Source organism: Citrus sinensis, chromosome 9 (assembly GCF_022201045.2).
Source record: "Citrus sinensis cultivar Valencia sweet orange chromosome 9, DVS_A1.0, whole genome shotgun sequence".
In the NCBI taxonomy this organism is placed as follows: Eukaryota; Viridiplantae; Streptophyta; class Magnoliopsida; order Sapindales; family Rutaceae; genus Citrus; species Citrus sinensis.
The window spans coordinates 25,787,277-25,854,772 of NC_068564.1; the positions used below are offsets into that span (position 1 = coordinate 25,787,277).

A 67,496-nucleotide genomic window follows, 5' to 3' on the forward strand; every position below is an offset into this window, starting at 1 on the left:
GAGGACTTGTGTGAGTTGTAAAATGGAATTATAGTGGCAGAAAACTGAGTTGTAAAATGGAATTAAAGTGGGACTCTTTTACAATTTTCATAATACTCTTTTACTCTTACGACGTTAAGACTTTCACAAAAAACTCATTGCAATAATTAAATAACATTCTTTTTTTTCTTTTTTAAGTTTAATGTCGAAAGAGTAATGAGGTGCCTTCAGGGACAATGAAATCATAAGTAGATTTAACTTCAACAGAGTTCCTAAACGAACTTTTTTTTTTTTTTGTGGCGAGCAATTAGGTAGTTAGTTTATTTGAATTAAAAATAAAATAAATTCCGAAGAATGAATTTTTCTTTGATAATATTAAATTTCACTGTAGAAAAAAATTGCGTGGATAATTATTTTACCGATACGGCAGATTTTATTTTATTTTGATTGAAAATTGCAATGCCATGAACAGTTTCTTCAACTGGAGCTGGAGTAGACAACTTCCTTAATTAATTGAATCTGTAGTGAATCAAGAGGGAGGATGATTTTAAAAGATTAGAAAAGGAATTCTGTTTTGTCTTTGCTTGGCAATTCCTCCGTGGGGACATTGAAAAAATGTTAGTACATAACACGTTGCAGAAACATCAAGACACTTCTACCAAGTTAAGCGGCCTATTCATTCTTAGTCAGAGCCTCCTTTGAAAATTAAAGAAAAGTTGTCGGGGGCATATTTTTCACGTTAACTAAGAGATATTTGTGAGAACTTGTACTTATTTTAAAAATTTGTGAGATATTTGTGGGACATCTGCATTCTAGAATAATGTTGTGTTTATTTGTTGGAGTGGGAGTGAGGAGTGTGGATTTCTCCCATTCCAGCGTTTACTTTCTCTAAATAGGAAGGGAGTGGGAATCCCACTCCGTGGGTCCCACCTATTTTTGGAGTAGAGAGTGGGAGTGGGACTCCCATTGGGGGAGATGGGAGTGGGAATCCACTCCCACTTCTCCCTTTTTTACCCTTTTATTTTTTTAATTTAATTTAATTTAATATTTTATAATTAATAAAATAAAATAAATATTATTATATTTATTTGAATAATAATATTATATTTAACTAAATAATAATTTGCATTGATTCTAAGTTAAAATTATTTTAAAATAATATTATTATATTAATAGAGAATTAATAAATATAATATTATTATATTTATTTTAAAAATAATAGTACTATATTTATTTAATATTAATAATAATAAATAGTTTATTCTAAGAAAATATTAATTTTAGAATAAACTATTAATTTTGTACTAAATAATATTATATTATTATTTTATATAATAATAAATTTAATATAATTATATTAAATAAAATAAAATAAGGTTTCATTTTGTATTAAAATTAATAATTTATTGTTCATAATTAAGAATATTAATAATTATAATAAATTTACAAATATAATAAAATAAATATTATTCATTAAATATATTTTTTATTAGTTTTGTAATTAAAAACTATAATTCTTTAAATAAGGATAAAATTATAATTTGAAACTATTTACTCCCAATCCAAGACAAAGTAAACAAATAAATTGGATTCTAATCTCTATTCCATGCTTCCATTCCAGTGTAAGTAAACAACTTACTCCCACTCCCACTCCACACTCTCAATCCTAGGATTCCCACTGCTCAGGATTCCCAATCCAATCCAAAAAGTAAACGCTACCTAATTGTACACACACAGAGACAAGCACGTACATCATTCTAAGTCAGCCGCCTTTGAAAATTAATAAAAGTTGTCTCCCGGCATATTTTTCACATTATCTATGAGATATTTGTGAAAATTTGTACTCAACTTATGCAGACATCTGCACCTGTCAATAATTATATATAGGAAAAGAAACTTTTACGATCTTAAAATTTTGAGAAATAGTTAAATTTTTAATAATTAAAAGATACTAAAATTTTCTTTTTCAGCTAGAGATGTCTAATTATATTAAAATTAATATAATGTGTTTTATTTTATAATATATTAAAATTTATGTTTATTTATTTTATAATAAGAAAATCTCTTTTTTTAATAAAGTAAGGGAAAATTTAAAAAATAATAAAGCACACAATCCATACAATATATAGAATCATTTAATATATTAAAATATATATATTTCATTCTCTGGTGCGACTATCTTTTTTTTTATACGAACATGCTCTTAAATTATGATGTTCAAAAAAATTAATTTTTAACTTTTTAAAATTATATAGTTTTATATTTTATTTAAAAATAATTTTTTTAAACCGTATGATTTAAAAATAAATTTACATTTAAAAAAAAATGGTGTGTGTATGTTCGTGTGGGCACTTGGGCGCGGGGCATAAAACTAGTGTTGCAATTTCATTCCACTTAAATTAAGGTGAGCCAGCTGCTATAGGGCTCGGGGATCTGACTGAATTGGGTCCGGTTTCAGTGCCAAATCTGCTTAAAATTTGATTGGACTCAGTAGGGCCTAAAATCAAGGCCCATATCTAGATTGGGTTGGTTTTGGGGATTGTCATGGCCCCGGAACCCAACCCAAAGTGCTTCTGGTTTTTACTAATGGTGTTGAAAATTCGTTGCGAATTCTTGCCATTTCATTTTACTCAAAGCAAATATCCACAAAAATATACTGTTTTTGAGCCATTTCAACATTTCTTTGCAGTAGTTTCTTAAAAATTTAATAAAATTACATCAATATATACATATATGAATGCTTAGCCCCAAGAATGAGTAATAGAAAATGGGCTATGTCAAGAATGCTTAACCCCAATGAGTAATAGAAAGGCACAAAGAAAAGAAATATTGATGAAGCATGCCTTCATGAATTGCAATACTTAAAGCTAGTCATCAAAGAAACTCCGAGGTTACATCTTCCTGCTACATTGCTACTCCCAAGCGAATGTAGAGAGGCTTGTAAAATTTAGGAATATAATTCCAGTGTTGGTTGTGCCTTAAAAAGATGGGTCATGCTTGTAAAATTCAGGAATTTGATTCCAGAGTCATGGTTACAATAGAAATCATTTTGAATTAATCCCATTTGGAGCTCGAAGAGGATGTGCCCAGGTCTGTCTTTCGGTTATCTTCCTCTTGCTAAATGCTCTACCACTTTCGATTGGAAACTCCATGATGGAAAAAATAACGAAGATCTTGTTCTGACTGAGGCTTTCGGTGTCACTCTAAGAACGAAAGGCGATCTGTTTTTAAGCCCTTACTCTAGATTATGAAATGCTCCATCAAAGGCATCTCATAAAATTTTTTTATAAAAAAAGGTCACCGTCACCTATTTCGTGTTGATCAAAGCGCAGATCGAATTCTCGTGGACCGTCCAAGATCTATTTTCTCTACACACCCATTTTTTTAGAATTGGTTTCCCATTCCTTATAATTCTATTGATGAAAAATAACGATGTATGACAATTTATCAGCACTTTTAATTATTTTAATTTTCCCAGTTTAGCAGTTGTTATAATTGATAAGTCCTGCTGTTGTTCTGTCTGATTGCTGTGTTCTATTTCCTCATTGGGTATACCAATTAGGCAATTACCCTTCTAGGGGAATGTAATAAGTCTTATCTTGTCATAATAATCATAGTATATCAGACTAAAAACACCTCATGTGACGAGGCAAAACGATAGCACGGAAAGTCATTTGTATTATGAGTTAGGAACCGTTTAATTGGATCGGCATGCAAATCAATCCCACCAAGTGAACAAAAACACATGCCAATCCGAGATTAGCTATACAATCTGCATCACCATTAACCTCTCTGCAAGCATGAGAAATATAAAAGTGCATTTGCTTCACCAATTAAAGACTACTAATCCTTTAAAAAGAGAGTTATGAAAAGATAAATATTGTTTTAATTAACAGACATGATGAAAGCATTTATTCTTTCAAATAATCTACAATATTATTCCATTTGATTGTAACTTTCTTTCTAATAATTAATCATAGGATTTCCAAAGATTATTTTCGAAAGGGATTGAATATTGTTATTATTATTATTATTATTTTGAGAAGATAATAGAAGAAAACTACAATCAAGTTCAGAAAGATTCAAGATCACTGAATATTGTTATCTAAACTGAACTTGTTTGTATGAAGTGTAAACTACATTTCCACCCATCTTTTGTAATAATACGTTATAAATAACCACTATCCTGCAACAAAATTTCCACATGATGCGTTATGATACAATCCAAGCAATTCCATGAGGTGTAATATGAAATAATGGAGAAGATCTTGGCTCTTAATTGACTTAATTGAGAAGCTTCTTCATTTTGGCTGGTAATTTACATGATCCCTGATCATATCCTCATGAGATCCTCATGATTTCTAATAGTCTCTTTACGAATTAATCATATATGTATGAAGAACTCACCGACGCACAAACAAGGACTGAATTAGGATTTTGGTTTGGGGTTGCCGTAATGCATATAAAAATTATTGCAGTAAAATAAAATAAATGCTTTTCAAGTCTTAAACTAACGAAAATACATTATAATATGTATTACACCATCTAATTCAATTATATATAAAAAATGAACTTATACCTAAAATTAATAAATTAACTATTAATGCACAAATCTTAATACTAAAGTAAAAGAGATATTTCGTAAATTAACACATAATAAATTATACTTAAAAATATAAATTGAAAGTTCATAATAGAAGATTTCATATTAAATAATATGAATTTAAAGAGGTCAATACAAATAATTTAAACTTGAAAAGAAAAGAAGGTGACGAAAGCAAACAGCCAAAGCAAACTTGAATCTTGACCAAGTAAACCTCGGATCCTAGGCAGGAAAGAATTTGAGAAATTAAGAAGAAAGTTGAATTGTACATGCGGACTAAAATGATGAATTCAAAACTTGAAGCATTTATACGGGATCGTTTTGCTTATTAATTATGTTTTCGATTTGTCACGCGCTGGTCATGCGGCTTACTTAAACATTAAAACGGCAACACGGGATGACGTTTTAAGCAACGCTTAGGTGACGCACTTGAGAATGCATGTTTAAAAGAGAATCAAGTTAGGGGTAAAGCCGTTATCCATACGACTGAATCCTGGGCAATCCGGGTTTGTTATCAGCTGTTATATAAGCTGATTGTTGAGGCAGTTTCAGCAAGAATTAGAGAGCTTTCTAGAGAGAATTAGTTTGATTGTTATTTTTGATCAAATTCTTGTGTTTTGGTCTTAGTATTGTTGTTGCTAAGTTCTTAAACAATCAATGTATAATCATTTGTTCATAATCATGGGCGGTGTTTGATAGCATGGAGAATTTAAGGCTGTACAGAATTCCTTCCTCATCTTCATCCGTCCACATGATTGACACTTGCCTGACCCTTGCTCGTTTGGCTGCTAGGGTGTTGAAGAGTACCTCTTTGCTGGTCATGGCGTATCTAGCATAATTCTTCCTCGACCTGTTGGAATCTCCGGCCAATGTTGGGCCCCCAGCTATCACCCTTACTGCAGTCTGCTCGCGCCTCAAGTTCCTGTCACTCTGCTTCATTTCACTTGTTGAGGCTACCATTGCGAAGGTCCCATCTATAAAATCATCTAGATACCGATTTCTCACCAAATTTTCAACCTGGGTCTTGAGATCTCTGCAATCTCCTGTGGTATGGCCATGAGTGCCATGGAACTTACAATAGCATCCCTTATCCCTCCTGCTGGGTAGCTTTGTTATTGGGGCAGGGAGGTATAGCAACCCTCGATCCTTTATGGCCTCGTACACCTCGTCCAGAGACATCTTCAAGGAAGTATACCGCCTATAGTCATGGTTCTGGTCGATCAGGTGCACTGCTCTTTCTCTATTTGCTCCGTTCTGAGTTGGAGACGGTGGCAGTACTTCTGGTCTGCTCCCTCTGCTACCGTGGGAGTGTTGATGAAGACCACCATATGCTGAGTCATGCCTTCTCCAAGGCTCCCTAACTGGGGAACGAGGAGGTTGCGCCCTACTGCGCTGATACTGTGGTGGCCTCTGATGAGGCTGGTAAGTAGTTATCCGACCTCCTGCTCCACTACCTGAGGCCTGGTGGTCCCTCCTCCTGATCGGCCCATTCCCTGGTAATACTTTCTTCTCTTTCTTCCCCAACCCTTCTAACTGGTCTGTCTTAATCCGTGCTGCCTTTTCCTCTTCAATCTCAATGTCTCTCTTAGCCTGCTTATATGCGGCCGCATACGTCTGAATAACTGGGCTTCTCAAGTTGTACCACAGCCTTTCTATCTTCACCCCTTCTTTCAATCCCCTTAATGCCTGAGGGTGGTTGAAGGCTCCCAAGTCGAGGACAGCACGATGAAACCTCTTGATGAATTCCCGAAGGGTTTCTTGCTCCCCCTGTTTCATGCTTTTCAGCTCCGTCATGTCATCTTCTGGTGCCATTGCCCCACTAAACTGCTCTGCAAATTCCTGGCACATCTGCTCGAAGGTTTTAATGCTCCCCCGAGGAAGTTTCCTGTACCACTCGCGTGCACGTCCCTCAAAGGAGAGTGGGAACACTCTTCACCTTTAGGATTGAGATAATCCTTGCACCCCGGTAATGTCGTTGAAGCGCTCTATGTGCACCAACGGATCAGTTTGTCCCGAATATCTAAGGTCTGGGAGGCGAAAATCTCTTGGAATGATTGCCCTCATGATCTCTGCTGCGAGCGGTGATTCTCCGTCCAACATTATCTTCCAACCAGGAGTTCTGCTCCTTCCTTGCATGTTATCGATTACCTGCGCTAGTCTGCGCACTTCCTCCTCCAGCTGCACTACACGACCAGGGTCACGTGCTGCAACTTGATCCCGCTTTTGCTCTACATCATGTAAGTGTTGTCTGAGCTCTGTTTCCTCTGCATTCGCTACCCCGTCGTCCTCATCAAAAGTCTGTCTCGCTGGGGATTGCTCTTCCTCCCTCTGAATTTCTCCCCGCAGAGGTATGTTACCTCTCTCACCCCCAAATCTCCCGGTGGTTTGACTTCTCCTCATACTATCAGGACCTGGTGCCACTCCACCACCTCTCACCCTTTCCTCCTGGGTTACTCTTCGTTCACTCCGCAGCTCATGGAGGATGGTTGTCAGGGTCTCCATTTGCTTTTCCATCCGTTCCATCCGGTCGAACATGGCTGTTTCCCGTGCTTCACTGGCTATCTCCCTCAGCGTCACGGAATCATTAAGCCTCATATCACCCCCTTGTGCACTACTTCCTCCTGTCTCCATCGCTTTTCACTTGCTTCACTCCTCTTCTTGCTATCAACAGAAGCTTTTTGCTCAGCTCCCCACAGACGGCGCCAAAATGTTGATGCGAGATTCTAGTTGTCCTCTCTCTACGACCAGGGTCTCTGCTCGATCAACTTCATCACGATCAGGATCTCTCCTCGTAAAACTTCTCCTCCAGAGGTTTTTGCGTACACAAACAGGTCAGAGTACGCCGGTTGTTTCCCCGGCGCAAACCCTCCGACGCTCAAGTCAGATATGAAGGTTCGGGGAATGTTCGCCATGAATCTTTTGGCTTCTCTTTAGTCTCAGTTCTTAAAGCTCTCTTTTGTTTGTTCTAATAGCAAAAATTCTAACCCTTTTACCTTCGTTGGCTACCTTTTTATAGGCTTCCTCTGAATCCCGATCTTCCGTAGTCCACGTTCGTTATTCTCCGCACCCTCGGATGTGGATGCCCCACTATCGCCATTGTGGGCGAATGGAGATGGACTTCGTGCCTTGATTCTCGGATAGGAATGCACGTCTTGACAACTGTCGTTGACCGGGTCTCCTCCCCTCTCGACCTCTAGCCGGAATGGCCTTATGCCTCTAACAGGAGTTCGACCTTGTGAATGGCATATTCGCGGATGAGCAGAATATTTCTGCTCCTGTTCCCCTGCTACCTGGCTCTTACAGGACACACCTGTTCGCAGAACCCTGCCATCAAATATCTGCTCATCATGTCTGGTCTTGTCGAAGTATTTCCCTCAAACAGTGACGAATAGTTTCTTCGAATGGAATTAGAATAGACAACTTCCTTACAGAGAAATCAAGTAGAACTTAGTTAATTAATCTGAACTGAATCAATGGGGAGGATTATTTTAGAAAGATAAAAGTTCATAAATAACAGGTGGCATAAACTTTACGATACTTCTACCGAAGTACCAAGTCGAGCAGCCTCTTCATTCTAATCAACTGCCTTTGAAAATTAAGAAAAATTATCTTGGGCATATTTTTCACGTTATCTTAGAGATATTTGTGAAAATTTGTACTTATTTTAAAATTTTGTGTGTACTTGTGCATCTAAAAATAATGATTACATATTTATATGTGTGTATGTGAAATAATTTTTTAATTAGAAAACGTGACTATATTATAGTAAGAAATAAGTTAAAAAAAATACAAATTTTAAGCGAAGATCAACAACAGGTTACATATTCAGATTAGGTGGAGGTCGATTCTTCAGCCTTGCATAGCAAGTCTGCCACACTCCTCGACCGTAGGTTGCACTTCTCGTGCTGTCTCCTCTACCTTTCTGAGCCACACCCTGACTCATGTATTGCGACACTTTCCTTCACTTTCAGCTAATCTGATATCTTCTTCAATTTCATTTTTCCTTTCTGTGAGTTCTTCTAGTTACTTAAATTCATTAAGAATTGCTTATTGATGCAAGCAGAGCATAAACCAGAGGCACTTCCATTAATATTAATAACTCGAATGAATAAAAGTTTACAAGCATTGGCTTATTTATACACAAGCTATGAAAAACGACAGCTAGCTAAAGGACAACACTTGGAAATAAGCAAAAAAATTGATCCGTCAATATAGCTATCATTAACCAATGATGTAGAGCTTCTAGAATCTCCATCCTTCCATGCTCATGTGCTGATATTCCTCAGCCACCTCATTAAATCCATCTCATTTCTCTCATTAGCTGGCTGCAGATAGGTGTAGCTTAGGTGGCATGCCAACGTGTCTCTGAGCTCAACTGTTGACTGTCCACTGCTGCTGCTTTCAACATAGTTCTTTCTGAAGAGCTTTCATGTTACCATGGAGTTTTCTAATGACGGCAATTTTCGAGCAGAAGAAGATGGTAACGAACTCACCAACTTCAATAAAAATTGCATCCAGGGTTTCCATGGCCGGCAAGTTCAAGAGATCCACAGGTAGTGTTTTCATAGCTAACATGCTGACAAAACAAAAGCAGATAAATGAGAAATCTGACAAGCAACAAGAACAAGATCTGTCAAACATGTTTTGTCATTAATAAGACAATAGTCTAATCGAGGAAGTTGCCATCGATATTCTTATATCATTATCTCTCTGATTGGTTTTTGTCTACCGTGCAATGCATAGAAACTTTAACAAACCCATCGAACTTGGAGCAACCAAAATCTTCTGGGAACTCCAAGAATTGGTGGTGCTATGACAATTTAAATCAATAATACATGAGTCAAAGCCATAGTTCTTCCAGATTGACTGAGAATGTAAATTAGGTTAAATAGGGTTGCGCGACCCTCAATTCTTGAGGTGGCTCTAATCCGATTAATGGAAAAAAGAAATTTAATTCTTTTTTTTTAGTTGTCAGACATTTCTATTAAACTTTTAATTAGCTGATATTCGCAATTTTTTTTATTGGATTATTTGCTTACATATTACAAGGTCAGAGGGCATGGTTCATCTTGATCTAATTTTTTTGAAGCATCTAAAGTTATTGTGACGCATGGCATTTAAATCATTCTAAAAGCAAGAATTATTATCTGTAAATTTCTTTTAATCATGCACCAACAAATTAATATATAATAATAAGGTCAAAAAACGGCCTCCTCTAAATGTGAAAATAAAATACTTTGTAGGTGGCAAACTCGCACCAATAAATTAATGTATAAACAGACAATGAATATTATTTAGATTGGGGGAAAAGTTTCATCCTTGAAAGATCCATTTTTAATTATTTACATTCCAACTAGATTTGTAATTACTTGTTTCCTCCCTATAGATAAAGGGTAATAAAAAACCTAATATTTTTTCATTTACTATTATACGCTTCTTGATACATTTTTATGAAATTATTGTTAATTTAACGATAAAATAAAAAAAATAAAGAATAACTAAAACAAATAATTAAGTAATTAATTTTAATTAATAAATAAAATATAAGAAATGTCATAAATTGATAATTTTTTAAATTTAATCTTTTAAATTGAGATTGCTAATTCTATGGTTATATGACTAAAATTCAATTGGGAGATTGCCAATTTTTCCATATTGAAATTAATATATACCACTCACCCGTTATTATCTTCATAATAGTCAATAACCCGCCGGCACTATAATTTTACAATATTACCTTTACTTTGAAATACACTTTTATTCATATTTATTAAAAATTAAATAAATGAAATAAATAGAAATTTAAATAACAAATTTAAATATTAAAAATACTATATATATACACACACACATATATATGTTTTGATGTGAATAAAAAATTAATAATAAGATATTTTCTTGTGCTTTTTTTTATTTTAAATTCTATATTTATTATAAGAAAATGTTTATAAAATAATAAAGAAATTAGAAGAAAAATATTTTATTATTAATTTTTTAACTAAAAGGACCACAATTTGGAACCACATTATTTGGCGATCCATTTTCTAGCTAGGCATGAGTAGCTAGCAAAATAGCCAGCACGACGTTCATTTATTACAACTGCTCAAATATACCCGATGGAAAATCAATAGCATGACGTTAATCTTCAGATCGCAAGGGGTTCCGTCAGCAACAAGGCAACTTGGCGTTTCATCATCAATGAATGGGTGTAGCGATCATGACCATCGTCGTAGATAAAATGGCCTGAACGTGCGAAATAAAGAATCCGCTGAAGCATAGGTAACGGGACAGTCGTTGGGTTGAGAAGCTCCTCATTTATATCTTTCCAACTATCAGCAACTTCTAACAACAACTCTTTAACTGCCTCTTCCTCGGAGACGCCATGTTGATTCTTGTAGCACTCAACTGCTGTGGGATTATGTCCTCTCTTCTGCTCAAACTACATCACGGATGCATATGAATTGGTTATAAGCGAACCAAAAAAAAAAAAATCATCAGTTAGCTAATTTTTTTTTTTTGTTTTTTTCCTTGGGCATATATGTTATGTTATGTTATGTGTTAAAGAGAGTTGAAAAGAAATGCAGCCGCAAGGCCGAATGGTTTTCAACAACCTTTATTTTATTGACAATTTCTAAGTTTGAATCTTGAGAAGCTAGGTGTTGGAAAAATTGATGTGGGCTTCACCCACATCTCTACCTTTAAAATAGATGAAGAAATTGTATACTATGGTGCACGCCTTAAGATACGTTACAAAATTTCTCTTCGAGATTAGTGGTGAATATAGTCTTATTGAAATGAATTATAATGTAGAATGAAGAATATTATTTACCTTATAACCTGCTATGTCATCCATGAGCCTGACAATGGTTTCTGTCGCTTTAACACTCTTAGCGTTTTTAAGAATGCCTTCAAAATTGTCCTTCGTTGCAATAAAATCACCCAAATCAACGAAGGAAGCGACCCCTAGCGTACGTAAACCGATACTTCTTAATGCAACTGATTTGTATTCATCGAAGCTTGGAACATAACCTTTATATAACCACTTGGCTTGAGTAAAGTATAATATAATTAATTCTTGCATCTGAGCAACATAACCCAAGTCAATAATAATCACCTTGCAAAATGATATAACATGAAATTGATTATTAATAAAGTAATTGCTTACCATCTGTATTGCATACGGTATGCCGTACGATCTTCCTTCCTTTGCCAATTCTTCCTCAGCTTCTCTATAAATATCTAAGAGTGCCTTGAAAATAAATTTCATGTATTCTGGCAGTGTATCTATGAGGCCAATGTCCCATCTGAAAAAATCAAATATAATCGATATATTTGCACGTTCTTAAGAAAATATATAAGCGATACAATTAATTTGTTTCTAATAAAAGTATATTATGAATTAAATATCCAATCAAAGAATTACATTATAGGGTTATTATTGTTTCACCAATTCAAGAGTTGTAAAATATCAAATGACTATAAGAAGTATTATCTCCTATCATTTTACTACTTTTTCATTAAAACCATTAGTTAATTAGTAAAATATCAATATTTCCTTTTATGATAAAATACACAAATAGAGGTATCAAATAATAGACAAAAATTATTGGCATGCCCTTTAATTTTAAAATAATGGTTTTAACCATGACTTTATGAATAACCCTAAATTTATCGTAACTATAAAAATGGTGCATTAACAAAATACTCATGGATATTTTTCATAAAAAAACACACAATTTATTCTTTAAAAAAAACACTTAAAGCTTATTTACAGAATCAACACTTCCATATTTAATTTTTTTTCTTCTAGAATAGATTGTGATTTTTTTGGGCAAAAACTTCTAGGGGTATTTTTGTCAATTCACTACTTTTATGGTCGCAATAAATCAAGCGTTATTCAAAAAATTATGGTTAAAACTATTATTTAACAATTCATGTTTAAAACTATTATTCATAATATTATGTATACTATTGGATACCTCTTTTGTGCATTTTATCTTAAAGGGTAAAATTAATATTTTATTAGTCAGCTAACGATTCTAACAAAAAAGTAGTAAAATAAAAGGTTTTACAAAGTTATAGTAGTAAAATTATGGAAAATAATACTTCTTGTACTTATCTAATATTTTATAATTCTTGAGGTAATGAAACGATAATAATCTTTTATTATATAGGCATGGGGTCTTGCTAAGTTACATCATGTATAACCTGCAGCAACCCTAATAGTCACTCATAATGTCCCCATTATTTAGGTTATTGTGACCTATAGAATACAGATAATGCAACTTAACAACTGCTGTATAGGGATGCATATGGTTTTATAACCTTGTGACTGCTTCAGTAAAAAGTGTGAGCTCTTCAAAAGTACCGTAAGCATCAAATGTGTCGTCTATTATGGATATTATGCACACCACTTTGGATGTAAAAATTCTACCAAATGCCAAATTGGGCTCATAGGACACTCCCAGCAAAAACCAAATATATGTCTCTACTACTCTATCTCTTGCATAAGGCACCTTTTTAGGGAAGCCTAAATCGTTCCACCACCTGAAATTCAATTTTAAATCTAATTAGATAGATATTTTGCTACATTATAAAGTTGCCACTATAATAATCGTTACTTCTGTAGTATATAATAATCGTTACTTCTGTATTATATAAAAAATACAAACAAGAACACAATTTGGTTTCATCTTTTAAGGAGGTAGCAAGGAAATATGAAAACTCGAGGGATAAGTGAAAAAAGTTAGAAATTTTAAAGAGAAGTTGTAAATCTTCCATATTATATTTGGAAAATTTGTTTCATTAAAAAAGAGAGAGAGAGAGAGAAATTTACGTGATTTATTTTTATTGTTTTGTATTTTTATCTAATTTATAAATTTATATCACATCCATTCTTAAAAAAATTTTATAATTGTATCATTACTCTTTCATTATACACATTATCCTCCCAAACACTATAACTTATTATTATTATTATTATTAGCAACAAGCACATAATATACAAAAACTACAACCACTACCACTGTTGACAAATCAAGAATACATAAAAATTTTACTGCAAACTAAAAATCTTGGTTTGGTGTTAATAAATAATAATACTAATAATAATAATAATAATAACTATTATAAGATATTTTGCCTTGAGCCTTTGATTATACAAGGGGGCAACTGGTAAAATATGATTTCTCTTTCTAGGGAAAGTGACAATCTCCCATTTCAAAACAACACCAATAATAGGCTTTTCCACGTTGAAAGAATATCTATGAAGTTACCTGGTCATGATACTTGCTTCCTTCTTGTGTGCTGCTTGTAATATATTAAAGTCTAACTTTGCAAACTTGAGCAAAGTTTCATCATGCAAATCATCCCTTGAATAGATATCCAAAAAATACCTTGCCTCTAACCTTGCTGCGGCTTTACGGAGCGGAATTTGCAGAGAATGACGTATTTGTTCAGCAAGATTAGAGTTTACATGAGAATGATCAGATACAGATATTACTGACTTAAGGTGAGTGGTAGTGAAAACAATGGCTTCATCTAAAATGTCTTCCCCCCGAATTGCTAGGTATGCTGCCTCGTACAAACTCAACATGCCTCGTATATCGTTGATCAATGATTCCTTGAATTTACCTTCGTCATCTTTGAACTTCTCAAACACATCTGATGACCATATTCAAAAGAGGCGAGCTAGTCTCGATTAGTGTACATGCTTAACTTTAATTTGATAATCAACAATAATCTTGTAATCAACATAAATAGTTTAATTAACAAAATGAGAAACTATTACATACCACATGAAATCTTAACTCCTTGCTGTCTAAAAAGTCGAAAACGAAGAGAAACAACGTATAGATCATCACTGTCAAGATCATGAGATACCTTTCCCAATTCATCTTCAATCTCTTTTTCAAAATGATAAGCGACACCTAATCGTTGTGCTGCATCAATCATGTGTAGTTTTTGGGCAAGCTTATTGGCAGTAGTGGTTATCATCCTCCTGACCTCTTGCTTCAGTGCTGCGTGCTGTTCTTGAGTTGCAGCGTCAATTGTCTGCAAACGCAAGAAATTACTTAATATTTAATGCATTACGTATGTCTAACAAACGATTACTTATGACATATAATTGTACATCGATTGGGCTTGCCTCTCTGATAATTAATGAGATATTTTGATATTGCAATTTTTTAATTACCTCGACATCGGCAGTGGATTTCAGGAAATGGTTTCCCCATAAAGTAGGATGAAAATCTGCAATGGGACGAACAGTTTCTTCAGTTGAACTGGAAACTGCTGCTAGAAGTGGAATAGACATATCTTTCATTCCGTTTCAGACAAACCAAATACAACTATATATATTTTTTTTTAAGAGTTGGAGTTGCAAAAACCTCAAGACACAAATGCTCTATATATAGAGAGAAACGATGAGGCAGTGGAACACTTTCGTTGGTACTTTGTCATGTGCTCAGTAGTGATCCTACGTTGGGATCATTAAATTTAATATTAAAAAAGTCAATGGATCTGATTGGGGGATGCAGTATTAAACCATATGATAAAATACTCTTGGACCGTTATCTCAACAAATTATGGGTGCGTTTGAGATTAAGGTTAGACAGTTGCAGTTTAAAAATTACAATAGTAAAGTATTTGGTAAACACTAGCTGTTGTAACTTGAAAGTTATGTTGATATGATTTTTCACTTGTATAATAGAGAATCTATTATATCTTTAATAATTTTATCAAAATTATTATTTAAAATTTATATTTACTACATATTATTAACTTTTGTTTTATATTTACAGCTTTTTTTTTACTGCAGCTGTAGTTTAAAAAGTACAGCACCTCAATTCCAAACGCAACCTAAGAGACTGCGATCATTTTACATAAATTTTTAAATTTAGAATTTTTTTTAGGTAATGATAGAGAGTTAACTCTAACTGTATCTCTAACTCTATACAAAAATAAATATATAAAAGTTGAAATAGTAATAAAGTTATATTAAATTTTATCTTAATCACAAGCTGGCCACAAAAATTTATCTTGATCAGATTGAGGTGGGGTTCATTGATGATAGCGATTCATATCATTTTTCAGCTTTCGTATGCAACTTGCATATTGTGATATTGTGCGTACATTAACTAACTACTCAACGTAACGACCGTAAATTATTTTGAAAACCTATCTCTCTTTTAATTTCACAATAATAATATTCCAAGAAGGCCATAATTATTTAACTTACATTTATTTTAAGAGTAATGATATAGGCACAAACTCTTGTACAAACTTATTTTGTACAAATTGATATGACATGATAAGATTTGTTGAATTAAATATCACTTGGCCCACATAATTTGTGTTTATTATTTTATATTTTCATTCAACCAATGAATTAATCTCACGTCAATTTGTACAAAATAAGTTTGTACAAGAGTTTGTGGTTGTATCATTACTCTTATTTTAATTACTCGTACCAAGCAAAATATTTCAGTTATTTTAACTAAATAAATATATTTTAGTTATTCTTAAAGCCAAAGTCTATTTCTGGTTAGTAAATTATCCAAACATTTTATTGGGGGGTGTTTCTAATAACTCCAATGATATCATAAATATAAAAATTTACTTTCTGCAGGACTTATCTCAAATAAATTCTCTAATTCATTTTGAAGATGAAACTAAAAAAAAAAAATGAATCATTGAGGCTTAATTAAAATATTTTACTTAGAGTTCCAATGATATTTAAGGGAATATGATTTTTATCAGTGCATTTAACAAATTTCACGATTCTAATCCTTAAAATACTTGGACCACCAGGGATCTTAGAAAAATAGTATGTGAACCACATTTTTAGCTATTATCAACAACAGTAATATAATATATTTTCTAATCCCTAGTGTTCCCTTCGTGGGTCTGCCGATGCTATCAACAATAACAAGCAATTTTTAATAAAAATAATCATTTTACTGTTCTTTTTAAATGTACTTCTATAATTTTGAGAGATTGGAAGATTTGAATCCTCTACCTAATGAATAAGGGAGAGAAGAGTTGTCGACTAACTCAATTAAGGAGCTCCGTTGGTTAGTTTACTATTAAATTTTGGTGTATTTTATTTACGAGTGAGATTATTTGCACTCTAAAATGTACTTTGAACACCATATTAACTAAAAAATTATGGTACTAAAATAACATTCATATAATTTAATATTAAGGATAATTTAGAAAAATAGTTAAACATTATGAATTTGGACACCTATCTAACACATCCATTAATCATACCATTATTTATGCTAACCTTAATTTCATCTATTTTACTGGGTGCCGAATTGAATTTATTTTGTACTTAGAGATCATAAAAGATTTGTGGCGAAGTTCCAAAAATATATGAAGATGTTTCTATTAATCCTTTTTGTTATTTTTAATTTTGTTAATATGTTAATTTAGGTGGTCTTTTGCTTTAAAGTTTAAAGCGTACAAGGCGACGAAGAAGAAAAATGTTGAAGATGCTGGCTCGATCAATAAGATGGAATATGGAAGAATTATTTTGAACATATATCCAATTAATTGTGCTTTGTGCAGAAAATTAATGAAAAAGGAATAAGAAAGAAAAAGTTTTGAGTATACATGATCTTGTAGGATGCCCCAGCAACCAACGAAAAGTTTGTTGTTGTTGAAATCCCATAACACTTCTGTACAAGAAGGACTTGGTGAGGTGGCAGGTTAGTCCACCGATGGTTTGTCATTTGTAGAATAGTAGGTCCGAAAATGAAACAAAAGTCGTACTCACTGAATTAAGTTTACCATCAAAAAAGAAAACAATCAGTGACTAAACTGACATATGACCTAATTGAATTTAATGGATCTTAAAATACAATGAATCACGCAATAAAACACTACTGAAGTGACTGAAATGACGTATGACTAGAGATCATAAAAGATTTGTGGGCAAGTTCCAAAAATATATGAAGATGTTTCTATTAATCCTTTTTTGTTATTTTTAATTTTGTTAATATGTTAATTTATGTGGTCTTTTGCTTTAAAGTTTAAAGCGTATAAGGCGACGAAGCAGAAAAATGTTGAAGATGCTGACTCGATGAATAAGATGGAATATGGAAGAATTATGTTGAACATATATCCAATTAATTGTGCTTTGTGCACAGAATTAATGAAAAAGGAATAAGAAAGAAAAAGTTGAGTATACATGATCTTGTGGGATGCTCCAGCAACCCAAGAAAAAGTTTGTTATTGTTGAAATCTCGTAACACTAATGTATAAGGAGGACTTGTGTGAGACCGGCGGCCGGTTGGTCCACCGATGGTTTGTCATTTGTAGAATAGTAGGTCCGAAAATGAAACAAAAGTCGTACTCGCTGAATTAAGTTTACCGTCAAAAAAGAAAACAATCAATGACTAAACTGATATATGACCTAATTGAATTTAATGGATCTTAAAATACAATGAATCACGTAATAAAACACTACTGAAGTGACTGAAATGACGTATGACCTTATTAAGCATGCTGACACTGTGACACATGCAAATTCTGTTCTACAAATCATGTTTATAGATAGTGAAAAACTCAAAACCAAAATACTGTATAAGGTAGCACATTGAACGTAAGCTGCATTGAAAATCTCCTCTCACGCTTACGTATGACACTAAAATTGAAACACCTGTCTTATCACTTCAACCTCTATCCTTGTATCAACGTTTTATCTTATTACTTTTATTTTCGATCATTCAATTTGGTATTCAATTATTTGGGTCGGCTCTACTATTCTGTCGGTATTTACCATTCAATTTGATTTAATTTTCTCCCAGCAGCTTTTAACATTTATAATTTATTATTTTACAGTTTTCATAGTACTGTATTATTCTTACGATGTTCACACTTTCTTAAAAATAAAAAATTCATTACAATATTTAAATAACATATATCTTTTTTTATAAGTTTAATGTCAAAAGAGTAATGAGGTGCCTTCAAGTTCAGGGACTACGAAATCAGAAGCAGATTTTAGCAAATGGTTTTCCACCAGTAGGATTGAAAACTGCAATGTGACGAATAGTTTCTTCGAATGAAATTAGAATAGACAACTTCCTTACAAAAAAATCAAGTAGAACTTAATAAATTAATCTGAACTGAATCAATGGGAGCATAAACTTTACGACACTTCTACCGAAGTACCAAGTTGAGCGGCCTCTTCATTCTAATCAGCCGCCTTTTTATTTATTACATAAGATTAATACTCAAATTACAACTCATATTTAATAAAATTAGTATACTGAGACTAATTTATGAGAGATTAGTATACTGATATTTACTATCAGACAATTACTGGGACTAATTTATGAGAGATTAGCATATTGATATTTACAACCAGACAATTACTGTGACTAATTTACAAATCTTATATAAGACAACCTAGATTTTAACCCTCTCTAATATTCGAGGGACGTTCACTCCACTTAGATTTCGAAAGGGAGATGATTATCTTCACTCAAATTGAGGGAGGAAATTAACCCCCACAATGCGTTGTGAGGACTTGAACCCATGACCTCATAATTGTGAGGTTTGGGTTCTAACCACTAGGCTTTAACCTAGTGGCTTTAATCAACCGCCTTTGAAAATTAAGAAATTTAAGAAAAATTGTCGTGGGCATATTTTTCACGTTATCTAAGAGATATTTGTGAAAATTTGTACTCATTCTAAAAATTTGTGCATACTTGCACATCCAAAAATAATGATTACATATTTATATGTGTGTGTGAAATAATTTTTTTAATTAGAAAATGTGACAATATCATAGTTAGAAACAAGTTAAAAAAATACAAATTTTAATGCAGTGTGCTTTGCCCTTTATCTTCTCACTTGTAGCTCACTCTATGTATATAGTAATTTATAATAAGAAAATCTCTTACTTTAATAAAATAAGAGACAAGCTGAAAATGATAAAACATACACTCCAATGTAGTGTATTATGTCATTTACTGTATTAAAATTTATATTTTTTATCTTTTTATCTATTACTTTAATAAAATATGAAATTATCTTATACTTTATATATTTTTATCTTTTAATTTGAATTTAAAACCCGTGGCTATGAGACCCTTGGAATTCATCCCCTTAAATGCTGACAGCCCGAGGGCTTATTCCTCATTAAGGAATCCAAAACCCCCATAAGGGAAACTCGTCTTTTATCCGTCTTCTCCTTCTCCGGCAACTGAGTCATTCATCTCCTTCGGCGTAAAAGCTACCTTCCCTGTCTTTATTCGGCTGGGCTATAATTGCAGGTATTATTTCTATTTCCTCGGTCTTAGATAGTTATAGAAAATTTCTTTTCTCTCTGTCTTATTTGGGTAGTGTTTGGTGATGTTGCTATGGTCATAGTTTAGGAAATGTCAAAAGGCAAAGAGAAGGTAATTGAGATTGATGATGACGAGTTAGACTTCTTGCCTAGTCTGCTTGCCGATCCTGCCTTTGACCCCGGGATCCCCTTAGAAACTATTAGATCTAGTGTTGGGACTAGTGCTAGGAGGACGTCTCCCCAAATACCCTCCTCAACTAGCAATAACGGCGATGGGGGATCTTCTGGTTCGGAAGACACCTTGAGTGAGGACCAAAGGGAAGATTCTGGTGAAATGTCCTCACCAGGAACATCACAACCAGATAGGAAGAGTAAAATAGAAGGTAGGGCTCTGTCGAAATATTACGCTATTGACTTCATTACGTGTACGACCACAGTAGACGAGCTCGATAACCTCCGAGCTAGGTATGACATTCCTGATGATATACCCCTTAGGATCTCAAGAAAAAAGGATACTCCTAGCCGGCCTTCTAGGGGATACGTTACCATATTTATGGAAAGTTTTAAGCTTGGGATGAGGTGCCCCCTACTTAAGTTTGGACTACGTTACCCAAAATGAAAGTAAACGTCCTTTTTAAATTGGCGGGAGATTCCAACAGGTCGAGGAAGAACTATGCCATGACTAGCAAAGAAGTGTTCTTCAACACCCCAGCAGCCAAGCGAGCAAGAGTCAGGCAAGTTTCGATCATGTGGACATATGAGGATGAGGAAAGGACTCTATATCCACATGAGGATGCCTTAGTCATTAAAGTCACCGCTGCTAGCAAGAAGTTTGATTGGATTCTGGTAGACACAGGAAGTTCGGTCGATGTTTTGTTCAAGTCAACTCTGGAGGAGATGGGAATAGCAGACCTGAGGTTAGAACATACCAATACCTCTTTGAAGGAATTTGGAGGAGGAAAGCTGGTTCCTCTTGGCGTGGTCGAACTGCCCATCACAATTGGCAGCTCCCCGACATAAAAGACTATGATACTAGATTTTGTGGTGGTCGATGAAGAGGGTCCTTACCAGATGATCCTTGGTCGTACCTTTCTGAGGATGAGCAAAGCAGTACTTTCCAACCATTATCTAGTTCTCAAGTACCGGGTGAATGGGGTAGTTGGAGTGGTGCGAGCAGACCAGAGAATTGCCTGAAGCTGTTACTCTACAAAAGCAAAGGAAGCAATGCAGATTACATCCCTTGATACTTGAGTGGGAGTAAAAAATGGCAGACAAGAACCTGTAGAGGAGTTGGAGACAGTAAGCTTGGAACAAGATGATCCAGGAAAAACAATCCGAATCGGGTCGAGGCTTAAAGAAGAGCATAAGCGGGAGTTGGTGCAATGCTTGCGAGCTCATGCAGATGTGTTTGCTTGGACACATGAAGACATGTCGGGAATCGACCCTGAGGTCGCATGTCATAGGCTGACAATAAAGAAAGGTACTCAGGTAGTAAGGCAGAAAATGATGTGCTTCATTCAGGAGAGGTATGAGGCTATAAATGGCGAGGTGGAGAAGCTGTTGAAATCAGGGTTCATTCGGGAAGTTAACTACCCTGAGTGGATATTGAATGTGGTTTTAGTGAAAAAGGCTAATGGCAAGTAGAGGATGTGTGTAGATTTCACAGGCCTCAATAAGGCGTGCCCGAAAAATAGCTTTCCCTTACCCAAGATCGACTAGCTGGTTGACTCATTAACTGGACATGGCCTGCTCAGCTTCATGGATGCATTTTCGGGATACAACCAAATCCCAATGTTCGAGCAGGATGAGGAGAGCACAACATTTATTACTAACCAGGGTTTGTTTTGTTACAGGGTAATGTCATTCGGTCTTAAAAATGCGTGGGCCACGTACCAGAGGTTGGTGAACAAAATCTTTAAGCCACTGATTGAGAGATTGAACACAAGCCATAAGATTAGTAGCCGATTTTCCCAAGAAAGCGAAACTTATGTTTCTGACTTGAGTGTCGGAGGGTTTATGCTAGGAAAACACCCGGCGTGCTCTGACTTGTTTTTGTGTACGCAGGAATCTGTGGAGAAGAGGTCTTACAAAGAGGGATCCTGGTCGTGGTAGAACTAGTTGAGGAGAGATCCTGGTTGCGGACGAGCAGAAAACCAGAATCTCACATCAACAATTTCAATGGTGGCTTAACTTTCAAAGATGATTTAAGTACTTGCGTCATTGCTAAAATTTTGAATTTTCTTGACATTCTGATTTTTTTTATCACCAAAATTTGATCATGGAAGTGGTAGCTTCAATCTTGGGCTCAGCTGTAGCAGAAGCAGGCCATGTTCTCTGTGGCCCTTTCTGCTAAAAAATCAACAGCACCATTAAGATTCAATCAAATCTCCAAGCTTTAGAAAAGGAATTGAAGGTTCTAATTGGTCTCAGAGATGACATGATATGTCAACTTGCATTAGCTGAGAAAGATGGAAAGGTACCAACAACTCAAGTGAAAGCATGGGTAAGATCGGTTGATGAATTTATATTTGAAGTAGATTTAATGCAAGAAAGTGTGAGAGCCAAAGAGAAGAAACATAGTGGTTGTTTCCATAGTTGTTGTCCGCAGTATAGACACGGCAGCAAAGTGGCAAGAATGCTCAAGGAGGTGCAAGGACTTAAAAGTGAAGGAATTTTTCCCCCAGGCTTGGTGATCGCCAACCCCGAAGCAAAATCTGTTGAGCATATCCTTGGACCTTCAATAGAGCATCAAATTGATGTGTCTATTATCAAGTAATAGACATATATCCGAGAATAGTCTTCCTCCATTTCCAATTTAATCAAGATGTGTCTATTATCAAGTAAGAAATTCTAAGAATTTCCTTCCAGCCCAAAAAACAAAAAATTTCCGAATAACATTCATGGGAGGACGACCAAACGAGAACTTACCGATAAAAGCTAGTTTAAAAGGCCCAGCCATCTCTCGAATTTTCGCTGTAGAGAAATGGATAGCTGGTTCACCTCTGTGCAATTGAACTAGTTTCACAGAAATTAATGAAATAGCAGAACCAATCACAGTATCTAAAAAAGACTTTTGTGGTCTTGAAGTGGCACGATGACCGAGTTAAGACTAGAAGTATATGAAGGCTTGGGGTTGATGTTGGTGCTACGGTTTATGGGAGTTAGGTTGGTGGAATGGGTTTTGGTAGCCACACAAGTTAGGTCATTATGAGTGGCCGATGGTGGTTGCTGAGATGTCAATGTGGGTAATGTTGTGTCTGAGAGGTTCAAGGGTGGTAATAGTTGTCATGCTACAGCTTCACTGACGTCAAGAATGGCATTAGCAATGTGCAGGGTGTCACGTGACATAAGTTTATTGTTTTGATATGGGTGCGTGATGTAGTGGAAGCTTAAAGTTCAAAATATTCTGTTGATTCTAGAGAATGCCGGAATAAAAGAACAACTAAACTCACGTTGATTCAAAAGAATGTCGTGAATTTAGGGGTTAAGACTCATTGATTCCGCAGAATACCGAGAATTAACTGAACTCAAATACTCACAAAGAGATTTGAAAATTGAAAATATTATCGAAATCAAACATCTGCTTGTAAAAGCTACAAAAGACACTTATTTATACTAACTAATACTTATCCTAATATAATTAGAAAAGCTATTTTAATAAGACTTATATCTAAATTAGGAATATTACCCAAATAAACAATGCCTAAACAATAAGACCTTAAATAGGAAACCAAATTAAACTAGAATACAAATTAATTAAAATATTTCTAAATATTATATATTTAAATCTAATTAGGATTTCTTCAATTTCTTGCTTTGCATTATTCCCGCCAGGCTGGAGAAAATTTGTCCTCAAATTTTGTATGTTGTGGTCTTCAAGAACATCTTCATGTTCATAAGCATTAATTTTTAAAATAGAGCTTCGACATAGACGACAAACATTAAATTTTCCAACTTTTGTAATAATGTCCATCCAATCACTCCAATGGCGTAAGAATAATTTCTTCTATCAACAACTTCTCTAATAATGTCTTCTCGTATTGTTCGTGTCGAACTTCAACATAGTTGAGGAAAAACGATTATTTCTCATAATCCTCTAACTCTTGAAAAATATCAGAACTCTTTTTGTCTTTTTTTGCCAAATCAAGAGAACAATAAGAGATTGTATCAACAACTATCTCTCTTTCCTCCACAAGATCAAAAGATGGATGAACAATTACCTCTTCTCGTCCTACAATATCAAGATACTCATCAAATTTCGGCAATTGATCCAAATCAATGTCTTTGTGTTGAGGATTTGTTGTAGACACGAATGGCCAATTAATATTCTCCTTGGAAGGAATAATATTGTCGAGAGAAACAAAGTTACCATTTTCCTCATTATCCTCGTAACAAACATCATCATGAACAACTTCATTAAATCCATATGCCTGCTTTATGTGTAATGATTTTCTATCTTGAAGTTTCTCTAAATCTTTAGAAATCAAATGCAAAATCCTCAACATCTTAACTAAAACATCTCTCAAGATGAAATCTTCACGTCGATGTTGTGATTTCATGATATAATTTTTTTTCTTTTTTTCTTTTCTCTCTACTTTCTCTTTTTTTTTCTGGTGGTTGTTTGGGTTTTTTTGTGTGCTAAGATCAGAAAAAAGGCAATAATGGTATAAATGAAAGAATTGGGTCAAAATTGTGAATAAGTAAAAGTTTTAGATTTCCGGTGACGGTGGTTGGAAATCGAGTAAGGATGGGTGGATCTAAAAGATTTTGGGTTGGTGAGTATGATGGTGGTGGTGGTTTGTCCAAAAAGTTGGTGTTTTGGCCAAAATTTGGAGATAAAGGCGGCGATTTTGTTGTTGGCTTGATTTCCGGCGATCAGTGCGTCGATCGGTGGTGTTAACCGACTAGGAAGGTTGAGCTCGAGGAGAGGAGTTGATTGGTGGTGGTTGTGCTGGCCAAAACGAGGCAGAAATCGATGAATGACGGCACGGTTGGCACGGCTGTTTTGGTTTTTTTTCCGACGATCTGTGGCTAATTGACGGTGTCTGATGCTTGGGGTTTGATGGCCGGCTTGCTTTGTCTCCGATGATGGTGGCTAATCGTCTTAACGGCCAAGGAAAACCAATGACGGCAGGTGTGGAAAGGTGGCTAACGCGGCTGTCGTTTCTGCTGACTCTGATACCAAGCTGATGCAGCGGAAGCTTAAAGTTCAAATATTCCGTTAATTCCAGAGAATGCCGGAATAAAAGAACAACTAAATTCACGTTGATTCAAAAGAATGCCGTGAATTTAGGGGTTAAGACTCGTTGATTCCGTAGAATACTAAGAATTAACTGAACTCAAATACTCACAAAGAGATTTGAAAATTGAAAATATTATTGAAATTCAAACATATGCTTGTAAAAGTTACAAAAGACACTTATTTATACTAACTAAAATTTATCCTAATATAATTAGAAAACTTATTTTAATAAAATTTATAACTAAATTAGGAATATTACCCAAATAAGCAATGACTAAACAATAAGACCCTAAATAAGAAACCAAATTAAATTAGAATTCAAATTAATTAAAATATTCTTAAATATTATACATTTAAATCTAATTAGAATTTCTTCAATTTCTTGCTTTGCATCAGTGCGGTTGTGTTGGGTGTAGTCGATCAGGAGGTTGAACGCCGTCAGCCACTGGTGGATCATCACCCCCGGTGACTACTAAAGCCATTGGTGGTTTGTAGTGCTCTTGGGGCCTCAAAGTGCAAAATTATGAATTTGCCCTTATCGGTCAAAGGCGGCCGGTAGTCAAGCTCAATGGCCGGCAAGCTCACGTTAGATCCTTCAGGTCACGCTGATTCCAATGATGATGGCGGTGAGCTTTCTTGCGCGGTTGTGGCCTCTGATCGAGCTCCTGAACCCGTGAGTCTCCAACAGTTGGTCGGCAACGAGAACGGCCAATTTTGTACGTAAGGTTGACCGAAAAATGAAGAGAGAATCTTGAAGAACCAAACCCAGATGGTAGCGTGGCCGGAAACTAACGAAATCAGGCGAAAATGAAGCAGCGTTTGCCGTGGTTTCGTGAGCTCGATCAACCGTCCTCTGGTTGTTTTACAGCGGCGTTTACGCCCCGGAAACGACCGGCATAGTTCCAGCTTCCGATCGGTACCTCCCTTGGCCGATGAGGTGGTCGGAGAAGGGGGTCTGTCCGGGTCAGGTCGTTGTTGTCCGGGTTCGGTTTAATCTAATAAGTTTTCTATAAATGGAAAGCAGAGCATACCGATAGTATGTAACTCACAGCAGTTGATCAGCTCAATATACTTGCAGACGCAGCAGAGTTAGTTAGTTAGTTAGTTTAAAGAATATTTCAAGCTCAGCTCACGTGCGCAGTATGAATTAACAAAGAGCAATTGTTTCTATATAAATATGTAATCTGTATTCATTTCTAAGAATTAATGAGAACATTCTACAAGTTTCCATTTTGTTTCTTCTCTTAATTTTCTCACATTTTCTCTTTTGCCAAACACTATTGATCAAGTTTATTTCATAACAAATCTAATAGGCTTGGTACCTAAAGAAGCAGCTACTGCTCGGATGATTTTAATTTGTTGAAAAGAATCTGTAAAGCAAATTTATACCTTCACATACTCCCTACTTCACGAATGAGTACGACGGCGTTGAAACGTCTAATAAATGTTATTGTTCATAAATAACAGGAAACTAAGGCAACCTTGGCTGGTTGCGGTGACAGATTATACCACGAAGTCATCTCCAACAATACCTAGCTTCTCATCTAGGGGACCTAAAAAGATTGACGCAGTTATCCTCAAGGTTGACTGGATGCATTAGTTAAATGATCAGTATATCATATTCAAAATATATTAATCATTTTCATATAACTTTCATATTCATTTCAGTCTAATGTCACTGCACCTAGAGCGGATATCCCGAATAGCAAGATAATAAATTTGAACTTAACAAATTAATCATGGAGCCTCCTTTGAATGCGGTGGCCGGCACCTCCGTGGCATATGTCGTCATGTATTTGGTATTGTTGGCCTTCTCAAAGTCACTATACTGAGTAATCCGGTCTGCAGTCATGATACCACGGGTATGAAATTACTCTTTTCAACATAAATCAATGTGACCCTACTTGTATTGGACTATGCACATATCCATTTCTTTTGCAGCTGAAGCAACTGATACAACAAAAACAAGGCAGTCGTCGTTTGCTTATGGTGCAGGACATGCGAATCCATAACATTCAGTGCTGGCACTGCGTTTGTACCTTAGCATGTTAGCATGATACATACAGTGGGGCGCAAGAATAATGTTAGCATGAAGCAGTGGTGCGCCAGAATAATCACGACATGCCATTTGTCAGTTTCTAATGTGTCCCTCTGTGGGACCATCCATACAATCCACTACATTTAAAAAAAAAAAAGAATATGTGGGTCTTTTTAAGGGATCTACTAATCCTGCTAAATTGGGTGCTGAATGGATCCCATCATCCCGAAGAAGGTAAATATGTTTACTTAATTCAGTCTTTTTTTTTTTCGAAGAAATGAAAAAAAAAAAAAAGTTATGATTTAACCTTTTTGGTGCCCAGTTCGGTGTCCCCTTTCAGGGTGTATATAACTACTCTTAGGTTGGATTGAAGAAATGTGAGAAAATGAGAGGAGAGAAAAGTAGAGGAAAGAAAGAAAAGGAGAAGATAAGAGAGTAAAATATTTTTCTAATATTTGGTTGATTACAAAATTATACAAAGAAAGGAAATTTTCAATTTTTTATTCAGACAATTTTAGCCTTAAGTGTTAAACTTTCAATATTTATCATAAATATAATTCAAAAAATTAAAAAGTAAATTTATTTAATATATTTACATAAATAAATAATAAAAAATATTTTAAATAACATACTTTTATTTAGAATTTAATTTAATTTAAAAAAATTTATTAACATAATATTATTTTATTATTAATTTAAGTAATTGTAATGAATTTAATTTGTTTCTAAATAAATCATAATACAATATAAATAATTTCTTAATCAATATATATTATAATTTTGGAATTTCATTTAAAAACAAAAACAAAAAAAAGAAACAAATCCACTGGCTACCGTCTACGAAGTCACCACCAGCAGATGCCACACCATCAAATGAAAGCTCGTGAATGATATGAAAATGATCAGAGATTGACAATCTCAATAATGGATCAACTCATTTAACTGAAAATTTTGATTCTTTTTTCGGGATCTGTGGAGGTTAAAAAGTTTCTAAACATTTTTAACCAGATTTGAACAACATATATCTGGTTTTTGATCTCAACGATAATGTAGTAATGTTGATAATTAGCTAGCGAGTCGAATGGCAGTGGCAGTGAGATAGTACACGTAAATGACAACAGCGACGATGGCGGTGGTCTAACGATCCGATGACTATTAAATTAATATTTCTATATTCTTAGATGAATTAATTAAATAAACTTATTTTTAAAATATTACTCAAATTTAATTAATATAAAATTATCTATAACATTAAATTGATAAAATAAAATTATAAATAATAATTATTTGATTACATTAAATAAGTTAAAAAGTTGAACGGGTATTTTTGGAAGCTTTGATTTCCAACACAGGGGGATTTCAAATTCTTCACTTCTTAGCATAGAATTCAAATTCTAGATTATAATGGATATTAAGTTCTAATAGAAATTAAAATTCTTACATATTATGTCAAACCAAACAACGGAAATAAAAAAAGAATTCAAATCATTTTCCTCTCCTCCATCCTCTCCTTCTAAACAAGCACAACCTTAATTTAATTCTGGTTGGACTTTTTTCTTTAGTTTAGACATCATGTTCCTCCTTAAAGCATCTAAAAAAGCCTCTACAAATTTTACTCTTTAAATATCTATTTACTTGTCTATGTGACAAATAGAAGAGTGAAAAAAATATGATATTCTCCAAAACATTAATATTATTTTAATTAAATAATTATTTTTTTAAAGGAAAAGTCAATAGCAATTAACGCACTGCTCTTTCTTTTTCCAATGAAAAGTAATAAAATACAATAACAGAGCCCCTATTGAATAAAATATATATATATATTGAAGAGGGAGAAATCAACTCTCAAAATTTGAAGAGAGAGAATCATTTTTTATTTGAAAAATCTTAATTGGGGTGTCTTTTGGAGTCTTAAATATTGATGTCACTCTTCAAATAAGTAATAAAATCTTATTTGAAGAGCCTTTTAGTGATGCTCTTATTATAATTTCCTTTTATTATCTTCTCAAAAATAAAAATAATAACGACATTATAATTTTTTCAATATACTCTTTGTAAATTGTATGATTGTAAGGAAGAAAGTTACTAGGAAACGAAATCAAATTGTACATTATTCGAAAGACTACATAGTTTCATTATGTTTGTTAATCAAAACAACATGTATCTTTTCATAACTCTCTTTTTAGAGGATTAATTGTCTTTAGTTGGTGAAGTAAGTGCACTTTTATATTTCTCATGCTTATAGAGAGGTTAATGGTGATGCTGATTGTATACCTAATCTTGGATTGTCTTGTGTTTCTTAAAATACTCTTAAATTGACACACATCATTATTTTTCATAAACAGAATTATAAGGAATAGGAATTAAAAACAGATCACCTTTCCTTCTGACAGTAACACCGAAAGCCTCAGTCGTAGAAGATTTTCCATCATGGAGTTTCCAATCGAAGTGGTAGAGCATTTGAGACTATAAACATTAGCCATATGGAAAGATAAACCTGAGCACATCCTCCTTCCAGCTCCAAATAGGATTCAATTCAAAATGATTTCACTTGTAGCCATGACCCTGGAATCATATCCCCGAATTTTGCAAGCCTCGCTACACTCTCGTGTAAAAGCAATGTAGCAGGAGGATATAATCTAGAGTTTATATCCTATAACAGATGGGATTTTTCTGCCATCATGGCTACATGAGCAAGTCGTGTACGTGTTTTGTTTTTTTTTTTTTTTGGTTTGGTCTCTCTTGCCCAGCATGATTTGAGAACATCTTATTCTATTTTATTAAAGTAATAGATAAATTAAATGAATAAAGATACATACACCTTCAAGGTTTGGAGAAACGATCATAAAGTAATAGATAAATTAAATGAATAAAGATACATACACCTTCAAGGTTTGGAGAAACGATCATAAAGTAATAGATAAATTAAATGAATACAGATACATACACCTTCAAGGTTTGGAGAAACGATCATAAAGACTCTTAAGTTTTTAATAAGAGACACTAATACAATTTTTTTTATTGTAATACTCTTTAATTCTACGAACTCAAAAAAAAATGACCTCAAAATTTTCTAATAAATATACATTTTAGAATAATTTTAATATTTTAAAATTTTTAAAATTTTTAAAATAATTTACAATATATTATATCTATTTTATTATAATAAAGCAATTTTAATAATAAATAGAAACATGATATTAAAGAAAATAAATTTAAAATTAAAATTATTTTGAATATTACGGAAAAATAATTTTAATATTATTAATAGGGAGATATTTTGTTAACTATAAAGTCTATTTAACTCAAAGATTTATTTAAAATTTTTATAATAAATACAATTATATTATTAAAATAAATATAATTATTTAAAATTTTAATTTTTAAATGTTAAAAATAATTTAATATTATTAGTTTACTAGATAGATTATATTATTTATATTAAATTTGTATAAATTAAAAACTTTAAAGTCAATTTTCTAATTACTATATTGGAAGGGTATTATCATCAAAGAAAAGATGTTAGTGTACCTTTTTGAAAATTGGGGGGTCTTTGTGACCATTTTCCCAATTATTGTGGGTGTGAGTGTATTTTTTTTCTAAATTAAAAGATTAAAAAATATAAAGTAAAAGATCATTTCATATTTTATTAAAGTAATAGATTAAAAGATAAAAAATATAAATTTTAATAAAGTAAATGACAAAATACACTACATTGAAGTGTATTTTTATCATTTTTAGTTTGTCTTTTATTTTATTAAAATAAGAGATTTTCTTATTATAAATTACTATATACATAGAGTGAGCTACAAGTTAAAAGATATAGGACCAAGCACACTGCATTAAAATTTATATTTTTTTAAACTTATTTCTGACTATGATATAATCACATTTTCTAATTAAAAAAATTATTCCACGCACATATATAAATATTTAATCATTATTTTTGGATGCGCAAGTACACAAATTTTTAAAATGAGTACAAATTTTCACAAATATCTCTTAGATAATGTGAAAACTATGCCCACAACAATTTTTCTTAATTTTCAAAGGTAGTTGGTTAGAATGAAGAGGCTGCTCGACTTGGTACTTTGGTAGAACCATTGTAAAGTTTATGCCGCCTATTATTTACGAGCTTTGATCTTTCTAAAATTATCCTCCCCATTGATTCAGTTCAAATTAATTAATTAAGTTCTATTTGATTTCTCTGTAAGGAAGCTGTCTATTCTAATTCCATTCGAAGAAACTATTCGTCACATTGCAGTTTTCAATCCTACTGGTGGAAAACCATTTGCTAAAATCTGCTTAATCGTAGTCCCTGAACTTGAAGGCAACTCATTACTCTTTTGATATTAAACTTATAAAAAAAATAGAGCATAAGAATAATAGAGCATTATGAAAACTGTAAAATAATAAATTATAAACGTTAAAAGCTACTGGGAGAAAATTAAATCAAATTGAATGGTAAATACCGACAGAATAGTAGATCCGACACAAATAATTGAATATCAAATTGAATGATCGAAAACAAAAGTAATAAGATAAAACGCTGATATAAGGAGAGAGATTGAAGTGATAAGACAGGTGTTTCAATTTCAGTATCATACATACGTAAACGTGAGAGGGAGATATTCACTGCAGCTTACGTTCAATGCGCTACCTCATACAGACGGAGCCCACCCATTTTAAGGAGCATTGGCCACTATTTACAAGGTTTTGGTCCCACTTTTTTTGCCTATACAGTAATTAGTTTTTGGAGTTTTTCACTAGCTATAATCATGTTTTTTTTTTATATAAAAAGGGCAATAAAAAAAAAAATCATGTTTTGTAGAACAGAATTTGCATGTGTCAGCATGTTTAATAAGTTCATACGTCATTTCAGTCACTTCAGTAGTGTTTTATTACGTGATTCATTATATTGTAAGGTCACACGTCAGTTTCGTCACTAATTTCTCTCCTTTTTTATGCTAAACTTAATTCAGTGAGTACGACTTTTGTTTTATTTTCGGACCCACTATTCTACAAATGACAAACCATCGGTGGACCAACCTGCTACCGGTCTCACACAAGTCCTCCTTATACAGCAACAAACTTTTTCTTTGGTTGCTGGAGGATCTCAAGATCATGTATACTCAAAACTTTTTCTTTCTTATTCCTTTTTCATTAATTTTCTGCACAAAGCACAATTAATTGGATATATGTTCAAAATAATTCTTCCATATTCCATCTTTTTCGTCGAGCCAGCATCTTCAACATTTTTCTTCTTCGTCGCCTTATACACTTTAAAGCTAATGACCACATAAATTAACATATTAACAAAATTAAAAATAACAAAAAAGGATTAATAGAAACATCTTAATATATTTTTGGAACTTGCCCACAAATCTTTTATGATCTCTAAGTACAATATAAATTCAATTCGGCACCGAATAAAAGAGATGAAGTTAAGGTTAGCACAAATAATTGTATGATTAATGGATGTGTTAGATGGGTGTCCAAAGTTGTTATAGTTTAAACTATTTTTCTAAATTATTCTTAGTATTAAATTATATGAAGGTTATTTTAGTATCCTAATTTTTTAGTCAATATGGTGTTCAAAGTACATTTTAAAGTACAAATGATCTCACTCGTAAATAAAATACACCAAAGTTTAATAGTAAACTAACCAACGGAACTCCTTAATTAAGTTATTTGGCAACTCTTCTCTCCCTTATTCATTAGGGGAAGGATTCAAATCTTCCAATCTCCCAAAATTATAAAAGTACAATTAAAAAAAATAGTAAAATGATTATTTTTATTAAAAAAAAATTGCTTGTTATTGTTGATAGCTACTGCCACTCCTTATCATCGGCAGACCCACGAAGGGAACACTAGCGATTAGAAATATAATATATTACTATTATTAATTGATAAAAGCTAAAAATGTGGTTCACATATTATTTTTCTAAGATCCCTGGTGGTCCAAGTATTTTAAGGATTAGAATCATGAAATTTATTAAATGCACTTATAATGATGTTAATTTATTTGAAATAGAATTTTTGAAAAATTGGTTAATAGAAGAAATTCTGATAAAAATCATATTCCCTTAAAATATCAGTGGAACTCTTAAGTAAAATATTTTAAGTGAGCCCCCAATGATCTTTTTTTTAAAAAAAAAATTCATCTTCAAAATGAATTAGAGAATTTATTTGAGATAAGTCCTGCAGAAAGCAAATTTTTATTTTTGTGATATCATTGGAGTTACTAGAAAAAGCCCCCAATAAAATGTTTGGATCATTTAGTAACCAGAAATAGACTTTGGCTTTAAGAATAATATATATTTATTTAGTTAAAATAATTGAAATATTTTGCTTGGTAGGGGTAATTAAAATAAATGTAAGTTAAATAATTATGGCCTTCTTGGAATATTATTATTGTGAAATTAAAAGATAGATAGGTTTTCAAAATAATTTACGGTCGTTACGCTGAGTAGTTAGTTAATGTACGCACAATATCACACTGTGCAAGTTGCATAAGAAAGCTGAAAAATGATATGTATCCCATCATCAATGAACCCCACCTCAATCTTATCAAGATAAATTTTTGTGGCCAGTTTGTGATTAAAATAAAATTTAAAACAACTTTATTACTATTTCAACTTTTATATATTTATTTTTTATAGAGTTAGAGATAGGATTAGAGTGAACTCTCTATCATTACCTAAAAAAAAATCCTAAATTTAAAAATTTATGTAAAATGATCGCAGCTTCTTAATATGTTGAGATAACGGTCCAAGAGTATTTTATCATATGATTTAATAATGGATCCCGCAATCAGATCCATTGATTTTTTTAATATTAAGTTTAATGATCCCAACGTAGGATCACTACTGAGCACATGACAAAGTACCAACGAAAGTGTTCCACTGCCTCATCGTTTCTCTCTATATATAGAGCATTTGTGTCATGAGGTTTTTGCAACTCCTACTCTTAAAAACAAACTATAAAGTTGTATTTGGTTTGTCTGAAACGGAATGAAAGATATGTCTATTCCACTTCTAGCAGCAGTTTCCAGTTCAACTGAAGAAACTGTTCGTCCCATTGCAGATTTTCATCCTACTTTATGGGGAAACCATTTCCTGAAATCCGCTGCCGATGTCGAGGTAATTAAACCATTGCAATATCAAAATATCTCATTAATTATCAGAGAAGTGAGCCCAATCGATCTACAATCATATGTCATATATAATCGTTTGTTAGACACACGTAATGCATTAATATTAAGTAATTTCTTGCGTTTGCAGACAATTGACGCTGCAACTCAAGAACAGCACGCAGCACTGAAGCAGGAGCTCAGGAGGATGATAACCACTACTGCCAATAAGCTTGCCCATAAACTACACATGATTGATTCAGTACAACGATTAGGTGTCGCTTATCATTTTGAAAAACAGATTGAAGATGAATTGGGAAAGTTATCTCATGATCTAGACAGTGATGATCTATACGTTGTTTCTCTTCGTTTTCGACTTTTTAGACAGCAAGGAGTTAAGATTTCATGTGGTATGTCATAGTTTTTCATTTTGTTAATTAAATTATTTATGTTAATTACAAGATTATTGCTAATTATCAAATTAAATTCAAGCATGCACACTAATCAAGACTAGCTCGCCTTTAATTCTTTTGAATATGGTCATCAGATGTGTTTGAGAAGTTCAAAGACGATGAAGGTAAATTCAAGGAATCATTGATCAACGATATACGAGGCATGTTGAGTTTGTACGAGGCAGCATACCTAGCAATTCGGGGAGAAGATATTTTAGATGAAGCCATTGTTTTCACTACCACTCACCTTAAGTCAGTAATATCTATATCTGATCATTCTCATGTAAACTCTAATCTTGCTGAACAAATACGTCATTCTCTGCAAATTCCTCTCCGTAAAGCAGCAGCAAGGTTAGAGGCAAGGTATTTTTTGGATATCTATTCAAGAGATGATTTGCATGATGAAACTTTGCTCAAGTTTGCAAAGTTAGACTTTAATATATTACAAGCAGCACACCAGAAGGAAGCAAGTATCATGACCAGGTAACTTCAGATATATATTCTTTCAACGTGGAAAAGCCTATTATTGGTGTTGTTTTGAAATGGGAGATTGTCACTTTCCCTAAAAAGAGAAATCATATTTACCACAGTTGCCCCCCTGTATAATCAAAGACTCAACGCAAAATATCTTACAATAGTTAATTATTTATTTATTAACACCCAAACCAAGATCTTTAGTCTGCAGTAAAATTTTTATGTATTCTAGATTTGTCAACAGTGGTAGTGGTTGTAGTTTTTGTATATTATGTGCTTGTTGCTAATAATAATAATAATAATAGTAATAAAAAGTTATAGTGTTTGGAGGATAATGTGTATAATGAAAGAGTAATGATACAATTATAAAAAAAATTTAAGAATGGATGTGATATAAATTTATAAATTAGATGAAAATACAAAACAACAAAAATAAATCACATAAATTTTTCTCTCTTTTTTTTTAATGAAACAAATTTTCCAAATATAATATGGAAGATTTACAACTTAAAATTTTTAACTTTTTTCACTTATCCCTCGAGTTTTCATATTTCCTTGCTACCTCCTTAAAAGATGAAACCAAATTGTGTTCTTGTTTGTATTTTTTATATACTACAGAAGTAACGATTGTTATAGTGACAACTTTATAATGTAGCAAAATATATATCTAATTAGATTTAAAATTGAATTTCAGGTGGTGGAACGATTTAGGCTTCCCTAAAAAGGTGCCATATGCAAGAGATAGAATAGTAGAGACATATATCTGGATGTTGCTGGGAGTGTCCTATGAGCCCAATTTGGCATTTGGTAGAATTTTTGCATCCAAAGTGGTGTGCATAATATCCATAATAGACGACACATTTGATGCTTACGGTACTTTTGAAGAGCTCACACTTTTTACTGAAGCAGTCACAACGTTATAAAACCATATACATCCCTGTATAGCAGTTGTTAAGTTGCGTTATCTGTAATCTATAGGTTACAATAACCTAAATAATGGGGACATCATGAGTGACTATTAGGGTTGCTGCATTTTATACATGATATAACTTAGCAAGACCCCATGCCTATATAATAAAAGATTATTATCGTTTCATTACTTCAAAAATTATAAAATATCAAATAAGTACAAGAAGTATTGTTCCCCCATCATTTTACTACTATAACTTTGTAAAACCTTTTATTTTACTACTTTTCTGTTAGAATCGTTAGCTGACTAAAAAAATATTAATTTTATCCCTTAAGATAAAACGCACAAAAGAGGTATCCGATAGTATACATAAAATTATGAATAATAGATTTAAACATGAATTGTTAAATAATAGTTTTAACTTTTAACCATATTTTTTTGAATAACCCTTGATTTATTGCGACCATAAAAGTAGTGAATTGACAATTCCCACTGGAAATTTTTGCCCAAAAAAACTCACAATCTATTCTAGAAGAAAAAAAAATTAAATATGGAAGTGTTGATTCTGTAAATAAGCTTTAAGTGTTTTTTTAAAGAATAAATTGTGTTTTTTTAAGAAAAATATCCAGGAGTATTTTGTTAATGACCATTTTTATGGTTAAGATAAATTTAGGGTTATTCATAAAGTCATGGTTAAAACCATTATTTTATAGTGAAAGGGCATGCCAATAATTTTTGTCTATTATTTGATACCCCTATTTGTGTATTTTATCGTAAAAGGAACTAATGATTTTAACGGAAAAGTAGTAAAATGATAGGAAATGATACTTCTTATAATCATTTGATATTTTACAACTCTTGAAGTAAACGATAATAACCCTATAATATAATTCTTTGATTGGATATTTGATTCATAATATACTTTTATTAGAAATAAATTAATTGTATTGCTTATATATTTTCTTTAGAACGTGCAAATATAACGGTTATATTTGATTTTTTCAGATGGGACATTGGCCTCATCGATACACTGCCAGAATACATGAAATTTATTTTCAAGGCACTCTTAGATATTTATAGAGAAGCTAAGGAAGAATTGGCAAAGGAAGGAAGATCGCACGGCATAGCATATGCAAAACAGATGGTAAGCAATTACTTTATTAATAATCAATTTCATGTTATATGATTTTGCAAGGTGATTATTATTAACTTGGGTTATGTTGCTCAGATGCAAGAATTAATTATATTGTACTTTACTCAAGCCAAGTGGTTATATAAAGGTTATGTTCCAAGCTTCGATGAATACAAATCAGTTGCATTAAGAAGTATCGGTTTACGTACGCTAGGGGTCGCTTCCTTCGTTGATTTGGGTGATTTTATTGCAACGAAGGACAATTTTGAATGCATTCTTAAAAACGCTAAGAGTGTTAAAGCGACAGAAACCATTGTCAGGCTCATGGATGACATAGCAGGTTATAAGGTAAATAATACTCTTCATTCTACATTATAATTCAATTTAATAAGACTATATTCACCACTAATCTCGAAGAGAAATATTGTAACGTATCTTAAGGCGTGTCACCATAGTATACAATTTCTTTATCTATTTTAAAGGTAGAGATGTGGGTGAAGCCCAAATCAATTTTTCTAACACCTAGCTTCTCCAGATTCAAACTTAGAAATTGTCAATAAAATAAAGATTGTTGAAAACCATTCGGCCTTTGCGGCTGCATTTCTTTTCAATTCTCTTTAACACATAACATAACATATATGCCCAAGGAAAAAAAAAATTTGCTAACTGATGAATTTTATTTTTTTTTTTGGGTTCCCTTATAACCAATTCATATGCATCCGTGATGTAGTTTGAGCAAAAGAGAGCACATATTCCCTCGGCAGTTCAGTGCTACAAGAATCAACATGGTGTCTCCGAGGAAGAGGCGGTTAAAGAGTTGTTGTTAGAAGTTGCTGACAGTTGGAAAGATATAAATGAGGAGCTTCTCAACCCAACGACTGTCCCGTTACCTATGCTTCAGCGGATTCTTTATTTCGCACGTTCAGGCCATTTGATGTATGACGATGGTCATGATCGCTTCACCCATTCGTTGATGATGAAACGCCAAGTTGCCTTGTTGCTGACGGAACCCCTTGCGATCTGAAGATTAACCTCAATGCTATTGATTTTCCATCGGGTATATTTGAGCAGTTGTAATAAATGAAGGTCGTGCTGGCTATTTAGCTAGCTACTCATGCCTAGCTAGAAAATGTGTCGCCAAATAACTGTGGTCCTTCTAGTTAAAAAATTAATAATAAAATATTTTTCTTCTAATTTCTTTATTATTTTATAAACATTTTCTTATAATAAATATATTGTAAAACTTATAAATAGTCATATTATTGGGACCGAAGAAATTTATTCTTATAAAAAACTTATAACTCAATAGAAGTATAATACAAAAATTATTATTTTTGTACTACTAAAAAAATATGTTTTTATCACACAAATTTTTTAACATATATCATTGTGTCATGAAAATATTATTAAAATATGACACTTTCCTAATGTATAATGTTTTTGTCATTATTTAGTGATAGATTTTTGACAGAAACATATACGCTATGAAATTATGATGGCTACATGTCATGTAATATTATTTTATTTTTTAAATAAATTTAATTACAAAAATACTACTCTTAAGTGACAACGTTTTAGATTTTGTTTTATTAAATATAATTTATTTTGAATTACTAACAACACGTGAAATAGTGCCATTTATTGATAATTTAAATTATTTGATTACTTTAATTACAAAATTGCCATTGTTAATATTTAAATTATTCTTAAAAATTAAAAATAACAAAAACGATGTCGTCTGGTTGCTGTAAATATATTAAACTAACAAATCAACACCTAGCAAATTTCCAGAAGTGATAAACGAATTGAACCTTAGTGTCACGGGATGAGTGTTTTGCGCAGCTAACCCGTGCGGCACTTAGACAACTTTGCCGAATGTTGCTAAGTAAGCCTAGAGCTTCTCGAACTAGAGAAGAGAGCAATTGAGCCAAAGAAGAAAACTTGTATTGCACAAAGAGAGAATACAATGCTTGGGTTGCTTACAATGCTTGTTGGATACAAATGCCTAATGCCATCCCATATTTATAGGGGAGGCTTGCCAAACTCTAGAGATTCTAGAGAATTCTACATGTGCTGGAATTGTATAAAGTATTCTAGAATATTTACATGTTCACATGTGCTAGAGTTGCCTAGAACCTTCCGGAATTGGGCCAAGCTAGCACTCTTGGCCTTGTGTTGGCTGTCTAGCCCGAAATTGTGGGCAATTGGGCTAGCGAATTGGGCGGTCCGCAACATCCTCCCCCACCTAAGCTCGCGGCGTCCTCGTCACGCTTTCATGCTTGAACCTTTGGATGTGCTCAGCGAATTGCCACAAATCATCTTCACGTTCCCAAGTGGCTTCACTCTCGGGGAGGTTTTTCCACTTCACCAAGTACTCGCTATGTGCTGGCATGCCCCTCCTCGAAACCGTGCGGTCCGCAATGATGTAGTCCACATCTTTGTCAACGGGGTGAAAATTGCAGTTGGCGCGTGCCTTGATTCTCCGCGACTTGGTTCTCCCATGTCTTCGTGATATGGCTTGAGAAGGCTCACATGGAAGACCGGATGGATCTTGAGTCTTGGCGGAAGTTGGAGTTGATACGAGACGTTGCCCACACGTCGAACAACTCGGAAGGGTCCCTCATAACGCCTCACTAACCCCTTGTGAACTTTCCGCAAAGTCTTGAATTGTTGGGGTAGGAGCTTGATCATGACTTGATCACATTCCTTGTACTCAACATGCCGTCTCCTTGTATTTGCCCATTTCTTTATTTTCCTCGCAGCTTTGTCGAGGTAGGCTCGCGTGATGTCCACTTCCTCATGCCATTCGCGGGCGAGCTTGTGTGCCGTGGGGCTTTTCCCTCCATAAGTCGAGGCTATGGCATTGGGGGGTCATGGGCTGGAATCCCATGATGATCTCGAACGGACTCTTGCCCGTAGCCTCGCTTCGCTGCAAGTTATAAGAAAATTAGGCGATGTCAAGTAGTTTCGCCCAATCCCGCTGATGAGCGCTCACATAATGCCTCAAGTACATCTCGAGGAGGCCATTGATGCGCTCGGTCTGCCCATCCGTTTGTGGGTGGAAGCTTGTCGAGAACTTGAGATCGGTCCCCAACATCTTGAAGAGCTCCGTCCAAAAACGCCCAGTGAACCGAGGGTCTCGGTCGCTCACAATGCTCTTCGGAACTCCCCAAAGCTTCACAATGTGCTTGACGAATAGGCGGGCTGCCTCATCCGCTCTGCAATCGATTGGTGCGGCAATGAATGTGGCGTACTTGCTGTATCGGTCGACAACGACCATGATGCTTCCACAACCTTCAAACTTAGGCAGCGATGTGATGAAGTCCATGGAGACACTTTGCCATGGCCTTATTGCTAGTGGTAGCAGCTCCAACAATCCCGCTGGGAGTTGATGATCCACCTTGTCTTGTTGGCACACAAGACAAGTTAGCAAATATGCCTCGATATCGTCCCTCATGTGCAGCCAAAAATACGAGGCTTGGACTAGTGCGGTGGTGCGCTCGATTCCTGGATGACCAGCCCACTTGGAGTCGTGGCACTCCTTGATAACTTCCTTCCGCAAGTTTCCCCACCTTGGCACGAACAGCCGATCTCCCTTGGTGAGGAGGATGCCTTCTTCTTGCCAAAAGCGCATTGTCTTTCCCTCGAGCACCTTCTCCAGCAAATCCTTTGCTAGCGGATCTTGTTGGAGGCCTTCCTTGATGCGTGAGACAAGGTCGGACTTTGGTTGGCTCATGCTAAGGGTTGCCAATTCCGCCTTGCGGCTTAGAGCGTCCACAACGACATTGGCTTTCCCCGGTTTGTACTCGAGCCGATATTCGAATTCCGTAAGAAAATCTTGCCACCGTGCTTGCTTCGGACTCAACTTCTTTTGAGTTTGGAAGTAGCTTGTCGCCACGTTGTCCGTCATGATCGTGAAATATGAGCCAAGCAAATAATGTCGCCACACTGTTAGACAATGGATGATGGCTGTCATCTCCTTTTCTTGCACCGTGTAACGGCGTTCCATGTCATTTAGCTTTTGACTCTCGAACGCTATGGGGTGGCCTTCTTGCATAAGGACTCTTCCTATGGCGAAATCTGAGGCATCCGTTTGCACTTCGAAGGGCTTTTGTGGTTCGGAAGGGTGAGGACTGGTTCCTCCGAAATTGCCTTCTTCAACTCCTCGAATGCGCGTTGGCACTCTTCGGACCAATGCCACGTTATGTTTTTCTTGAGCATATCCGTCAAGGGTGCCGCCTTAGCTGAATAGCCCTTGATGAAGTGACGGTAGTAATTCACTAACCTAAGGAACGAGCGAAGCTCGGGCACTTTCGAGGGAGGCTCCCAATCGAGGATGACCTTTACTTTGACATTCTCCATCATGATCTTCCCGCCCGCAATCTTGTGGCCAAGGAACTCCACCTCTTGTTGGGCAAACGAGCACTTCTCTAGTTTGAGGAAGAGCTCATTGTCTCGAAGTACTTGGAGGACTTGTCGCAAGTGTTGGGCATGATCCTCGAGCGTGGTGCTATACACCACTATGTCATCCAAGTACACGACCACGAAGCGGTCGAGGAATGGTTGGAGTACCTTGTTCATGAGCGTGAAAAATGTGGCGGGTGCATTAGTAAGGCCAAAAGGCATTACAAGGAATTTGAAAGACCCGTACCTTGTTGTGCATGCTGTCTTCGGTTCGTCTCCCTTGGCGATGCGCACTTGGTAGTACCCGGAGCTCAAGTCAAGTTTGGTGAAGTACCGTGCTTTGCTAAGCTGGTCGAACAAGTCCGCAATCAAGGGAATCAGATACTTGTTTTTGATGGTGATCTTGTTGAGCGCTCTTAGTCGATGCACATCCGTAGCGATCCATCCTTTTTCTTTTGGAAGAGGACCGATGCACCGAATGGGGCCTTTGAGGGGCGAATGTAGCCTGCGTCCAACAAGTCTTTGAGTTGTCTCCGCAACTCCTCTAATCCGGGTGGCGCCATACGGTAGGGCGCCAAGGCTGGTGGCTTCGCGCCTTGTTCCAGATCAATCGCATGGTCTACCCCTCGTCGAGGTGGGAGCTTCTTCGGAAGTTCTGGAGGCATCACGTCCTTGTACTCATTAGGACGGTTTGAACTTGCGGAGGGACTTGGCTTGGCGAAGTTCCGCTATTTCCTTCCTTGTTTAGTTCCCGAATGGAGACCAAGAAGCTTGGGTCCTTCTTGAAAGCCCTTTTGAATTGCATGGCGGAGAGTGTCTTCTCCTCGGACTTGCCTCGCTCTGTGGGTACCATGCATGCTTTGCTCCCGTCGAGGATGCTTAGGGAGTTTGTAGCAGGCAGCGGGAAGGCATGGACTTGGTTGAAGAATTCCATGCCGAGGACCATCTTGAAGTCATCCATGGGCACAATGGAGAAGTCAAGCTTTCCACTCCACGTACCAAGTGTGATGTGCACGCCTTGTGCGATCCCCGCAATTGGCTTGGCGGGTGAGTTTACTGCTTTCATTGTGCCTCCTTCCTTGGTGGCCTTGAGGCCTAAGCGCTTGGCCTCATCTACGGACACAAAGTTGTGCGTCGCTCCCGTGTCTAGCAGCGCGCGAACGGACTGACCGTTTACCTTTGCACTTACATACATGAGCCATTTCTTGACGAGTGCGGGCTGTTGGCGATTGAGTGCGCCGAGGCATTGGAGAGAACCCATGCTGAGTTGGGGTTCTTCCGCGGACATTGTAGGGTTGCTCTTGAGTTGGGCAGCAAGAGCGTTAAATGACCTTTTCTCCGGACAGTCGCGTACCCAATGAGGACCATTGCATATGAAGCATGGGCTTCGCGGTTTTGGCTCCTCCTTCTTGCCCTCCGATTTTCCTTGCCCGCTCTTGTTGCTAGGCGGCTTTTTCTGCCCCCAATCTTTGCGATTGTTGCCCTTGTCCTTGCGACTCTCTCCCCCACCTTTGCCTTGGTTGGCCTTTTTGTCTTTGGATTGGGTAGAGTATTCGGTGAGCGACTCCGCAACGGCGATGGCGTCGTCAAGTGTCTGAACACCACGCCTATCAAGCTCGGTCTTGGCCCAATTCTTGAGGCCATCTTGGAAGTAGAAGAGTGAATCATTGTCGGACATGTCGCTTATCTCCAATATGAGGGTAGTGAACTCGTTGATGTAGTCCCGAATGCTACCCGTTTGCTTGAGGCGACATAAGCGCGCTCGCGCTTCTTTCTCCGCATTGCTTGGGGCGAACTGCTTTCGGAGTTCTTGCTTGAAGTCGGCCCAAGTGTCGATGGCGCAAATGCCCTTGCCCATCTCGCCATGCTTGCGACGCCACCATAGTTGTGCAGCGCCTCTAAGATAGGTGGGTGCAGTGCCCACTTTCGATGCCTCATCTCGTACACCCATGGCATCGAAATATTGATCAAGCCCAAATAGGAAGTTGTCCACGATGGTGGCATTTCGTGTGCCATCGTATGTGTCGGGCTTTGGCACGTCAATGCGGCGCGCATCATTCGAGTTTGCGGAAGCTGGACTAGCGGAGAGTGTGCGCTTGTGCCATGCCCAATCCGAGCGGACTTCATCCACTTCCGCACGGACAGCGCGTAGTTCATTCTGAACAAAACTACGAAGTTTGAGCAACTCATCATGAAAAGAACGAAACTCACCTCGGAGAGTGTTCGCTTGCTCTTGGATGAGAGATTTTGTTGCCACCGTGAACTCGGCGTATTCCCCCTCGAGACCGTCCACTCGTTCCTCCAATCCCTCGAGGCTATCTTGAGCGGCGGACAATACGATTTCGAGTAGTCACAAGAGGCTCCAACGCATCTACGGATGGGGCCTTGGACTTGCCGCGAGTCTTGCCTTGGGCACGTTCTCCCTCTCGGCCGCGGCTTGGTTCCGGTGGAACATCCACACCAACAACACCCTCTTGTGCTGGATTCTAAGGGTTGGCCATTGCTCGTGAGCTAATTTGCGTGCGTGCAAACCTTAGCTCTGATACCACTTGTCACGGGATGAGTGTTTTGCGCAGCTAACCCGTGCGGCACTTAGACAACTTTGCCGAATGTTGCTAAGTAAGCCTAGAGCTTTTCGAACTAGAGAAGAGAGCAATTGAGCCAAAGAAGAAAACTTGTATTGCACAAAGAGAGAATACAATGCTTGAGTTGCTTACAATGCTTGTTGGATACAAATGCCTAATGCCATCCTATATTTATAGAGGAGGCTTGCCAAACTCTAGAGATTCTAGAGAATTCTACATGTGCTGGAATTGTATAAAGTATTCTAGAATATTTACATGTTCACATGTGCTAGAGTTGCCTAGAACCTTTCGGAATTGGGCCAAGCTAGCACTCTTGGCCTTGTGTTGGCTGTCTAGCCCGAAATTGTGGGCAATTGGGCTAGCGAATTGGGCGGTCCGCAACATTAAGATTTGCTTCCTCACTCTCTTCACCGCTCCTTCTCTCACCTGTAATAGTTGAAGGAATTGAACCCTAACCCTAAGCCTCATTGTAGTCACTCAGACTCTACATCACAAATCAGCCTAAGCCTCACAAAATTTCTTAATTGAAAAAAATCCAGAGCCCTTACAGCATCACAACTGATGGAAACCCTACGTCAACAAACTCGACAGTCGTCAATCAACTGTCGTTGCAAGCTACTGGTTGCTCAACAAGCCCCAATTTCTCACTCAATAGTCGTCACTCAAACGCTGCCATTTCCTATTCATTATTTGCTTTATCTAAATTAAAAAATCAAAATCACTTGAAAGATGTTGGGCTACGAGAACATGAGGAGCAAATATGTCGAAAAATTCGAGGTAGATTTGGAAGGCGGAGAGGGGGAAACGCTTTACCCCAGTCTCAGCTACGGAGAGAACCTGCTCTGATGGGGTTTCATTCTTAAGGTGTGCGAAATCTTGACGGCCCAGATCGTTTTGAGTCTTTTGACCACTTTGGTCTCCTCAATCACTGTTCTTTACACTCCCGTCAATGATCTTCTCAAGGGCAATTCTAGCCTTCTCCTCTTCCTCCCTGTCCTCCTCTTCATCTGTACGTTTCATTTCGCTTAATTCATTATGCGAATTGGTTATCTTAGTAATTTTGTTAATTTAATATTTCGCCGAATTTTATGTGTGCTTATACTGAAATTAGGTAGGTATATACTTGGGAATGCTGTTAATTGATGATTAGCACAAACGGTTTCTTTTGTTTGCTTTGTGTTGTCCTTATTGATTCTATCGTGCTGAGTTTGCTTGGTTGGGATTTTGATGGAATTTTCAAGTGATGCTTGAATCCTTAATAAATAATTAAATAATCCTTAATCCAATATATTAATTTAGGAAAATTCTACGATGCCGTAATTAAAATTACGGCATCGATGCCGTAATTATTATGAACCGTTAGATTAAATCAACGATTCACAATAATTATGAAATAATAAAATTTTTAATTTAATTAAATCTAATCGGTTATAAGCCGGTTAAGTACTTTTTAAAGATAAAATTTGACCGGTGTAAGTTTAAAGGAAAAAAAAAAGAGGATTTACCTTTTAAAGAAATAAAAAATTAGAAAGGGAAACTTCCGTTCATATTTTTCATTAAACCCTAATTAACGAATTCCTAAAGAAACCTCTCATACGTCTACAGATTGCAGCCATTCTTGAGTTGATTTTCTGTCTTGATTTTCTATCTTGTTCGAATTGCTGAGTCTCTACTGTTGCTGCCTATATCTTGGTTTGGCCATCGTCACCTGTGCAAGGTAAATTTAATCCTCTGTCTCGTTCGAATTGCTAAGTATTTTAGTTTTCTTTCATGGTCATAATTTGTTCACGGCATTGAATCTAAGAATTAAGAAGTCGCTGCAAGTGTTTGGGTTTGCATAGTTTTATTTCGTAGTCATAATTTCCGCATTTGTTCACGGAATTAAGAAGTTCCAGTGCACTCTTGCCTTTGCCTCTTGAGAAAATTAGAAGCTTTGCCAATAGCAGTAGCAGTGGCATTAGCAGAAGCTTTCCATATTCAATGCTCTGTTTAGATGCCTCTCCAGTTGCTCATCTAAGCTTTTCAGATCAATCTGATCTGCTCTCACGAACCCATCACTGCTTTCTTTTGTTCTTTCTTTCAAGGGTCCTTCTGTTCAAATCACTCCCTCCTCCTCTTTCTTCTTCTTCTTCATGTTGATGACATTCAGTTGTTATAACTTGTTGCTGTTGTTGGAGTTATTATTTCTCTACGAGAATTTGCTTGTCAAAATTTCTCAATAGGAAGGAAGCGAAGAGTATGCAAACATTTTTTTTATTATTTTTCTTTTCTATTGAAGCATGTGGGCACATGGCATTGCCTGAACACAGCATGTGTTTGTGACCCACTTTCCTCTTCACAATTATTATTATTATTATTATTGTTTTGTTTTTTCTTTTTTTTTTCTTCGATTTTGATTGGCCATCAATTTTTTTTTGGGTGAACGATATAGAGTGCTATATGAGTTATGCTAACTGTTGTGACCTTGATTTTGTATTATTGTTTGCATTGATTTTGGTTGATAAACAAATGTGTGGTGGATCATGGATGGATGTATGGATGAGGATAATAAATAAATGAAATATACATCAGACACAAGCAGATAAATTAAAGGTAATGGATCATAATTCAGAAACTAGAAGTGGGTTTTTGTCTCAAATATAATTGAAGTGATAGAGAATTATGTGAAGTTGCAGAAAAATTTTGGGTTTGAAATGCTTTTGTTTCTAAGCAAATTTTTTGCTGTATTTTGGATGATTTGCTGCTGTTTTTGGTTAAATTTTTCTGGTGTTTTGGGCTTCATTTGGTGCTATTTTTAGGTTAAAATTTCTGCTGTTTTTAGATAAATTTACTGCTGTTTTTTTGTTATATTTTCTGCTATTTGCAGGTAAATTTTTCTGGTGTTTTAGGCATCATTTGCTGCTGGTTCTGGGTTAAATATTTTGCTGTTTCTGGGTAAATATACTGCTATTTTTTAGTTAAATTTTTTGCTGTGTTTTGGATAAAGTTTCTGCTGTATTTGGGATGATTTGCTGCCCTTTTTGGTTAAATTTTTTTTGGTGTTTTGGGCTTCATTTGGTGCTGTTTTTAGGTTAAATTTTCTGCTGTTTTTGGGTAATTGGCTGCTGTTTCTCAGTTTATTTTTCAGCTGTTTTTAGATAAATTTACTGCTGTTTTTTGTTATATTTTTTGCTATTTGCAGGTAAATTTTTCTGGTGTTTTGGGCTTCATTTGCTGCTGGCTCTACGTTAAATATTTTGTTGTTTCTGGATAAATATACTGCTGTTTTTCAGTTAAATTTTTTTGGTGTTTTGGGCTTCATTTTGTGCTGTTTTTAGGTTAAAATTTCTGCTGCTTCTGGGTAAATTGACTGCTGTTTTTCAGTTTATTTTTTTGCTATTTTTAGAGAAATTTAATGCTGTTTTTGGGTTATGTTTTCTGCTATTTGCAGGTAAATTTTTCTGGTGTTTTGGGCTTCATTTGTTGCTGGTTCTGAGTTAAATATTTTACTATTTCTGGTAAATATACTGCTATTGTTTAGTTAATTTTTTTGCTATTTTTGGATAAATTTTCTGCTGTATTTGGGATGATTTGCTGCTGTTTTTGGTTAAATTTGTTGCTGTATTCATTCTTTTCACAAATACAATCACCCAAAAATCACTCAGCCCAGCAGTTGCAAGTCCTTTGGTAAGATCAATCATTAATCAGATATAAACTTTTAAGAAAATATAAAACCTCAACGACAATGACAACTTACCAATCTCCTCATTAGGCCTGGACAGCGGGCCCTGGCACCACAAGGCAATCCCTCACTGCATCTTATAACAGGTATTCTGCTCAATCACAAGCTTGCCACTAAAATCCCCTTTCATCCAGCTTAGAAGCCACATGATCAGTATCTCCGAGCCTTACTAGAAGCGAAAGAGTGAGAAAAGTAAGGGGGCAGAAAAAAATGGCAGAAACCCTCAGCTACTTACTTGCAAATATTAGGACAAGATCTTACCAGATCTAAAATGATTTTCCAGATTGCTTACCTCGCGCGATGCGCGCCAAACCGATCTGCAAAGTTTTGAAGTTGGAAGACAGTTTCAGGGTTAAAACTAGCGGATGCTTTTGGTGCTCTTCTTGGTTTCTTCCACAGCCTTACCATCACCAGAATCTGAACGGCAATCTGCATCTCATCTTTTGGTGCTCTTCTTGGATTCTGGTTCGGATTTGGTGAATCTTGGCTTAAAATTTAGGAGATTTAAGACAGAAATTCACATTTGGGAATGAACATTAAGGGCGGACAGGGCGGTGCTTTTTGTGTTGATTTTTTTTTCTTCTACAGTGACGTTGAGACTCAATGGGAAATGTTTTTTTTCTGCCTTTTATTTTCAAAAAAAGGGAAAAAATAGATAGTATAAAAAAAGTTTTTTTATAATTTTTTTGCTGTTGATGGTGCCATAATTGTTATAATATTGAATTGTTTAATAAATAATAACTATAAAAATATTTTAATTAATTATTATAAATTTTAATTAGGTAATATTAAATAAATAAATTATAATAAAAGATTAATAAATTATAATGAATTATAATAATATTATAATAAATAATAATGAAATAATTTCATACTAATAATAATAACAATAAAATTATAAATATAATAATATTTTTACGAAATAATAATATAATAAAATATTAATAATAATAACTTATTATTATAATAATTATTATAAAGTTTGATTACAATAATATTTTCATAAATAATAATCATAAAACAAAATCATGAAATTAATAAATAATAACAATAGTGAATTAGTAATCATAATTATAATACTATTTTAATAAATATGATGATGATGATGATGATGATGATGATTATTATTATTATTATTATTATTATTATTACCACCAATTGACAATAATCAACAAAGGGCATTTAAGAAATTATGATAATTCATTCCGATTTCAAGACAAATTAAACACATCGATGGAAATGAATCTCATTCCGACTTCAATTTCTACAACTCAAATAAATAACTTATTCTTATTCACATTCTTGATTCTGATTGTAGCTCGTTCCGATTACTGATTAGTAAATGCACCATGAGCAGATTATTGTGGTTTAATTGAGTCTTTTTTTTTCAAACCTAATTAATAATTAGTTTGGGTTGGATAAATTATAATTAACCAGTCTAACCCAACCAAATCTATAATAATAATAATAATAATAATAATAATAATAAGAAGAAGAAGAAGAAGAAGAAGGATAATGATAATGTGTTAATTCTTAATTGTAAAATTATAAAGACTTAAATGGCTTATCTAATTTTTTATTCTTTTTAATTTTTTAATACAAGAGGCTATTTCATTCTTGCATCTGCTGCTCTAGACTACAATTCCAAAACCAAAATCACACTCTCTTATAAGTAAATTTATTATTTTATAAGATTAATATAAAAGTAAGTTGGTTTTAATTTTTTTTTATTTTTTTAGTGAATACTTAATGGCACATAATTATATATCACTTTCATTTTATTTTTGTATATGATGCTAGCTAATTATCTAAAAAGTCTTAATTTAGGATTGGAAAAGGAGATGCACGAGAAATAAAGTCTATATGTTTTTTGTGGAAATTTTCTTAATTTAAAGATAGTTAATTTATTAACTTTCTTTACGTACACTAGATAGTGAATGAAAATTTCATGTTATAAAAGATTTATATTTGATTTTAATAAGTTTCATTTCAAGTTTCATATCATTTTTATTGTTCAATTTAAAATTTTGATTTGACCTTCAACCTAATCAACTTAACCAGGCGATATAAGGTTTGGGTAGAATTGGGTTAAATAAGTTTATTTAGTTAAGTTGAATGAATTTTATCTCAGCTCATTAAAAAGTAGACCAGGTTAGAATTTCACTAACCCTATCAAACCCAACTCATGCCCACCCTTATATCATTCTATCTAAATCATAAAATGTCAATAATCCAACTCTTTAACCATTTTCACGTTGGATTTAAGTTGAGGCAATTGACTTAAACTAAATAACCTAAATTCCAAATAAATGTGAAATAAGACAAAAATATTCTAAACCACACGTATGACTCGTAGATTGAAGGTAAAACGGGTAAATTAGCGTTAGAGTGGTAAATTGGTCTACAAAATTAAAATAAAAAATAAAAAATAGTAAAAAAACTAGTAAATTAATGAAAAAAATGGTAAATTACTGTTGGAATTGTAATTTGCACGAAGAACTTGTAAACAAAACAAAAACTTATAAAAATGACATAGAACTAGTAAATTCACATTAATTGTGAAATAAAACAAAAAATGTGTAAATCACACATAAAACTCGTAAATTAATGAAAAAAAGGGTAAATTAATGTTGAAATTGTAATTTGCACGAAGAACTTGTAAACAAAATAAAAACTTATAAAAATGACATAGAACTAGTAAATTGACATTAATTGTGAAATAAAACAAAAAATGTGTAAATCACACATAAAACTAGTAAATTGATGGGAAAATGAGTAAATTAATGTTGGAGTTGTAATTTGTACGAAAAACTTGTAAACAAAACAAAAACTTAGAAAAATGACATAGAACTAGTAAATTCACATTAAGTGTGAAATAAAACATAAAATATGTAAACCACACATAAAACTCGTAAATTAATGAAAAAAAGGGTAAATTAATGTTGGAATTGTAATTTACACGAAGAACTTGTAAACAAAACAAAAACTTATACAAATGACATAGAACTAGTAAATTGACATTAATTGTGAAATAAAACAAAAAATGTGTAAATCACACATAAAACTAGTAAATTGATGGGAAAATGAGTAAATTAATGTTGGAGTTGTAATTTGTACGAAAAACTTGTAAACAAAACAAAAACTTAGAAAAATGACATAGAACTAGTAAATTCACATTAAGTGTGAAATAAAACATAAAATATATAAACCACACATAAAACTCGTAAATTAATGAAAAAAATGGTAAATTAATGTTGGAATTGTAATTTGCACGAAGAACTTGTAAACAAAACAAAAATTTATAAAAATGACATAGAACTAGTAAATTGACATTAAGTGTGAAATAAAACAAAAAATGTGTAAATCACACATAAAACTAGTAAATTGATGGGAAAATGAGTAAATTAATGTTGGAGTTGTAATTTATACGAAAAACTTGTAAATAAAACAAAAACTTAGAAAAATGACATAGAACTAGTAAATTCATATTAAGTGTGAAATAAAATATAAAATATGTAAACCACACATAAAACTCGTAAATTAATGAAAAAGATGGTAAATTAATGTTGGAATTGTAATTTGCACGAAAAACTTGTAAACAAAACAAAAACTTATAAAAATGACATAGAACTAGTAAATTGACATTAATTGTGAAATAAAACAAAAAATGTGTAAATCACACATAAAACTAGTAAATTAATGAAAAAATGAGTAAATTAATGCTGTAGTTGTAATTTGTACGAAGAACTTGTAAACAAAACAAAAACTTAGAAAAATGACATAGAACTAGTAAATTCACATTAAGTGTGAAATAAAACATAAAATATGTAAACCACACATAAAACTAGTAAAGTAATGGAAAAATAGGTAAATTAATGTTAGAGTTGTAAATTGTATGAAGAACTTGTAAACAAAACAAAAACTTGTAAATATTGCATAAAACTTGTAAATCAACATTAACTTGTAAAAGTTTCATAAAACTTGTAAATCACACATAAAATTGGTAAATGTAACCTGGAACTTGAACAAAAAAGAGTAATTACCTGCTACTTAGGTAACAGGTTACCTATTTATTTAGAATTAATGGTAGAGATTTTTTATTTAAATCTAACGGTCCAAGTCCATTACGACATCAATGCCGTGAATTTAGTTACGGCATTATAGAATGACCCATTAATTTATTGGTACGAGTTTGCCACCTGCAAAGAATTTTATTTTCACATTTAGAGGAGGCCGTTTTTTGACCTCATTAATATATATTAATTTGTTGCTGCATGATTAAAAGAAATTTACAGATAATAATTCTTGCTTTTAGAATGATTTAAATGCCATGCGTCACAATAACTTTAGATGCTTCAAAAAAATTAGATCAAGATGAACCATGCCCTCTAACCTTGTAATATGTAAGAAAATAATCCAATAAAAAAAATTGCAAATATCTGCTAATTAAAAGTTTAATAGAAATGTCTGACAACTTTAAAAAAAAAAAGAATTAAATTTCTTTTTTCCATTTATCGGATTAGAGCCACCACAAGAATTGAGGGTCGCGCAACCCTATTTAATCTAATATACATTCTCAATCAATATAGAAGAACTATGGCTTTAACTCGTGTATTATTGATTTAAGTTGTCATAGCACCACCAATTCTTGGAGTTCCCGGAAGATTTTGGTTGCACCAAGTTCGATGAGTTTGCAAAAGTTTCTATGCATTGCACGGTAGACAAAAACCAATCAGAGAGATAATGATATAAGAATATCGATGGCAACTTCCTCGATTAGACTATTGTCTTATTAATGACAAAACATGTTTGACAGATCTTATTCTTGTTGCTACATGTTAGCTGTAAAAACACTACCAGTGGATCTCTTGAACTTCCCGGCCATGGAAATCCTGGATGCAATTTTTATTGAAGCTGATAAGTTCGTTACCGTCTTCTTCTGCTCAAAAATTGCCGTCATTAGAAAACTCCAAGGTAACATGAAAGCTCTTCAGAAAGAACTATGTTGAAAGCAGCAGCAGTGAACAGTCAACAGTTGACCTCAGAGACATGCTGGCATGCCACCTAAGCTACACCTATCTGCAGCCAGCTAATGAGAGAAATGAGCTGGATTTAACGAGGTCGCAAAATGGTTATGCTGAGGAATATCAGCACATGAGCGTGGAATGATGGAGATTCTAGAAGCTCTACATCATTGGTTAATGATAGCTATATTCACGGATCAATTTTTTTTTGCTTATTTCCAAGTGTTGTCCTTTAGCTAGCTGTCTTTTTTCCTAGCTTGTGTATAAATAAGCCAATGCTTGTAAACTTTCATTCATTCGAGTTATTAATATTAATGGAAGTGCCTCTGGTTTATGCTCTGCTTGCATCAATAAGCAATTCTTAATGAATTTAAGTAACTAGAAGAGCTCACAGAAAGGAAAAATGAAATTGAAGAAGATATCAGATTAGCCGAAAGTGAAGGAAAGTGTCCTAATACACGAGTCAGGGTGTGGCTCAGAAAGGTAGAGGAGACTGCACGAGAAGTGCAACCTATGGTCGAGGAGGGTGACAGAATTGCTATGCAAGGCTGCAGCCTTGCCTGGAACTTGTACTCACTATCAGCTTAGTAGAATTGTTGGAAAGAAGAGAAAGAGGTGAGCAACTAGCTCATTGACATGAGCAATTTTCAGAATGTCTCCCGTAAAAGCTGTTGAGAGGATGCAAGGGCCATGTCTCTTTGGTCAGAAAGCGGCGGAGGAAATTTTAGAGCGGCTTGAAGGGTATCTGAATGATGGTGGAATCAAGAGAGTTGCCGTTTGGGGTAGGGGAGGAGTGGGGAAGACTACCCTAGTGAGAAATCTTGAACAAGTAGTTAGAGACCTCTTCTCTTATGGAATCCTTGAATATTGTCATCGGTGTTAGAGTCTCAAAGGATCTCGATTTGAGAGATATTCAATCACAAATTGCAAAGAGATTGAGGTTAGAATTTGATGCGGAAGAGACCATTGACAGAAGAGCTAGGAGACTGCATGAAAGATTAATGACGAAGAAAAGGTTCCTCCTTATTCTGGATAATGTTTGGGAGAAACTAAAATTGATTTGGACATTGTGGGCATTCCACAAGATGAAGACCAAGCTAACTGTAAGATCCTTCGGACAACTCGATCTCTTGATGTGGGTAGAAACATGATCACTGATCAGGAAGTCAAGATGAATCTTTTGAATGAAGAAGCAACTTGGAATTTGTTTGCTGAATATGCAGGAAATGTCGTCCGGTCAGAAAAAATAAATCCAATAGCAAAGGCAATTGCTAGGAAATGTTGTGGTTTACCGTTAGCTATTGCAACGGTGGGGAAGTCCATGAGTAACAAAAGGATGAAAGAGTAGTTGAAGGATGTACTCTACGAATTGCAGCTCTCAGCACCCCAGTTTGAAAGCATCGAGAAGGATGTTTATCAGCCATTAAAGTAGAGTTACTACCCTTGCCAAGTAAGTTTCTTCAGTGATGCTTTTTATATTGTTCTTTATATCCAGAAAACTATTCGATCCTAACATGTGAACTTAATTAATGCTGGACAGCTGATGGAATAATAGATGAAAACCAAACTCTGGAGGAATGTTTCAATAAAGGGATTTCTTTTATTGAAAAATTGAAGGACTCTTGCTTGTTAGAACAGGTTAGTGCAGTGAGACTGTGAGGATGCATTACATTGTGAGAGACGTGGCTATAAGGACATCAAAGAAGAGTGGATTTTTCTGTCAATCTGGTATTTTACTGTATGAAATGCCGCAAAAGTTTCAGAATTCTTTCACAAGGATTTCATTTTTGAACAACAAGATTACGAGGTTGCCTAGTCAATTGATTGGATGTTCTGAGATGACTGTGTTGCTCCTCCAAGATAATTCCCTGAAGAAAATCCCCAAGAACTTCTTTCGAGAAGTTAGAGCACTTAAGAGTTCTGAATCTAAGCAGCACATAGATAACTTTCCTGCCTCCTTTGCCTGATCTAGAGGAGCTCCGTTCTCTGTTTTTGAGGTCTTGAAGGATTATTAACCAATGCAAGTTCGCTGGACCTAATAATATGCGCGGGCATAAGTGTGATATCTGAACTAATTTCAAAGAATTGCTTGTAGGTCTCCCAATGTTAAAGTCTCTCACCCTATCAAGTTGTAACTCCCTTTCAACTTTGGTAAGTGGGGAGAATATTCGGAGAAATATGTTACCAAAGCTAGAGCATTTGGAGCTAAGGCGTTTGAGAAATTTGGCAAAAATTGTGGAAGAAACGACGGCTCAAAGATGTCGCTTTTTCGGCTTAAAAAATCATAGAAGTGGTTAATTGTCCGAGACTGAGGAACCTCATATTCTTTGCTTTGCTTCAAGAGGTCTAAAACCTTGAAGATATCAGGGTTATGACCCCAGAAGGATGAAATGTATCTTTGCAGGAAAATTTTCTTATGCAATGCTCACAAAATTAAGAGTCATAGAGCTGAGGGACTTGGAAAACTTGAGGATTATTTGTTCGAGGAAAATAGCATGGCCAATTTTGGAGAAAATTGAAGGTTACAACTGCCCAAGCTGCCAAAACTGCCATTCTCAGCCTTCTATGCACTAACTATAAAAGAAATTAGAGGTTTAAAATGGTGGAATAATCTTAGATGAGAAGATGACACAATCAAGTTTAGTCTCCAGCAAATGTTCCACCCATGTACACACTTAACAATGCTGACAAGAGAACATAGTCAATAGATAGGTAAGAAAATATTCTGACTCAAATACACAAAATATCCCGACTCAAATACACATTGCCTATCAACTCCATATTGATTCATTTTTTGGATTGCTGATTGCAGAATTGCCTATATCAATGCTGCGGCCATTCCACAAACTCTTAAAAGTTAATTTTGTTTTCAAAATTCTGTATAGAAGCATTGAACATTTATCTATGCCAAATGCTCCTCGCTAATGGGACTTTTCTCGCTGTTTCTAGGATAGAAGAACAGAGGACAGATGATGGCGAGAGACAGCGAAAAAGTTCAGTACAAGTTACATTCTTGTATCTCTTCTCAACTGAAGCTTTAGTGGTACATCATGTAAATGCCTGAATCCTATCACGATCCATCATGCAGAATCATTGTTGCATGGCAGGGAAACAATTATATTAAAAAACTTTATCTGTGGAAATTGTTGCATCCCTCTATGGATTGTATGTCAACTGAAACATTGACAGTAAAATACACGTTAAAATATGGATTTTCTACTATTATTTCCTTTAGTATTATTTGTTGGGCTGCATGCTTTGCCTTTGCTCTGTTTATACCTAAATTTTTGCTCTACCTTGAATCTCTGCTCTGAAAGCTGCTTATTCCGTTGGTGATAGAGGCTTATCTTATGTTGAAGTCTATAATAAAATTAATTTTGCACAAGTTACTCAGAATATGAAGCAACAGTAATATCATATGAATCCGAGTTTCAAATTTCTTTGCAAGCATTTACTTTACTTGCAGTTGCATGTCGAATTATGAGATGCAACACCAAAATTTTTGTCATTTGTATCCGAGTACAATATTAACAACTAAAATCTCATTTCTCTTGGGGAGGTGCTACCGAGACAAGATAGCAAAGGAAAGAATATTAAAAAAGTAAAATTCTAGGTGATTGCTTGCTTGGAAATAAAAAATTGGTAAAATCCTTTTAAAAATTTCTGGGTCGACTTCACATTTGAAGGTATTAAACAATAAAGTTAGGTTGTATTTGACACGTGTAAGGAATTGACTTTCAAGATGGCAATGCAGCACTCATAGAAATATATTACACGATATATTATTTACGAAAAATTCAACAGCCAGGGCAAAACTAATTGATTAACGATTAAAAGAAATTTCTCAGTAAGTGCCACCTGTGACATGCCACTGAATAAATCCAACATCAATAATTGACCAAGCAAGATTACTGCCAATATTTCAATGGTGGCTTGACTTTCAGAGATGATTTAAGTACTTGCGTCATTGCTAAATTTTGAATTTTCTTGAGATTCTGATTTCTTTTATCACCAAAATCCGATCATGGAAGTGGTAGCTTCAATCTTGGGCTCAGCCGTAGCAGAAGGAGGCCATGTTCTCTGTGGCCCTTTCTGCTCAAAAATCAACAACACCGTTAAGATTCAATCAAATCTCCAAGCTTTAGAAAAGGAATTGGAGGTTCTAATTGGTCTTAGAGATGACATGATATGTCAGCTCGCATTAGCTGAGAAAGATGGAAAGGTACCAAGAACTCAAGTGAAAGCATGGGTAAGATCAGTTGATGAATTTATCTTTGAAGTAGATTTAATGCAAGAAAGTGTGAGAGCCAAAGAGAAGAAACATTATTGTTTCTATAGTTGCTGTCCGCAGTATAGACATGGCAGCAAAGTGGCAAGAATGCTCAAGGAGGTGCAAGGACTTAAAAGTGCAGGAATTTTTCCCGCAGGCTTGGTGATCGCCAATCCCGAAGCAAAATCCGTTGAGCATATCCCTGGGCCTTCAATAGAGCATCAAACAACAGCATCAAAAACTTTAGGTAAGCTCATGAAACTGCTGGATTGTGATGAAATCAGGAGAATTGGTATCTGGGGATTGGGTGGAATTGGCAAGACAACTCTTGTTAAGAATCTGAACAACATTCTCAAGAGGGATTCATCAGCACATCGTTCTGGAATGGTGATCTGGGCTACAGTGTCTAAGGAGTTGAATCTAAGATGGGTTCAAGCACAAATAGCTGAGAGATTGAATTTAGATGTGAAAATGGAGGAAAGCATGCAGAGACTAGGTATTCGACTGCATGAAAGACTTTTGAGGGAGAGTAACTTTCTTCTCATTCTGGATGATGTTTGGGAGACAATTGATTTGGATTCTTTGGGTGTTCCACAGCCTGAAGATCATGGTGGTTCGAAGATCATACTGACATCTAGAAGTTTAGAAGTTTGTATGGCGATGAAGACTGATGTGGAAGTTAGAGTTGATCTTCTCAATGATGATGAAGCTTGGCAACTCTTTAGTCAAAATGCAGGTGTAGCAGCCAGTAAAGATCCAATTAAACCATTTGCGCAGGCAATTGCCAGAGAATGCAAAGGATTGCCGTTGGCTATCATCACCATGGGGACTGCAATGAGGGGAAAGACAAACGTCAAGCTCTGGAAACATGCTCTGAAGGAGTGGCAAAAATCAGTGCCATGTATCAAAGGCATTGAAAAGAATGTCTATAATTCTTTAAAATGGAGCTATGATGCGTTGGAAGGTAACAGCAAATATTGTTTCCTGTATTGTTCTTTGTTTCCTGAAGATTTCTCAATTGAAGAAAGCGAACTTGTGAGGTATTGGTTAGCTGAAGGATTAATAGACGAACAAGAAAACCACGAGGACTCATTCAACAGAGGAATTTCTTTGATTGAAAATCTGAAGGACCATTGTCTGTTGGAAGATGGTGCTAGTGAAGGGACTGTGAAAATCCATGATGTGGTGCGGGATGTTGCCATATGGATTGCATCTTCCTTGGAGAATAGATGTAAATCACTTGTTCGTTCAGGGGCTGGCTTGACTGAAGTTTCAGAAACCGAGCTAGTGAATTCTTTAAAAAGGGTTTCCTTCATGAATAACAGCATAACAAAGTTGCCTGATTGTAAGGTACATTGTCCAGAGACCTTAACTTTGCTACTGCAAGGCAATTTTCCCCTTGGTAGAGTACCTGAGAAGTTCCTTGACGGATTTCCTGCACTCAGAGTCTTAAACCTAAGTGGAACTCGCATCCACTCACTGCCTCTTTCCCTTCTTCAGCTGCACAACTGCCGTGCTCTTCTCTTAAGGGATTGCTTCTATCTGGAAGACTTACCCGCACTTGGAGGTCTTACTAAACTTCAAGATCTTGATCTATCTGCTACTAGTATCAGAGAATTGCCTAGAGGGATGGAAAATTTAAGCAACTTAAGGCGACTGAACCTCTCACGCACTCACTATCTAAAGAAAATCCAAGCTGGAATTATATGCAGATTGTCTTCTTTGGAGATTCTAGACATGACACTCAGTGATTATCATTGGAGAGTTAAAGGACAAGAAGACGAGGGACAAACAAATTTTGAAGAGCTTGGATGCCTTGAGCGATTACTCGTTTTGTCCATAAGATTGGAGAATATTCCATCTCAAGGCACTGAAGATCTTACATGGATCGGTAGATTGAGAAGCTTTCAGTTCTTTATCGGTCCAACAGCAAACTCCTTGCCAACCAAACATGATGAAAGAAGGGTGACAATCAGCGGCATTGATCTTTCAGGAGAATGGATAGGTTGGTTGTTGACAAATGCAAGTTCTCTGATCCTAAACAACTGTTGGGGACTGGATCAAATGCTTGAAACCTTGGTCATAGATAGCGTTGGTGCCTTTGCTAGTCTGAAATCTCTAACTATAGCAGGATCTAGAAGCAGCTTAAGGCCAATTGGAGGATGCGCTGCACATGATGACCTGCTACCAAATCTGGAGGAACTTCATCTCCATGATCTGGCTTATTTGGGAAACATTTCAGGGCTAGTCGGTTATCTTGGGCTCAGATTTTCAAAACTAAGATTAATGGAAGTGACCCAGTGTCCTCGACTGAAATATCTTCTGACTTACGGTAGCTTCATTCTAGCCCTACCTAACCTGCAAGAAATCAAGGTAAGCTTCTGTGATAATCTGGTGGAGCTCTTTTGTTATTATTCAGAGTTAAATTTCACTCCAGAAACTGTTGTGCCAAACCTTCGGAATCTGGAACTGAAGAACCTTCCCAAGCTAAGGACCATTTGCAGACAGAAGGAATCTTGGCAATGTCTAGAGCAGGTTAAGGTGATCAAGTGCAATCTATTGAGAGAGCTGCCTCTCACTGCACAAAATGCAGATACTGTCAAAGAAATAATAGGAGAATTGCAGTGGTGGAACCTACTAAATTGTGACCAGGATACCAAGTCAAGCCTCCATCCTTGCTTCAAACAGGCCAAAGGTAAGATGGAGCTAGGACCAATGGAGATGCAGAAAATAGATGGAACAGTTTTGTGATGAAAACAAATAAATTAAAAAGATGATCATACCAAGATCTGAATTTTTTTCTCTCATGCATTTCTTCACTTAACATTCTCTGTATACAATATATACAACGTCTATTCCTTTTTTATATTTTTTCTGATCTACAATGTAAATGCTTTATCTCCACAATGCACGCTTGATGCCAAAATTGCGTAGCTATTTCTTGTTCATTCATCAATTAAGATTACTTCACTGCAAGAAAAAGGGCTTTTGCTGCGAAAAGCTATATTCATTTTTTATTGCAATGGGGATGAGGCAGTTTCAAATGGTCTTTAACGATGGCTAAACAGTCTTATGTTCAATAAAGGTCAGTAATATGATTGGTTAATAGTGAAAGCCAAATAGCCAAGCCTAGGAGTAAGCTTTTCCACTAGTACCAAAAACATGGTAACCAACAGCTCTCGTGCGAACAGTTATCCATCGAGTTGAAGGAAGAACAAACTTGTGTAACTAATTGCATGGTGATATCATAATAGGGATGTAAATTTACCGAATTTTTTTCATAAAAAATATAATCTGAAAGAAAATGTTATGTTTCAATTCAAATAATGTCCACCATCATATTCTATCTGTTTGAATCAGTTATTCTATTGAACTTGATCCAGCAAATTCAGCCGAATCAAACCCCCCCCCCCCCCCTCCCCAATGGCTAATTATGTTAACCAAACAAATCTCACACAAAGATTGATTAAAAACCAGAATAAAAACCAATGAACAAAGATTTTCGAGGCTCAACACGGGCAATGGATTTTATTAACCCTCAAGAAAAAATAATACAAATGTGAAGAAGATCTTATTACAAGCTCTCGAATCATCCAACCCCCGGCCTCTTAGCCTATAAGGATGTTTATGTAGTTTCCACTTTCCTAGACATTCTGACGCACGAGACTGGAGAGCGCTGACTCAAGTGGTGGAAGCGGCAAGGGAGATGTCGTTTGATGCTATCCGGTTAAACATATATAATATCACGTGCAAAACAAACGCTGGACTTGACATAAGTAGCCCACATGACGTGGCTGTCGTATTCTGGTGCTAAAAACAACACCGACACGTCGCTTATACACATATATATTGACGACTTGATGGTAAGCTTTGTAAGATAAAACCGACACTGTTGTTTTCTGCAGAAGTCTTAATTCGAGATCAATCTTCACACTCTTTTGACTAAAGTCAAAGGTAATTCGCCTAAGCAATTAAAATAGATTGAATAAATTAACTGAAAGGCTATGCTTCGTAGTCACATGGAATGAAGCAATTAATTCTTCCTCTCATAGGTGTTCCCATGGTGACATTCTCTTGCAAAATGGTTCAATCTCTTTTAAAGTGTCAACCTTCCCTGCATTTCTACAAAACAATAGCCAATTAATTAAGCTTCTTCATCATGCAGGACATCGACTTTCACTTCTTAATCTGTACTTTTCATCTGATCTCCCTACATATTTCTAGAGACTAAAGAAATCAATTGCGATGATCCTAGAACCCATATATATGAACCCAAACAATCTAAACCTAATATCTCCAAAACATCATCCAATATAAGAAAAAAAAATCTCTTTTTGGAGACTTCGATGAATTCGAGTAGCTAGCTTCTCCATACTCAGTGGTGAGGCTATGTGTGGGCTGGGGTGGGCTACAGCCCGTCCAAACTTTTAAAAAATTTACAAAAATATTATGTGTCTAGTTTACAAAACTATTATTATTGTATTTTTATTTACAACTATAACCACTACATTATTTACAACTTTACCATTTAGCCCATTTGCATAAATAAATTAAGAAAAAGGGGATCTCACTTATTGAATAAAAGGCTCATTCATATGATGATATGAATAAATTAAAAAAAAAGGATTCCCTTTTTCAAAGTTCCAAATTCCATAACGTGCTTGTGCTTCTCTTGGCTTCTTCGTTTTTCTTCGATTCTTCGTCTTCTTCTTAGTAAGGAAATTTATTTTTTATGTTGATGCTGAAATATGGTCGTCTTTTGCCCGACCTGATCCTTCCACCAACGTTTGTGTTGTCCGCGAAGGGAAGGTTGTACTCTCCTTGCTCTAGCAACTGCCTATGTTTTTGGGACCCGAATCACCATTTTCTTTTCTTTCCAAGCTTGGGCTCACAAAGACAAGTCAGAGACGCCGATGGTTTTACCAGCGTAAACCCTCTGATGCTTAAGTTAGAACAAGGTGTTTACGGATAAAGTGTTTGATTTAAACGAGTAAAGTGAATACAGTAGTTTCAGCACAATCTGTATCGAAGATCTGTGTAACAATGAATTAGGGTTTCAATTTGGCAGAGTTTTCCATTTTCTCTCAATTTTTTCATCCATTTCTTCATCGGTCTCCTGGCTTCTTATAGCCATCATCCCACGTTTTCTACGTATTCTTCATGCCGCCCATTTTCAGGTGATGGCAGACCTTCATGGGTCTCCAACCATTGAATTATGGGTAAACGTGGGATGTCATGTTCTTCCCAACAGTTCGGGGCATAGCGAAACTGTCGCAATTTCATGAGATCGTGTGCTCTTTCTCTGGGCGATGAGTATCTGGTCGGTACATATCTCTGGTCAGTGCTCGTTTCTAGTTGGCACATGCCCGTACGCGAAGTTTTACCAGGACTCTACTCATGCCATTCAGCTGGGGATAGGGCTGAGCTGGTACTTCTCATTACTCATGGGGACATGGCTGAGCTGGTACTTTTCATTACTCAATATTTTGTTTAATCACTTACAATATATTTATAAATTGTGACTCTGTGAGGTAGTAAAAACTAAATTATCTCAGTTAGATCTTTCAAATCATTCAATGTTGATGACATTTGTAATCTTGCATAGAGATTTTATCCTTGAGATTTTACTCAATTTGAGATACTTGCTTTGAGAAGAGAGTTAAAATGTTTTCAGATTGATGTGCTTCATCTTGTTGAGTTTCAATGTATTTCTTCACTTTCTAAATTATGTCGAAAATTAGTTAAGACAAGAAAGTTTCAAATTTACTTTTTGATAAGCAGATTGATTTGTTTAGTATTGACTTTTCCTGTTTCGACTGCAACGACTGAACGAGCATTTTCAGCAATGAAGCTTATTAAAACACCACTTCGAAATAAGATGGAGAATGAGTTTTTATCAGATTGTATGGTTATCTACATTGAAAGAGAATTTGTAGACACTATTGATTCAGATTCGATAATAGATGAATTTAATTCTCGAAAGTATCGCAAGGTGCAACTGAAATAGTACTTAATTGTAATTGAATTATTTCTTGAATTTGATGTATTTTCTTATATATTAATGAATTTTTCATTAAACTTTATATTTTTAGTTTGGATAATATTTGGACTTGAAAAAAAATTTAGCCCACCCAAAATTTTTTTCCTGGCTTCGCCCCTGTCCATACTTTCTCCCATTTTCACCTCCAAATCCAATCTTTGTAATTAGCCCCTTTTTAAGTCCCGTAGCTCCTTGGACACGTATGGTAGCCAATGTACCAAGGTGAAGTTGTTGCGTTGAAGTGCTCTTGAGCTTGTCATTCAAGTTCCTTGTCAGTGTAGTCTTCCCCACACAGCCCATGGCTCCAAACACCAATTCACATTACAGACTAATAATTTTTTTTTTCTGATTCTGTTGTTTGATTCTCAGTTGAAGGTCCAAGTAACTTATACAAAACACTAGTTGTTTCCTAACTCAGCTTATACATTTCATAGCCATTGAGAAAGCATCCGCGAATTTTTTGTGGACCGACAAACTAATTGACCTATCTCTACCACACTTGCACCAATGATAGAAGTCACTACTTCCATCATAGAATTTGTGTTGAAAGTGCATGCGAGCTTGAGGAAAAAGATATGGATAAGGAATCGTAAAGAGTTTGCAAGTATCGACAGCATTTTCACAGTAAATTATCTAAAGTCAAAGTTCAAATTAAAGGCCTTCAGAAAGTTGAAATGGACCTGCACCACTAATATTTGTGTTGAGCACTGAAAAATGCATATTTATAATGGGTAAAATTGTCATTTCATGTTCCAAATCTCATTTACATTTATACTTTTATATGTTTAAATTCTCTAAATTTTTATTATGTGTGTTTTATTATAATTGAAGTATTTTATGTATTTAATGGATATTTTGGTCATTTTAAGACTAACAAGAAGTCAGACAACAAAACGAATGACAATTTTTAACTCTGAATGGTTGAAAACTTTAGTAGGGGTATAAAAGAGTATTTGGCACTGTTCACGTATAAGATGTTGTTCACATATATGGTAATATTCGTAAGTATGACATTATTCACATATACAGTATGATGATGTGGCATTGACGGATGATGTTGCAACATCCTATTGGACCAATGATATGGCATTGACTGATGATGTGGCATTGACCGATGACGTGGCAGCATTTAATTGGACCGAAATACTGATGTGGTGTTGATTGATGATGTGTTCCAACCAATCAAAGTTTGCCACGTGGTGCAATCCTAAGCGTCCAAATTGTTTTCATTCGATAGCCATGATTTACCCATTGTATCTATAAATAGAAGTCTCCCCGTCCCTCCAATTTGACACCCCTGAATCTATGTTTTAGCTCTATTTTCTATAATTTTCTTTCCATCTTGTATTTTCTATGTATTGTAATAAAATTATTATTTTACCCCTAGTTCAATTATGAGTGACTAGTTTAGTTTCAAGCATGGGTTGAAGGTAAAGCCTAAACATGATCCATGGGCTTAATTAGGTAAGTTTATTTTCTTTTCTTCTCTAATTTATGTGATTGTTTTGACTCATTATCGACAGCAGTATATCTTGTCTAGATTTTGTATAATATACCGGCTCCCTAGTGAAAGATCGTTACTATTTAGCACAATGAATACTCTGTACCATATTTATTAGAGACAAAATTTTCCTCTAGTATTTTATGGGTTGTCTTAACTCAGTATCGACAGAGAATGTATCTAAGTTATTTAGTGGATGGTCATACCACGTTGTCGACAGAAGGATTACTTTAGTCTGGCATAGCATGTTCTGGACACCACACTTAGTGGAAGATCATTACCTCTGGCACACTGAGAGCTTGATATCATATATTATTAGAGTGAGGATTATGAGAAGTGGAAATACCCTCCTCATGAATTAATTAGAACTAAAAAGGAAATATTAAGCTCATGATGAATGTTGAATGAATCTAGATATTTAAGCGTTTCATTTGCATTGTTTTCATCTTTAATTCATTCCCGCCATTTTATTTTAAATCTTAAGATAAAAAAATCACTTCCAACCAACTCACATATACACCAAGAAAATTAACATATGCATAATTAAATCTATCTCCTTGTGGGATTGGCACTCATCACCACAAAATTTATTCTACAATAAATTTTTGCACTTGCGAGTAAAACAAAATTTACACAACAATTTGTCCATTCAATTATTAGACAAGAACGAATTCAAGCATTTTAGTCCTCATCTGAGTTTGGCTTGTCCTTTGAAAAGATTTAAAGAGAGAGAGAGAGAAGAATTTTCCTAAGTTTTTCGCAACATATATGTTTCTTTACACCTCATTAGAACTAGTTCATGTGAAAGTGCACTGATTCACTCCCTTCTTAAGCACAAAGATTGATGTGAAAAACTACCTCAAATGCCGAGTAATTTCCTTATTTTTATGTTTAATATTAAGCTTTTTCTTAACAGAAACAACATGACAAATTCTATGAACCTACAGGAAGCCAATTGACCATCACTTGCAGCAAATTATAGGACTGCTAATCAATTAATTAACTACACAAAAATTTAAAAAAAATAATAATATAAAAAAATGCTAAAACTACTAAAATAAATATATTGATCTTGAGATTAAATGATTTTTTGCCCATCAATACATTCACAATATACTCAAATTACTGATCATTTGTTTATTTCTCTTACAATTTTTTGTTTTAATTTTTACAGTATTCATTATAGAAAAGTTTCTAGGTAGGATAAGCATAAGATGTTATGAAAGAAGAAACTATGACTTGAAAGAGCTTTGATCCAAAACATTTTGAAACTGTAGACTATGCTATAATATGGTAACTATTTTGAGTACAAAATAAAAGTCTTTATAAGAAGTAAACATACTATTTTCTATTGTAGACTTGAAACTGCATACATTGGTAGCATGGTAACATTTATGATACATTTTCAAAAATGCATCATCATTTAGGAAACAAACATGAACTAGCCTAAAAAAGGGGAATATAAAAATGGTAGTCTTATTATCGATTGATAGTTTGGTACACACTGAAAAGTATAGGCTTTCAGAAGCTTTGAATCACCAGCATGGCAGCATGTAACTTTCTTCTATAACTATTGTACTTTCCTTCCTTCATCTGAGTTTTTGAATTGGATTCTTCTAAGATGCAGAGATAGACACTGCTTCTAAAGCAAAAGTGGAAGAATAAATACACAGAAAAGAATTAAAACAAAAAAGAATGGAAAAACAGATGAGCTGCTGAATTACCTTTAAATATCAAGAGCAAGCATGAGAGTTGTACGAGACTTTTGAAATGAAACTTTGATTGCTCACTTTAAACTTCGTTTTCTTCAAGGACCATTTTCGATTGCTCTATATCTAATGTGATCTATTCCTTTAGCACAACAATCCCCTTGTTATGGCACGTTTTAAGTTTCTCATAGTGTAGTGGGTCTATTTTTGCTCCAATTCCATGAAATTGTCCCTATTCAGATCATCTTCAACTAGATTAAATTGCCCAGAATATCCCATTGCTAATGACTGTTTAACTAAATGAAATGCAGTCCAACAAAAAAATTTTCCTTTTCTTTTCTTTTGGATTGAACTAATTGCTTCATCAGTAATGCGATAAAATTTTCCAGCACCATTCATAATATGAGATCCTTCTGAATTCAAATATCTGTACAAGTCCACCAGATTTAGACTTTCAGTGACCAATTTTTTCCCTGTCATTTACTTCCTGCCTTTTCAAGTAGAAGCTCTTCGAGTTTGCATTCCATTTAATCAAGTCGGATGCACCGATTACACTTATTAGATTTTAGTATACAATGATTGTTTCAAGAGTAGGATAGTCCGTTTTTTATAGTGATTAACGCCAGTAAGCATGTTCATATTCGGGCTTAATAGTCACTTCATCGGTAGTGTGAACTTGATCATCATCATGGCTACGACTGCCACCATCTGTGTTTAGCTCTGGCAAGGGTGGCAGTGATAGATATAGGCCTAAGTTTAAAGAGTTGGAATTAAGCACTGTTTGGGCAAAAAAAGAGGCAGTTTCTTGGATAGAGACATGATCAGTCTGGCCAGTATTTTGTGCTGAGTCAGACATAAAAAATAGCTGCTCCGTCATTTGGGCAGAGATGATTTGGATGAAATTATGTCTTGGAAAGAGATATCATTTGATTGGCCAGAGCTTTGTGCAAACATGGGTAAAAGATGTGGCATTGTTTAACGA

At 34.9% G+C, this 67,496-nt stretch overlaps 5 protein-coding genes across 5 annotated transcripts; 4 read left to right on the plus strand and 1 right to left on the minus strand.

The window, feature by feature from the left end:
• Positions 1–10,547: 10,547 nt before the first annotated feature.
• On the minus strand, positions 10,548–15,047 carry LOC127899753 ((E)-beta-farnesene synthase-like). Its single transcript, XM_052433716.1, has 6 exons — positions 14,778–15,047; positions 14,377–14,635; positions 13,858–14,245; positions 12,908–13,129; positions 11,412–11,886; positions 10,548–11,021 (listed from the first exon to the last, which is right to left on the minus strand). The coding sequence occupies exons 1-6, from the start codon at positions 14,904–14,906 to the stop codon at positions 10,728–10,730; spliced, it is 1,767 nt and encodes a 588-aa protein (XP_052289676.1). The 5' UTR covers positions 14,907–15,047; the 3' UTR covers positions 10,548–10,727.
• A 19,092-nt stretch (positions 15,048–34,139) lies between these two features.
• On the plus strand, positions 34,140–36,317 carry LOC127898646 ((E)-beta-farnesene synthase-like). The gene is made up of 4 exons (XM_052433719.1): positions 34,140–34,302; positions 34,444–34,702; positions 34,840–35,227; positions 35,913–36,317. Exons 1-4 carry the CDS (start codon positions 34,174–34,176, stop codon positions 36,139–36,141), a joined length of 1,005 nt encoding a protein of 334 aa, XP_052289679.1. The 5' UTR covers positions 34,140–34,173; the 3' UTR covers positions 36,142–36,317.
• Positions 36,318–36,678: 361 nt separating this feature from the next.
• LOC127898638 ((E)-beta-farnesene synthase-like) lies at positions 36,679–38,284 on the plus strand. Its single transcript, XM_052434119.1, has 4 exons — positions 36,679–36,695; positions 37,134–37,272; positions 37,357–37,608; positions 37,991–38,284. The coding sequence occupies exons 1-4, from the start codon at positions 36,679–36,681 to the stop codon at positions 38,282–38,284; spliced, it is 702 nt and encodes a 233-aa protein (XP_052290079.1).
• A 15,362-nt stretch (positions 38,285–53,646) lies between these two features.
• Positions 53,647–54,342, plus strand: LOC102610773 (disease resistance protein At4g27190-like). The gene is made up of 2 exons (XM_025097808.1): positions 53,647–53,776; positions 54,041–54,342. Exons 1-2 carry the CDS (start codon positions 53,647–53,649, stop codon positions 54,340–54,342), a joined length of 432 nt encoding a protein of 143 aa, XP_024953576.1.
• Positions 54,343–56,829: 2,487 nt separating this feature from the next.
• LOC107176547 (disease resistance protein At4g27190) lies at positions 56,830–60,132 on the plus strand. Its single transcript, XM_015529291.3, has one exon. It carries the CDS (start codon positions 57,019–57,021, stop codon positions 60,013–60,015), a length of 2,997 nt encoding a protein of 998 aa, XP_015384777.1. The 5' UTR covers positions 56,830–57,018; the 3' UTR covers positions 60,016–60,132.
• Positions 60,133–67,496: the final 7,364 nt, after the last annotated feature.

Bases quoted from the DNA above. Each gene is read 5' to 3' on its own strand.
- LOC127898638 (XM_052434119.1), top strand. The intron at 37,273-37,356 runs GTAAGCAATTAC...TATGTTGCTCAG, and splicing joins TAGCATATGCAAAACAGATG to ATGCAAGAATTAATTATATT. The intron at 37,609-37,990 runs GTAAATAATACT...TCCGTGATGTAG, and splicing joins ATGACATAGCAGGTTATAAG to TTTGAGCAAAAGAGAGCACA.
- LOC127898646 (XM_052433719.1), top strand. From the start codon at position 34,174: ATGAAAGATATGTCTATTCCACTTCTAGCAGCAGTTTCCAGTTCAACT. The intron at 34,703-34,839 runs GTATGTCATAGT...TATGGTCATCAG, and splicing joins AGGAGTTAAGATTTCATGTG to ATGTGTTTGAGAAGTTCAAA. The intron at 35,228-35,912 runs GTAACTTCAGAT...ATTGAATTTCAG, and splicing joins GAAGCAAGTATCATGACCAG to GTGGTGGAACGATTTAGGCT.
- LOC127899753 (XM_052433716.1), bottom strand. From the start codon at position 14,906: ATGAAAGATATGTCTATTCCACTTCTAGCAGCAGTTTCCAGTTCAACT. The intron at 14,246-14,376 runs GTATGTAATAGT...TATGGTCATCAG, and splicing joins AGGAGTTAAGATTTCATGTG to ATGTGTTTGAGAAGTTCAAA. The intron at 13,130-13,857 runs GTAACTTCATAG...ATTGAATTTCAG, and splicing joins GAAGCAAGTATCATGACCAG to GTGGTGGAACGATTTAGGCT.
- LOC107176547 (XM_015529291.3), top strand. From the start codon at position 57,019: ATGGAAGTGGTAGCTTCAATCTTGGGCTCAGCCGTAGCAGAAGGAGGC.
- LOC102610773 (XM_025097808.1), top strand. From the start codon at position 53,647: ATGTCTCCCGTAAAAGCTGTTGAGAGGATGCAAGGGCCATGTCTCTTT. The intron at 53,777-54,040 runs GTAGGGGAGGAG...AATGTTTGGGAG, and splicing joins CAAGAGAGTTGCCGTTTGGG to AAACTAAAATTGATTTGGAC.